Source organism: Excalfactoria chinensis, chromosome 15 (genome assembly GCF_039878825.1).
Source record: "Excalfactoria chinensis isolate bCotChi1 chromosome 15, bCotChi1.hap2, whole genome shotgun sequence".
NCBI lineage: Eukaryota > Metazoa > Chordata > Aves > Galliformes > Phasianidae > Excalfactoria > Excalfactoria chinensis.
In genome coordinates this window covers 11,023,635-11,095,168 of record NC_092839.1, presented here as the reverse complement: position 1 = coordinate 11,095,168, position 71,534 = coordinate 11,023,635, and the positions used below count along the sequence as shown (strand labels likewise).

At 46.0% G+C, this 71,534-nt stretch overlaps 1 protein-coding gene across 1 annotated transcript; it reads right to left on the bottom strand.

Annotated features, from left to right (window-relative positions):
• Positions 1-32,568: 32,568 nt before the first annotated feature.
• Positions 32,569-70,647, bottom strand: BMP7 (bone morphogenetic protein 7). The gene is made up of 7 exons (XM_072350060.1): positions 70,128-70,647; positions 49,070-49,262; positions 39,762-39,910; positions 37,416-37,613; positions 35,688-35,764; positions 34,984-35,094; positions 32,569-33,763 (listed from the first exon to the last, which is right to left on the bottom strand). The coding sequence occupies exons 1-7, from the start codon at positions 70,645-70,647 to the stop codon at positions 33,614-33,616; spliced, it is 1,398 nt and encodes a 465-aa protein (XP_072206161.1). The 3' UTR covers positions 32,569-33,613.
• Between the last annotated feature and the right edge of the window lie 887 nt (positions 70,648-71,534).

Genomic DNA, 71,534 nt, shown 5'->3' with positions numbered 1-71,534 from the left:
AATAAAACACACAGGGGGGGTTTAATAGGATGAAATCCAGATGGAAGGTTGTTTTCCCAACAGAAAACACAGGCCAAACCCTGATGTGCTGCAGACTGGCTTGGCTGCCCAAGGACAGTGCCAGTTTGCTCTCGGAGAGCCCAGACACATTTTCCTATACATTTTCCTATGCAGGTTTCCCTCCTGCTGCTTGAGCACGGCATACATAGGCTCCATTTCTCCTTTACAATTACCTGCCACGGCTGCAGCGAGCTCATGGTGACGTGGTTTCATCTACCTGAATGCAACTGGGCTTGGGGCAGCCGCACGAACATAACTTGTGTTTACCCCCTGGGCTGTGAGTCCAGCAGCTGCTCCTATTAGGAAGATTTGCATATGACCTTGGCACGGTTTTAAGTGAATCAACTGTTCTTCATGGGCGGAGACAGAAAATCTGTCTCCTTTGGACTCGCAGTCATTGCTGGAACATGAAGCCCATGTTTGGCGTGCGGGGAAAAGAAATTGATTAAAGAAATAATAATCTTTCAAAATTAGAGTTTTTAAAGTAATTAAAAACAGAAAATAAGTGGTGTGAGAAGATGAGGAAAGAGTACCTGTGTGCATTCATTGTCATCTAAATATAAAGCTCTTTTGGTTTTGAATGCTAATCTCTGCCTCCCTCCATCCTTCCACGTACACACAGGGCAGGGCAGCACACCTTGCAGGCAGTGTCCATCACTCCCATCACACAACCTGCACAGCTCCTGGCTGCTTCTACAGCCCCTTCCTTCTGTGGGAGGCTCTTTGGTCAGAGTGGGAAGGGGAGGTGTGATAGGTGTGCTCCAGCATTGTACCTGTGGGATGGCAAACCCTTTTGTGTCACTTCGGTGAGGATTTTAGGTTTGGTTTCATTTCAGTGGCAGTTTGGCACATATGTATCAATATTAATTCAGGGAAGAGAAATCCATGCAGCGCTATTCCACCCAGCAGAGCCCAGGGGTGTCCTGGCAGCACACACTGCGGGGCTGAGTGCGGCCTGGGGACTCCGCTGTACTCCTGATGGACCAGGATGGCTGTGGCCATTCTTGATGCTCTTAGGGAGCCTACACAGATCATTCACAAGGCAGCTTTGAAACATGATGAATGCAGACAAATCACTTTGAAACTTTTGGATGAAAGGGGCTGCATAACTGCTAGTCTGGCCCCAATCTTGCTTTGTGCGATGTGAAAGCGATAACCAAGTTGACAAAACTCATTAAATGCAGCGCCTTTATCGTACAGTATAATCTGTAAAACGTTGCAACACAAAATGTTGGCAAGCTACCAGCACATCGTCATCCTCTTTCAGTTACAGAACAGTGACATGGTGATAAGCTCCTACTTGTTCAGCACTGAGCGCTCCTGGGATGATGTGTTGGGAAATTCCCCACCGGGTACCTCGTGGTTCTCTTCTGCCTCGACAGCCTTGTGCTGGACCAGAGAGCAGCAGAGCAAAGTGGAAGGCAGAGGCTCTGGCAGTGCTCCAGCCAGCAGCCATAGACGTGGGCAGCAGTTGCAAAAAGCTGCTTTGAAAAGGGCTATCCAGATTTCACAATTAGGACACGTGTCAGTCTGTTGGAGGTTAAGGTGAGCTCGGTCCTTCTCCAGCAGCTGATCTCCCCTTGAAGGACATGGAGTTGTTCTTCAGGTTTTGTCTTTACAGGCAGAGACAATTAAGGTTTGGATCGTGGACATTTTATCATGGGGGGGGGGGCAAAGAGAAGGAAGAAGATTTTGGTATGGTGACAGCATTTCAGAAACACTTTGAGAGAGCCCAGACTTTGGCTGCTGCCTAAAACAGATAAAAACTAGCTGAGTGCCATGGGGTGTTCCCCTACATTTTCTTACAGTAAAAGAAATTTTCAGTAAAATAAATCCAGTGTTTTAGCAGAAGGCTGAGCTCGGTCTATTGTTGAGCTCATAGGGAAATGTAACAAACAATATTTTCAAGTGGTTTTGTATTCCAGTGAGACTATTTCACAAGCTTGTTCTTAGCTCTTATGGAACCCTTTATATTTTCGGAGCTCCTGAAAACAACAAGCCTGCTAAAAAAATGCCAGCACTATTTTTAGTGCTGTCATGTCTACAATAACAGCACAGTGACAGGAACTTCATCAGTGTTAGCAGGGCGCTGCGGTGCCGGGCGCTCAGTGTTCGGGCTGTGGTTCCCAGCAGGATGGGCTCAGTGTGCTGTGCTGGAGCAGGGTGGGCACACTGCCCTTCCCCTGCAGCCCATGATAACAGCCAGCCTCTCCTGGCTGCCATCAGAAAACTGCAGCTCCCGCTTTTGGAATCCTGCGTGTGGGAGAAGTGGGTTTTCTCTTGGAGCACCTCTCCTTTTCGACTGATTTTCTGACCCTGTCTTTGATTTCCCAGTGAAATACCACAGCTATTATTTCTCCCATCCTGGAATTCCTTTCCCAGCATTTCCAACGGGTAGCAGAGGCTCTTTCCAAGCACTGAGCACTGACTTTGGCACAAAGACATCTGCGTGAGGAGTAGCACCGAGGTGCTGGCCCCTTCTCACTGTAACCCTGTTGCTTCTCCAAAATGTAATATGAATCCAAGAGCAGCTTTGTTGAACTATAATCTGGGTCAACAGTGTTTGGTGGGTTGAAAGGTCACGCTGAAACCCCATCTGTTTTAGCTCTCCATTGGAACCATGAAAGTACTTTAAACTTGAGATGTTCTGTAGCATTCCTAAATTACCGGTAATGTGTAGTGACACCAAGAACTGTGGTCTAGAAATGCCATGTTTCTCTCCCTTTTTTTTTCTTCTTTTTTTCATCTAACTGGGTGAAGCATCAGATTTAGGAAGTAAATTCAAGTCAGCTGGACATAGGTCAGTGGCTGTGTGTGGAAGGGGATGGAACAGTAGGTGCCTCTGGCCCATAAAAAGTCTGTCCTACTGAGATCTGGCTCCAGGGCTTATTAAATACCAGCCATTTTTGACTAGTAAAAGACCAAACAAACCGTGTTTTTTCTCCTTTGATGATTAAATTCAGCCTGAAGTGAGTGGTATCATTTATATAAACACTTGCGTGCTGTCCTAAGAGATTAGCACATTTGCTTGCATGCTTACTTTCAAGGCTGTTTTGCTTTCAGGTGATAGCAAATGTGACCCACAGACTGAGGGAAGACCCAAAGCATCAGGGAGGGCAGAGCACATCTGCCTTTCTTCTGCTGTTGGGATCCAGCCAGGTCCTTCCAGAATCTGCCCTAGAAGAGCTTAGCACCACTGGTTCCCACTGCTCCAGAGCTCTCCTGAACCATTTCCAGTTAATTCATTGCCATTCAATGCTGTGTGCACCAGGGACTCCTTGTTCAGCATGCTTCATTCTGGAACGCAAAGCAACAAACTCACGTGGGAGGAGGTCAGGAGTGCCACCACGCTGCGGTTATTTCACTCCAGGGGCGAGCACAGAAGTCTGAGTATCTCAGATCAGCCTGTTTGTTTTATCCATTTCACATCACGGAGTGGAAGCAATGGGGGCAGATTGATGCAGGGCTGTGCTTGATCTCTCTGTACTGTAACAGGGGAGTGGCTGGGACAGCAGCTGCAGGAATTGGTTTTGCTGTTAACATGGGGGAATCAATCAGCTTTAACTTCAGCAACACTACAGCTGTGCCCCAGCCCCCCTGCCAGAGAGCAGCACAACCTCTGAGGGGCTCTGACTGCCCCAGCCACCCCCAGCCCCATGCTCTGACAGGTCTGTGTCCCTCCTGCAGGAGTCCATGTCTGGATGAAGCACTCCAGGTGAGGCTCTATCCTTCTGTCCCACTGCTTGCATTGCAGGAATTGCCACTACCCAGGTGCAGGACCTTGCACTTGGATCTGTTGGACCTCACAGGGTTCAGGGGTGGTTCCTTCACAGCACTGCATCCTTACTATCCGCTCTGCCCTCTCAATGCTTCAGGGCAGCTTTCTTTGCACATATTCCCACTGACAGCTCCCGATACGGAGCGGGTTTCAGGCTGCACTGAAGACCACACTGGTTTCCATTGTTTATGGCTAACTTGGAGACAATGACACCACCAGCAGCCTCCCCCAGCCACCTTTAACCTTTCTGCTCTGTCCGCTGCCTCCCCGTCCCCATGTAACACAAAGATGAGAACCATGCTCCCTGCTCTGGATTGCAGTGTGATTATTGAGCAGAGTCACGCTAGCTACACACAGGCAAATCTGCAACTGATTATGAGGTTTTCTTCTCAATTAATTGTCAGAAGCAAAGGGACGTTTGATGTTTAATGTCTTTTTCTTCTTGTTTAATGCGTTCTCTTTGCCACCCGTCCTCAGACACTGGGAATAGACAGAACTGCACAATGCAAAGGCTGCCGAGTTGTCACTGCATTCATGCATAATCCATCTCAGGCATTTGTCTGTTGTTTGGATGTTACACACAGGTCTGTAGGGGGCTTTGCTCTTCGATCCATTGACACAGTGACACTGACATCTTACTGAGAGGCACAGGATGAATCCTGCACCCGAGATCAGGGCGTGAGGCTCAGATGCTGTGTATGTTTTTGGGACAGGGTGGGAGGATGCACCTCTTCTGCTCTCCACGGACACAGTCTGTGGCTGTCAGCATTATGGTTTGCCTGGGCTGTCCTCACACGTCTGTTTTGGACCAAGGAAGACACCTCCTCTGTCTTAAAAAGTCTTCCTTGGAGGTGTTTCTTCACGTGGTCTGAACCAGGAGCAGCCCTCTGTATTTGCAGGGGAAAAGTTGGGGAAGGGGGTTAGAAAGGGCTGTGAGAGGAAGATGTGCTCTGTGCAGCCAAGCAGCAAAGATTTGTTTAAAGTGACAGCTTGGGACTGGAGGGCCAATTCTTCTATGAGACTTTCTGCTGCTGTACTTAATCCATTTTTATTATTAAAAAAAAAAAAAAAAAAAGCAATCAACATCAACAGTTTGCAGATGCTGCATTTGACAAAGGAACAAACAAACAACTCCAGTACTTCATCAATTCAGAAGCTTTGCACAGGTGCAAGGAGAAGCCGTTCACTTTTGAGCTGGGAAACCAAGGCTCAGCATCCCATGGAATCTCGGTGCTGCTGAGGCCATTTCGGGAGCTGGTGGAGAGCAGAACACCTCCCAGCGGTGGCTGACATCTCCATCCCAATCAGTGCAAAATTTGTTCTCATTCCTATGGGGCTCGGTTTCTTCCTGATCTTCCATAAGTCTGCTCCATTCTGGCGGTGCTGAAAGTTAAGCACAAGTTGGAAGATTTGAACTAATCGTAATTGAGAGAGTTACTGGCAGAGCTCTGATGAAGATGTTGAGAATTCCTGGCTCCATCCTCTGCTCTGACCGCAGGCAGGGCTGAGCTGATTGCGGAGCATCTTTGGGAGGCTCCTTGTTGTAGACCCAGAATGCTGAACTTTCAGGAAGACCTAATTTAGATCGGAATGTAATAAACAGCTCAGTATCAAGAGTGTACTTTCGTAACTTGGAAATTGCCAGAGAAAGCACATAAATCATTCTGTCCTATGCTGCTGGGTTTTTTAAGTTACCAGTTGTACCAAATACTTAAGATAAATCTCTTTATTTAAGAAACAATATGGATGTGATATTTGACTGGGGAAAAAAAGAACAAGAACCACCTTTGAAATATCATACATGATGATGATGTTATGGTGAATATCAAATGTTTCATTAATGATGGCGTAAATTTGGTGTAGCCACTGTACTGCAGTTAGCAGGCAGGTTTCTGTGCATGTGTTCATGCATGTATCTATAAGCAAACATTTGCAAAGTTTGCCATTTCTGATGTGCTGAATAGATTCAGAGGAAACCTCAGACCTGCATATGAACCCACCTCACTTGATCCCTTGAATGCTCTGCACAGGCTGAGTCCATAGCTCTTTGCTCAGCCTGGATGCATGGGGCTGTTGTGCTCCACCAACCATCCATGATTCTACAATTCCAAGTACACAGACTGACTCCAAAAAAACATTTGTTGAAATTATGTGCCCTTCTTTCAGGTTTATCAGCCTTTGCTCTTATGGATCACCGGGGATATAAGGACGAGTTTAGCTCCCATCATCCTTCTCCGTTCAGCTGATATGACTGACAGTTGGATGCACCATGTGAGTACATGTGATACTTCATACTTTGGAAAAGATTTCAAAGTCTTTGCTATGAGTTGTTATGGACATTTAAATGTATGGCAGGATTGCCTCCCGTTTGCACGGCAGCACAAATATTCTGACAGTCATGTTGGTGAATCTGCAACACAAATTAGAGGCAATGCACTGACTAACAGAGGAGACGAGGCCAAAATGGAAATTAGCCATGAAAAACTAGCCAAGAGAGACATGGCCTCTGATAGGGAGCAGAGCAGAAGGGAAGGCTGCAAGGTCTCCAGGATGCTGCAGTTCTCCTCAGCCCCGGTTGCTGCAGATCTTGGGCTGTTCACTTTCAGTGAGCAGAAAGGTTTGATCTGGCTTTAGTTCTTAGGCCATCAGTCAGCTGCCAGGGTTAACACTGGGCTTGAGGTGAGGACCCGAGTGAGGAAATCATGTTTTGCAGACCCTCCAATGTTGCAAAATCTCCTTTCACCACCAATAGTGGATGCTGATGTTTTGCAGAGCTTTTCTGCTCAGGTGTTTTGGGGAACTGCCAGGAGGTGGCTCTGGGTTGGCTTTTAGGGCATCGCGCCTCGTGCTGCTGTGCTGCTGGCTGCAGAGGTATCTGCTCTGCCCATAGTTGCACACACCTGCCTCAGTTCGACTCCTGAGGGCACAAGGAAGGCTGATGTGGTTTGTTGGGATCCTTGTGTTATTTCTTGGGCTGTGCAGGGTGCCTTAGGCTAGATGCTGAGGGTCTTCCAAAACTAAGCCTCAAATCAAACATAGTAAATCAAGCTATTGCATATGCAACACATCAAGGCGGTATTTATGTTTGCAGCCTCCAGCTCCAGTATCAAAAAGCCTCAGAGATGAATGCAATCAATAGCCAGTTCACGGGGGAGTTGGCAAGATTTATTATGTTTATGATTCTGCACAAATATTGTTGACAGATTTCTTCTGATGCAGAGATAGCTTCCATGCTCAGATCAGCAAGCACAGCTAGACCTGAGGGATTCACCCTCAGCTGAGGTCCACATCATAGGTGCCCTAATTCCTTGTGTGCTGTATTTTAAGCACTGCCATATAAAGGGACTTTACACACACAGTGATGATGTGCTGTCCTTCTCAGATGGTAACAGCAGTGTTATCTCTTTGGTGGTGTTGTATCATTGCCATTAAGTTATAATCATTACTGGCTAATTCGGTGCGGTTCTAAATGTTTGTGATGCACTGCAGTAACTGAAAAATGAGGAAAGAATGCCATTAAATGTGTAGTCTGGGGCTTTGGTACAAATGCCATGGGATAAATGGGAAGTTTCCCTTGATTTCAGTAGGAGCTGGATCTTGCCCAAGTAGTGCAAAGAGCCTCCTACACTCCAGAACAAATACAAAGAGACATATGGTTACTGTCAGGGAACAGGTGGATATTCATATGGTTTGTAAAGGAGCTGGAGACAGCTTGCTGCATTTTGGTGAGAAGGTTACTCCAGGCAACCAGAACGGTGTGAAAGCAGGGAAAAGTACAGCATGGCAATGCAGGCACAGGTGAGACTGGGACATGAGAGAGAGAGGAACTGTTATGAAGAGGTTTGGAAATGGAGAGGGAAAGCTCAATTTGATACGTGAAAGAGGTGGAGGGAAAGCTGAGCCTGAGAAAAGGGCTCTGCAGTGGCTCTTGCTGGGGCTGGAGGCAGTTGTGGAGGATGGAGGGCACAGAACAGTCATGGGACTGGTGCAGCTGCTGCTGAAATCTGGTCCCTTTTGCTCCCTGCCAGGCATGAGGTTACGTGAGAAGCATCACTCAGGATGGTGCTGAGCAGGGCAGGGGTGGCTGGGGCTGTCCCTCCCATCTAAGGCAGCTCAGGCATCACATCGTCTGCACCTCTGGAGAGCAGTAAAGTACCAACCCAGAGGAGCTGCCTTGCTGAACGCAGGATCCCCTTTCAGCCACTGTCATTCAGCACAGCTTGAAACCAAAAGCTTCTGATAGCAGAGATGAGATGCAGCTTCCAAAGAGCAGAATGGGGCACAGGGACTCATCCCATGCACGTGTCCCCACCGCGATGCTGCGGTCTTGCGGGCACAACCAGCATGGCTCACACTGGTGCACATTCAGCTCTTTCCTCTGCCCCAGGCTTGGAATAATCTTTGTGTGTGTGTTAGGACCGGGTGGAGCTCTAACCTTGGTCTGGGATGGAAAACTGAGATAGTCTTGAGAAATGAGCAAGTGAAGGCAGTTCTGTGCAGAAACCTACACACGGGTTGTGCAGTAACGCTGTGGCGACATACTGCCAATGTGTGAAACAGCGAGGATCCCCCGGCGCTGGCATGAAGCACATCGGAGATCTGCCTGAGAGCTCCCAAAGACTGCCGCACATCGTCCTGGGTGGGGAACTACAGCACACGACTTCCTAATGAGAGCCTTTTGTGTTTATGGCGTTTACAAAAGGAAGGCAATGAAATGTAATTAAAAAAATAATAATAATAGGAAGATGATGATGATGAATCCTGGGTGTTTGTGAGGATTTTGTAACTGGAGCCCCTTGTTTATACTCGCTCAGCAATTAAGCTTCTGCACTGCTAAAATAGGAATGTTCATATTTTGGAGATGCTAAATCAGCACCATCGCAGCTGTTCTAAAGGATGTGTTTGGAAAGGTACCGGGTGAGAGAAACGATCCTTGTGCTGTTACAACTCGGGAATGGCTTGTAAGGATCCTCTGGAACCTTCTGTTAGAACAAGGGAGCAGGAAAACGTGCAGAGCCTTTCATAATGGCTGAGATGTCAGAGTTGTTAGAGTGAAGGTGTCCCTCCGCACTCGAAGTTCACGTTGCTTGTTGCTGAAGTGAAATACAGAAGCAGGGAAGCCGTGGAGTTTCGGCCCATTGGAGCCCTCTCCCATCTCTTCAGGAGCGATGCACACAGCAAAGGAGCTGGCAGGTCCTGCTGCCACCAGCACTCGTCCCCTCCATGCAGGGACACACCTGAAGGCAGATCAGGTTCACGTGGGCCCAGTTGCTGCTCCCAAAGTAACAGCAGTGAAGAACACAGCGCGTCAGATGCTTTGGCACGTCCTGCACTAGGCCGAGCTCTGCTCGCTGGCCGCATTTTCTGAGGCTCTTGTAGGCAGCGCTGCGTGTGTCCCACAGCAGATCGCCTTAACTTCTGTTGCAGAGACGGACCGGACGCCGAAAAGTCGCGGCTGCGGATGGAGCAAAGGGCCGCGATCAGCGCAGCGTGAGCTCCCCCTGCCCGCCGCTGCGGGAGGAGCTGCGGTTCCCCTTCTCGGCCCTTTACCCCATTTTCATCTCGCCCCCTACAGCCTGTGAATGCACGGCAGGTATTTAAGGCTTCAGCCTATTTCGGTCCAATTGTAGAAGAATCGCTCGAGAATAATTTCACAGAATCACAGAATCACAGCGTGGTTCGGTTGGAAGGGATCTGATGCTCCTCCTTGTCCCCCTGCCGAGGCCTGGCTGCCCCCCAGCTCAGGCTGCCCAGTATCCATCCACAGCTTCGGGCACCTGCAGGGATGGGGCACCACAGCTCTGGGCAGTGTCTCACTGCCCTCACGTCTAACCTAAACCCCCTCTCTTTCAGTTTAAAGCCGTTCCCCCTTGTCCCATCACTTCGATCGTGTAAAAAGTCGGTCCCTCTCCTTCCTCAAGTTCCCTTTAGGTACGGGAAGGCACAATGAGGTCCGGAGGACGTCAGATATTGTCAGATATTGCATCAATAGGATGGAAAAGGTTAGAAACGGAGTTGAAGCGGTGTAGTTCACCGCACCGGAGCATCACAGAGCGGTGGCTGCCAAGCTCGGGTCGCGCCGCTCGCTGCCGGCAGAGGTCAGCAGCGCCGTCCCAGGCGGCTGCAGGGTGCGAGAATCGCACTTCTTCATGAACTAAGGACTGTTTGGCTTGATTCAGTTTGTTAAGACGTTTGGTAAATGATCCCTCATCACCAAAGAGTGAAATGTTCATTCTGATGCTCCAGAAGTGCTGCCTCTGATATTAGTTTTAGCTCCTGCAATGAGAAAAGGCTGTTGTGGTTTTGGAAGTTCAAAGGATCTTAAGCTGTGCAGCATAGGGGAGATACAGTGATTACAACAACATGAGATTGAAACATTTCTTCCTGCTTCTGAAACACAACAGTGTGAGGAGGAGCAGCAGTGGGAGCTGTGTGAAGGAGTTTGGTCCTCCCCTCCTGCTCAGCCCTTCAGGTCCTGCTTACAGTTGTGCTGGTAATAACAAATAACAGCATCACTTGGTTCTCCTCCAGGATTTCTGGAGTGGCTGCTGTGGGATACACATCGTCCTTAGGTTACAAACATCCTCACAGGGAAACAAAGGATTATGTGGCCCTCTTGGTTTAAACTATTGGGAAGGCCCAGCCTCTAAGATGAAAGGGACTTTTCTTCCTGGAAACCAGGATTTCCTGAGGCCAGGGCTTAGCGGTGCAGTTCCCATGGTGCTGGTGGAAGCTGTCCCCACCAGGCAGCCCTGGTGTAGGGCTGTCACTGCCTACGTGGGGACATGAGGACACCTCACAGCTGTTGTTCCCCATTCATAGCCGCAGCAGAGGCCCACGTGGGTTGGTCCCTGATGTGCAGCATCACAGAAATAAACAAGACAGGGCATTTTGCTTCTCTGCTGTTGGGGCTTCGCAGGGTTTGTGGCACTGCTGCAGGCTTTGCTGCAGTGCTTTCCCAGCACCTCCATGCCCCAGCAGTTTGGCAACCTCTTCCTGCATTAACCCACAGCAGCAGGCTTTATAGCTGAGGGCAGGGCTTTATGAAGGTTTAATTAGCATGATCTGGTCCCCATCAGAAGCGGCCTTGCTCTGTGCTGCTCAGAGCCCTGAAAAGCTGCGCTGTAGTGCTAGAAATCACCTCTGGTCCTTACAAATGCTACCTGTTCAGGGATGTGTATGAGGTGCCTGAAGGTGTGTGTGCTGATGCTTGTATGGAGGTAAGGGTGCACCCACCAGGGATGATAAAGGCACACTGAAAGAGCAGTGATTCCCTCAGCACAGGGCTACTGGTCTCCACCCTCTGAAGGGTGCCGAGGTGTGCTTCTGTGGATAACATCTTAATGGTATTGATTGAATAGTGTACAGTCTGCAAGTTCTGCTACAGAGATTTTAATCTTGGACTTGCTTTGAGGTGTTCAGAGAAATGTTGTAACAACACACTTAGTATTTATTCTCTTCTCACTAGAACAGTTGGAAGTGCCTTATTCAAGGCCAATGGCTGCAGAGACCTGTGTGTTGTGTATTAGTATTCTTAATTCTTCCACACTGAATGAATTGATCGTAAGGCAGGGAATCTACTTTTTTTTGCTTACAATTTGGGTTCTTTTCATTGCAAGGTACCAATGAGTCACACTATCCAAAAAACAACATAGTTCAAAACAGTTTGGCTACTTAAAAAATGCCACAAGAGATTTGCAAAGCACACACAGACACAAACCATATGCAGCCAAGTTAAGAAACAGGACAAAGCAAAACAGTTTTAGCAGGTAAGCACCCATACAGCAGCATGTGTTGTATATCAAGGAGGCACAGACTGTAAACCAATGTCCCGCAGTTTGCAGCGAGTGGAAAGGCTCCCAATAAAACCTTGGTCGTCCCTCTTCTTTGATTTCACAAGCTGTCCTGGGTAGTAGTCGGGAAATTGAGTCCTAACTACCACCAGGGGACTGGAGTTGTCCCAGAGCAGGTCCATGAGCTTCTATGGGATCCAGGGACTGAGACTATTGAGTGCTTGGCAAATGTGGGATCCTTGCCTTGTTGGGAAGCGTCTCTCTGCAGCCTGTGCACATGCAGAGCTCATATATACCCTGTGCTGGCTTTGCTGTGTAATTATGAGCATTACCTGAGCATTATCCAACCTGGATGTCACTGCTGCCAAGGCAGATAATCCCTCCATGTGAGCAGTGAAAGCAGTGCTTGCCACCACACCTCACGTTTGCAGTTTCTCTTGTCTGCTGAATTATCTGCCTTGATGAATACGTGGTGTGGAATGGGCCAGGACAAAAGAAGAGATATTTAATTTGACCCTTAACCAGGGCTGAAGAATTCGAGGGAAAATTAGCCAAAAATATTTGTGTTTCCTGCCAATCCCTCTCAGTGATTTTTTTCTTTCTCTTTTCTTCCCTCCGAGTTTCACACAGAGCCCTGTCTCTGGGATTAGCCGTCTACAGGCAGCTCTTTGTTTTCAACCAAATTTAAGATTACGGCTGGGCCATAAAAGGGGAGAAAGGTGACACTGGAGAGTTTCTGCAGCAGTAAATCCTGAGATATTTGGGCCTGTGGCATTTTTGTAGCTGGCAAATGCTGAGTGAGGCATATCTGGTCAACATGGAGGCCCAAACCTGGCTAGGTTTCACAGAAGAACCCACTGCAGGTCTCAGATTCACGTGGCATCACATACTTCTAAAGAGATCTTTCCGGTCAGATACCTAAAGGCTGATTTTGTTTGCTGCTATTTGCAGTGAGGGATGAAAATGCTCCTGTTGTTAAACGTCCCAGGCTGGAGAGCAGCCAAACTGGAGTGGAAATACAGGAGGGAACATCACCCTGATAAGGGCCGGACGGACAAGCACTATCACGTCAGCATGTTTAATTTACATTAACAGCTATCACTTCTACGATGCAGTGACCACTAATACTGCTTAAGAAGAGGCTGTTAATGCTCCAGTTCATCACAGAATGGTGGTAAATCAACAACCAGTTAAGACACATGTCTAAGCTACCAAGTTTGAATTCACAGACCTTGGGACAAATGGGATTCTGAGGATTATTAACCTAATGTGCTTATTTCAGGCTTCCCTGCTGGAATTCTTGTGCTAGAAATCATCCACCCCCTTATATGAGTGAAGCTTATGTGGTTCTAGCTCCAAAATGCACATATTTAGTGCATATTCGGAGGCAGGAAGGCAACTTGAGATGTGGTTTTTCTCCATATCTAATGAATGTTATTATGAGGAAATCTTCTGCTAGATCAGATGCCTCCAGTGATTCTTTTGCAGGCTTTGGATGTATTTAATAGGGTGCCAGAGCTCACCACAACTAGGAAGAGGAAAAACTTTCTGAAGTCTGAGGCTTTGTCACCATGGTGACATCTATTTGAGTTTGGAAGTTGCATTAGTTTGAGCTCGCAAATTTTTCTTTTTCCTGTCATTAAAGTTACGCCTTTTATCCTCTCAATTACCTCCTCCCTCTCTTCCTACCTCGCTGTGATTGCGTTTAAAAACCGAATTTCCTTTCAGGAACAACTATGCAGGATAAATTACCTCCAGCAAGCTGCCAAAGACGCAGTCCATATCCAAGTGGTCTATAAACACAAAGGGAACAACACAGTGTCTCTCCTTCTGCATCTGACAGTTGAACAGCTATGATCAGATATGTTCAAACATGAGAGGTCTTTAGCTGCCCTTTAATAATCATGGAGATTGCCACATTCAGCCTTCTGATGACTCTACTGGATTAGGTGGAGTTCACAGCAGAGATGGATTTGACCTAGTAAGTATAGCAGTGGTCTTTGGGGTTTGCTTTACATAGCACGCAAAGAAGCTCTTCAAAGGTTTGTGGTGCAACATGACCTTGACTTCAACTCTCATTTTAATGGCTACTTGGAAGATGACAAAGACCACACTCTTTGGGAGATTGCCGTAGGGTGAGAAGCTTCTAAACCACATGGCCAAATCTAAGCGTAAGTGAAGTCTGTGCAGCCCACACAACTGCAGTGGCAGCTGTCAGAAGTATGCCAGAGAAAGCCATGCTCCTGGCTGACAACTGGAGGGCAGGGAGTCTGAAGCACAACTTAAAGCAAAAATGTTCCTTTGATTGGTATCCAAAATTGGTGACTGCTTCCTTTCGGGATGAGCACGCTGTGCCTAGAGAGATGCTGATAATCTCTTGAAACAACTGCAGTCCGCATGGATTGATGGGCTGATAGGCACGGTGATCCATACGCTGTAGCAGTTAAAGCACTTGGTTTTGATGAATTTGGGTGTTTCCCTTGTTTGAGGGAGGAGCCAGTCATTTTGTACTGATTTCCTGGCCACTGAGCAATGTGCTTTGAAGCAAAAATTCACTCTTAACACATTTTCAGAAGGAATTTTCTCCCTGCATTGACAAGGATCACACGTCATCCCTCCCTGCCTCAGTCTGTCCTCATCATCAAGTTCACTCTCAGTAGCGCGTATTTTATTAAATTTAGCTGTGAGAATGTCACCAATTATGAAGGGAAAAGCAAGAGTGAAGGTTAGGGGGGAAAGGTGAAGGTTAAATTCAGACATTCATGAGTTTATGGGGCAGTTTGTCCTCAAATCAAAGCCAGGCATTCATGTCAAGCTACATAAACAGGAATGAGTGTTCGTGTGAAACTTGCTAAGGAAGCAAAAACCTGTAAGAAGTTTTGCCACCAAAAAAAAAGTGCTTTCTTCTGCCTTTCCCTCCTCTTGGCCCAAAGAAAGGAGGTTGCTCAGAGCATGTTGCTATCCAGACAATGCAATCATTATGAAGGTAAAGACCCCCAAAAAAATCCCTGCTAGAAGACACATGTTCATTGCCAGCACCCTGCCGAGTGCTGCAGCCATTGCTGTGAGCACAGCCTGCAGACTGACAGGAGCAGGATCCCAGAGCAGAGGTGTGTGCCCAGCGCTGGGACCAGGAGCATCTCCCAGTCTTTCCTGAGGTGTCCAAGGGTGGTTTTTCTCAGTGTCGCACCCTGTAAAAGGTTCAGTTGAAGGCAGAATTTTGGGAAGGGATGGGAAAACTGGTGAGAACATTTTTTAAAGAGCAGATGATCCTCACATCCCCGGTACCTTCTATTTACCAAACAGAAGTTTCCCTGTGTGATACATTTCTTAAATTATAGGTTTCCCGTTTCCTGGCATCCTAATAAAGTCTGGATGAATGATGAGAGAGTCTGCAGGGAGAATGAGTAAACATCTCCTACTGTCTGGAATGTAAGATGACTACTGTCTTATCCTTTGTTACAGGTTGTTAAGATAAAATTACCCTATATATCAACAGTGCTGTCAATGAAATTAGAAAGGGCATTCTGCCTCCAAGCTGCCTGGAGGGTTCACGGAGGGAAAATGAAGGCGGTTGTTTCTCTGTTTATTTTGGTTATCCACTTGCTTTGGAAAAAAAACAAAACAAAACAAAAAAGTTATTTTTTGGGGGGGTTGTTTTGTTATTTAATAAGCAAAGGAAAAGCAAAAGAAATGCCATGGAGTGTGTTGCAGTTTGGGGTGTTCCACCAGCTGTGCAGGCAGGAGAGGAAAGAAACTGTGGCTTAGTGAAAATCCTGTGATAGCTCATGCCTGAACTGCTGCTGCAGGAAAGTTTGGGTGCACAGAGATCCTGTGGTTAAAGATTTGGCCCTCACAGAGGGCAGAGGCTGCATAGTGTTGAGCTGTGGGGATCGGTGTCCTGAGACAGCAGTTCACATTTTTTGGGAAGATCCAACTAAACCCGTTGATTAATGATGGGCTGATGACTGAACTCGATGATCTTACTGATGTTTTCCAACCTTTGTGATTCTGTGATTGACTTGCGGAACTGAAAACAGGACTGGAGGAAAGTTGGGAATGAAAAACTGAAGTTGGGTGAGAAACACTGTTGGATTTTCAACACATTCCTCCATTTCTGCCGTCTCATCTTTTACTGTGTGAGGGAATTTGCTTGTCACCCTCATACCCTTCTCTGTGTGAATGCATACATATACATACACATATGAGAATTCTCTGTGACAAGCTGTAGGGCTTTGCTCCAGGTTTTCCGTCCCTAACCATGTCAAAAGAAAATATCTTAATGCTCTATTCACAAAATGCTTTTGGCCTGTTTCCGTTTGAACGTTCCGCTTGTTTGCATAGGCAATCCATTGAGGAGTTCATAAAGCCTCCTTTTGCCTGAGTTTGTGAATGCCTGCCCACTGCCCGGCCTTGAAGTGAAATTTTATCGGAAAAAAGAACTATTTGGGATGCACGCATTTTGTGCACTTGGAGGTGTTTTCAAGGGAAGAAGTTTTCCTATGGACTGAAGGATGTAGTTGTATCACTACTCATTCTTTTTAGCTCCATAACAGCTCTGAGGAAACAGCTGAGGTTTCTGACAGTTCAGTGTTTCCAGCTCTTGTGTCTTTTCCTTTGAGGGTTTCCTCAGTAAAAGGCAATGTCGTGCTTTGCTTCTTGCTGCCTCGTCCCAGCAGAAGACCCTTCACTGTCTCAGTTCTCAGCTTAAAATCATGGTTATGGGGACAAAACAGCCCTGCTGCCCAGCAGAGTGCCAATAGCAGCCAGCACAAAACTGATGTTTTCCTTTATTAATCATGCACACGCAATCTGCAACCTGAACTGTGTACAGAAATGAATGGAAAAAGCGCAACCTGACCGCGAAAGTATTATTTTATAAATAAGGTCCTTTAGTAGTAGTTAATTGGATACACATTTTGCTGGATTCATGGAACATTAAAAGCTATCATATCCAAATTGACTGACTGAGTTCATGTTACATCTCCCAAATTACCAATGACCATTTGCCTTGCAACATCAGACCTTGGGTTCAGAAATGTAGCTCGAGGGCCTTTTTTAAGTACATGGCACTTTTTTTTTCCTAATAGAGATTGATTTAGTGTATGTTTAATGGCCCCATAAATCACTCAACATGCCCAACTCGCATACAAATTCTGCCAAAAAAAAAAGTTTTCAAGGAAGCAGATGCCTTGTACTTGGAACCAATTTGCCTTGCTCTCTGCATGTGCATGAACCCGCCATTTCAAGATCCTCCTAATAACAATGTTTTGTTCTCCCAGGTCTGAGCACTGGTCATTTTCTCTGGGTCTGCTTTCTTACTGTGCCAGGTTATACATGGGCAGTTCCCCTGCTGTGCCCGTGCTGTTCTAGTGCCTTGTAGATCAACAATAAATAAATTCATTGTGTGTTTCAACAAGAAGTAAAAGCAAACGCCAGAGTTGCATTCTGCTTGCTCTTGTGAAGATCCATTGTGTGCAAAGTAGTGTGCTATCAAATGGCATAGGTCATTTTTCATTACCCCACTGAGGATGCAGCTCAAAGCAGAGGATTATAGAAACTCATTTCCTTTGGTTAAGGAAAAAAAAAAGAGTTAACATTCAATAAACTCGAGGGCTATGACGCAATGTGGCCCTCAGAACCTTCCGAGCAGAGCTGTTAATAGCTTCCTTTCCCAGGACGCGGGTTTGCCCCATTCACTTATCGACTTTGATGCATTAGTAAAAGAAAATATCAACCCCTCATAACTCTCAGAAATGATACAATACATCACTTGGAAGTAAGCTAGGATCAACACATTGTTAACTGTTTGATCTCTCAAGTCAAAATTAATGATAGGTGTTTTGCACACACACACAAAAAATGAATGTTAAAAGCCTATTTAAGCTAACTAAAGACATCCATACAACATCAGGGTTGAATTGGAGGTGATTTCCTGCAATGCAGCTGTTATAAGTTTATCAGTCTGCGGGTGGCAGTAACCAGTAATCATAACCAGATTGCAGAAGGATGGGATGAAACTTATCTTTAAATAGAAGATCTAACCAACTAACTTAAGAAAGCTGGTTGAGAACTAAGTCCATGGTACTGTTCACTAGAACACCCAAGGCTCTGGGAAAAGCCAATTTTCTATGTGCTTTAAAGAAATGAAATGATCCTAAAGGTTTAACTGCTAAGCAGGGAGAAACCAAGGTTTGTAATGATTAACAGCAGACCTCCTGCTCTCTGGTACTCACAACATTTACACAATAATGATAGCTAATAAGAAATGGCATTAAGAAATATCTTCGACTTTCTCCACTGAGACGTTGCCAAGGGCTGCTGATAAACTTTAAGTCCGTTCTGCTGTGACATGGAAAGGTCTGTAACGTAGCATAGATTTCCAGCAGAAGAACGATTGAGAAATTCCAAGAAATCTCTCTGAAGAGCCATAGAGAAGTGCTGCGCTGTGAGACAATGCCTCTGGACATCTACAGCCTGTTAGTTTTAATGCATCTTGAATTGCTTCCATCTGCAGCTAATCTGACCACTGGAAACAGTCACTTTTGCAATGCCCTTTAATATTTCTGATTTGCGTGTGGGCGGTATCTGTTGGTATTAATATGAATGTTTTCCGGATCGAATTAGAGAAAACAAGACGAGCTTTCAAAGCAGAATCAACTTTCTTTGAGAAATGTGAACTCAGGAACAAGTCCGGGGCAATGGGAAACCATGAAGATGATTTAGGTCTGTCCCAGATCACTGCTGTGCAACCGCAAAAAGGAGCGACAGAAAAGCCCCGCTGGATTCTCAGATCCCCCCAGCATCACTTGGCAGTCTCTTTATACCTCTTTGTTCTTAATTTTACCAGGTACTCAGCCCCTTCTGTGCACTGCTCCATCAGTTAGAGCTCTGCCTACGATCGCCTCGCTGCCAGCAGCCAGCAGGGACACCCATATTTCCTAACTCACTGACCCATGCAGACCCACTGTTTTCCATGAATGAATGAATCCCTTTAACAATTAAGGAATGAGCCAAAATCTTCTTCCACCCCCAAAGTCAGCTGAACAGGAGCTTTGTTTTAATATGCATTTAAAATAGGTGCTGTTTTAGCCTTTCCCATCAACAGCTGTTGGTCGTGCCACCACTGGGTGCTCCCTCCTGCAAGCAGCACGCCTCCCTGTACCTTGTGCATATGGTGTTAGCCCTGGGCTGAAACCCAGCTTCTAGAAAGCACAGCTCTGGGGAATATTCTTAGTTTATTATTGTTGTTGTTCTTGTGGAAGACAAGTTGAAAAATGGCAGCGACGTTTTAAAAGATGTGTGCTATAAAAATTCTTTACGCACCTTTCCTCCAGACTTCAACAAGGGTTCAAGCCGAAGTAACTCTTCCCCTGTACTTGGTGTCCGTGTTTTAACTGTACAGCATCATTTCTCACAGGTTTTTAAAACTTAGATGTTTTTCAGCGGAGAAAAAAGGCAGTTATTGATAAAACTGAACAATTATCATTTGTTTCAATTAAGACACTCGGCAGTTTCCGGATTTTGTTTTCCAGATCTTGCTCAACAAAATCTCATCATTCTTTCCCCGTAGCCATGGAATCAGCTCACTCCCTTCTTCTCCCTGATGGGACCATAAAACCCTCAGCTGGCAGATCTGTCTGCCCGGCCGAGATGTGACACAGCGCAGGGATCTGAAGTTTTCCATTGAACAAAGTAGCAGAGAGAAAGCAACTTAATTGCCTGTGGATGGCAGGTGGATGCTGGCCAAATACTTTCAGTTTCTGACCTGCAATGTTTCCCATTTGTCGTTTCTTTGGAAGTGACTCACCCCAGGCTGTCCAGTCCAGGCAGCTGGACCAGGCAGATCTTACAGCCTCTTGGTGCTCATCTGCTCACTGGTGTGCTACTGCTTGCCAAATCTTTGGGCATACAGTGTGCCCTTACGTACAGTGTCAGGGCTTTGTTTGCTTTACAGCCCATATTGTCATATCAGTTTCATCTGGAATGTGACTTGTCTTTCACATCACTGTTACCATGACTGAAACACACCACCCACCATCTCATGGTGTTCATATCCGCTCTTTGGTCTCCATGTGTCAACGAATGCCAAAGGCTGCCATTTTGTCTGCATGCAGGAGTTCAGTGTCACACCTTTGCTCCATATACATTTCCGTGTCAGACACCAACCTGTCTGACTGCCCCTCTTAGTAATGGGACACTGACAGGAAGGTTCAGCCCCCAGTGTCACACCGCCAACATCCGCCTCTGACTTTGTAATCCAACATCAAAAAATGGGAGGCATTACTTTCAGAGCAGCCCTTGTACAATCAAAGTTCAATATAGGAGCTTAGTCTGTATCGGTGTGATATTCTCCGGTGTGTTAACCACATAAGATATAGTAAGGGTTACATTAAGTTATTGTGTGCTTTAATGCAGTCCTGCCACTCACAAATTGACTGTTGAAGCACAGCCTGGCTGGAACACAGGAAGCACTGCATGTCAATTGAAATGAGGGAGATCTATATGCAGAAAATAGGGGAATTGGTAAATAACTGGTTGTGTGCTTCAGACCACTGTCACTACCCTGTACTGAATTCCTAAATGTGGAACCCAGATGCAAAAATAACAAAGACCACATTAAAGCAATGCTAATATATGAGCTCTGGTTTTAGAGGAGGATGCGGAAATGCTTTGGAGGCTGATATAGGACTTGGGGAAAGATAGCTCAGCTTCCAGTTGCTTTTTCAAGTCATGTGTGAGGTGAGGGGTTTTGTGGCTCCATCAGATTTCCCAGTGTTGGCCTTGGGCACATGAGGCCGTGCACATCCCACACACACGTGCCAGACCCCAGCCCCTCTGCAGACATGGGGCCTCAGCTGAGCAAGCAGGCTGAGAGAGGGCAGACTTGGGAGCAGTGCAGTCACATGCTGTGAAGCACCTCCCTTCTGTACACCTGGTGAGTTCACTACAATCACCTCAGCTGCCTTACACATTGTAAGAGGAGAATGACTGTATAGCACTGCTGAAATGCATGTTGGAAATGAACCCAAGATGGGCGCAGAGCTCTGCCTCGCAGATGCATGCACGCAGGTGAGCGCAGCTCATCAGGATGCTGGTTGTGTTGCTTGTGCACGCACAGGCAAGTGCAAACCTAAACCTAGGCACTTCTGCAGATCCAGCAGCTGCTTCTTCCCCCATTGCTGCAGCTCTCCTTGCCATTTCTGCCCACCTGCTATCTGCAAGCAGCCCAAGACCCGTTCAGAGACCTGCCTGCCCTCCCACCCCTCCTGTGCTGACAGACCAGGGGGTGCTTGTATCCCCACAGTGGTGTTGGCAGGAAGTTCCTCAGCTGGGGTCTGGGCAGGTGGGTGGCTGCGTGAGGCTGACAGGAGTCCGCAATAGGCTGTGTAATGGCACAGTGCAGTGAGGTAAAGGTGAACGCCAGCATGAACTGAGAACACAGGTGATGGCTTTGTTATTGAGCTCTGTTAATGAGGCTGGAGCCTCCAGGAGAGCAGGTGCAGGCTCAGTGCTTCAGCTGTGCCACCTGGGAGAAAGTAAATCATACCTTCTGATTGAAAAAACCTGAAGGGTAAATAATCACCAAAGGAGGAGATAGTCAGAGGACCCCAAAGAGGTCTGGGCTACAGCATTAAGATTTTTAACTGGGGAAGTGTGTTGAGGTGGGAGCTCAGTTATAGAGGTCTGGCTGGAGGACACAAGGATCCTGCTGAGGTGAAAACTTTGTGCCTTTGGTGCTTTAGTGGCAGCCAGAAGATGTGAGCCAGCTGTCACTGGAGGGATGGAGTGTTACCTGGTGTTGTGACCTGCTTCTCTTGGGAAGAGTCTGTGAGATGGATGTCAAGAGCCCTGAAATTTGGCGCTGGAGAGGTAAGCTTTCACTTTTGTTATATTAAACAATGCAGTGCATCAGTCAGGAGTGAATGCTAAGCAGAGCAGTGAGGCTGAGCAGTCAAAAGTAGGGCCTGTGGGACTAGCATTGTCATGCAGGGCATGGCCAGCACCCTGTCTGCCTTCATCTGAGCCAACCTGGGGATGGGAATGGCACAGCAGGGTCAGGATGTTGGAACTGAGTATAGGACAGACTGTGGCTTAAAATACTGCATGAAACCTCTGAGAGGAGTTTTTGTGTGATGTTCTTTGCCTAATAATAATGAGTATTTTTAACTATTACTTAAGTACTTGGCTTGTTCTGGATTTGCCTTCTCAGTCATGTCAGGGAATGAGATCTAGCTGTGTGCAGCAAGCTAGGTAGCTGCCTTGCTGTGGCTAGCAGGATCCCTCTGTTAGCAGTGCATTTTGTCCCTCATGCTGCTGCTCACGTTTCTGCTGCCAAGGATGAGCGTGGGGCAGGCAACACTCCTGCAAACTTCCCACTCAGGGTCCTGAACTTCTGAATTTGCTCAGTGGAGCATGAGCACATTCTTAAGGAAAGAGTGGATGTTCCTTTATCCTTGTGGGGTCTAAAATCGTCGCTTGCAACAGGGATGTGTAAGCAAAGAGTAGGAGCTGGGAGTTCATGTTCTGCCTTTGGGAGTTTATCAGCCCTTGTCTTAGGGACAGCAGAGCTCAGCCTGCAGTTCTAGCTGGTGTGATAGTGCTGCCATTCTCCCCAACCCTGGGTGGGATGTGCTGAGCTTTATCCCACAGCAACCTGATTCCTGCTTTCTGAGTAATGCTGTTTTATGAGAATAACTTCCCTTTGATCTTGCAGACAGGAGTCCACAACAGCTGCTCTGGGATAGATAAGGACAGCCATTCTCCAGACTGATGGTGTTTGGAGATTAGTGCTCAGGACATTGCACAATGGAAGTGTGCAGCCCATAAAGGCACAGTAGTCCTGTTGGTGCATGCACCTGCAGTGTTGGGGAAGGGAGCAATCTGCTTGTGTGTCAGGGCTGCAGCGTGTTAACTGTGGTGTAAGTGGACATATTCCTGCATCTTCCCCCTCTGCTATATACCCACAACTACTATATTTTATGGAGAGTGGGAGGAAATGCTGTTCTTGCCTGTTTAAACCTGCGGAGTGTGCTAGCAGATGGATGCAAAGGAAGCTCAGTGCTGAATCTGGAGGTTGACGCAAAGATGTTTCATTGATGTTGTTTTTTTCTTTTAATGGATTAATCTTAATTGCAAGCTGTTTCCTTAGAAGTGAATTTGTAGTAAGAAGTTCTTAAAGCTCGTTACTCCAAATAGGTTCACTGAAATGCTCCTTTATGTGTGATAAAACTTAAATGTTTCTTTGGTCTTGTGAGATAACAGCAGAACTTGCTCAAGGTAAGCATTTTTGGCAATGTTGGCTTTGGGCTTCCTGCAAAGGTCACCGAAATCTGACAGATAGATGCCCTTTCAGTAAGGATAAAGCTCCACGTTCTCCTCAAGGACTATAGAGGTGAGAACAGGGCTCATCCATGTAGAATATTTTTAAGTGTGGGTCACAATGAGTCTGAGAACTGGTCCTCACCCAGAATCCTCTACTTCTGAGGACAGGTTGGTGCTTTCTGTAGGGGCTGCCCAGCAGTGAGAGATGTCTGTGTAATACTTGGAGCAGGGCTGCTGTGACCCTGTGGCCTTTGTTGCACCTTCCTTGGCACATGGGGACGCTGTGAGCTGAGATTCCCCCTAGCAGCAATGCTAGCCTGGCCTGCAAGAAGCAGGACTTGCTTTAAGAGACTGCCAGAAGCGTGGGTGAGACTGTGGAAATAACCTTTGCCTGTTGTCAAAGGTAGAAGGGAGTAGTGGTGGACATGACTTCACCGCGCCTGCTGCTTGGTATGAGTAACCAGTTCCATGCATTTCTATGCCAACCATCATTTCCAGATGCAGTGACTAGCACGGTGTTTTCCATCTCCAGATTTTGTTTGTACTGGCATGATTTAAAATACTTTGTGTAATTATAGTGGTGGTTCCTATAGTCAAACTGCTGGAGCAATGCATTCTGCTTGGAAGTTTCTTCTTTAGCTAGTAATTTTGGTAATGACAGTAATTCAGATAATCTCTCCTTGTGGCCTTGCGGCTTGCAGAAGTAGAGGGTTTTTTTTCTAGAATGCAACCTTATCTATATATAGTTCAGTCAATATCTAGTGTTCTGAATGTGTTATGAGAAATTCCAGTCCCATCACCACAAACATTCTACTGTTGTCTTTTAATGCAGTCAAGGTAGTGGGGAAGAAAAGGAAAAGGACAGAGCGGGGACCTTAGCAGGCAGCCATGGGCACGGGCCGGCTGTATCACCAGGCAGCTTTGGGTGCACACTAACAAAAACCCCTTAGACTGTTGGGTGGTTCTGAAGATGCTGGACTTCTCCTGAGCTAGGCATGCTGTATAGAGGTGGAAGAGCCCATGGCACAGTGAGAAACCTTCAGGTTTGGTGACATGGTATGCAGCCCAGGGACCTGTGGGATGGGTGGTCCCCACAGAATCATGCTGCCGGTGCCTGACCATGTCTGCCTCCACACTTGAGAAACAGCAGCTTTTTGTTAGGATTGGCTTCAATGAGTGGCAACAACTTCAGGAAGCAGATGAGCTTCATTTTGGCCTACAATTCACAGCACAATAAACAATTTTGTCAGCCAAATATGACAACATCTATTGAAGAGCAAAAATCTTTCTGCTTCTGGAAATGTCTGAATTGTAAAGCTGCTCTCGTTTGCTGCTGAAGGAGACACATCTAAATTACTGCTGGGAGAACCTGGTCAGGCAGATCAGAGGCAGCCATCTCCCTTGATGTGCAATTACATGGGCTGCTTGCCTTGAGAAGAGGCCAAAGCAAACGGGAAGCAGCAATTAAGGTGGGCACCTGCAATGAAGACTTGAAGTATAGAGCACAGTACCTATCGGTCATCGCTGTACAGAAAATCTCTCCTAAATCTTCCTAAGCAGGGCAGTGTTTTTGAATGCTGATTGAGCATCTGTTATTTTTTCCTCCAGAAGATCCTCATATGTTGAGGAGGGTGGGAGAAGCAGGTGTTGGTTGTACATTGTTATGAAGAATCCTGTAGTGTGAGAGCTTCCCCAGCTCCTGACCCCCAGAACACTCTGCTGCAAATCTGTGTGTGTGACCTGTGGCAAGTTGTTCAATCCTACCCTCCCTCCAGAGACAGGGAATGGTGGTGGAAAGATTTGCCATGCCTTTGTATGGTTAACCCGTATATTTTTCACAACTAGGGGATACTGAGTCTCAGATGAGGTTTTAGATCGCTACTGTCTGACCAACGATAAATCAAGAATCATTATTTTGATGCCTTAAGCAGCAGGAACAGCGAGTGCAGCCTTACTGATATTCTGTGATCACATAATGCATTGCAGATTGCAGAAGAGAACTGTTTAATACTCAGCATGTCATGTCCAGGATGTTTGTCTATAATGTATATGGGAAGTAGTGTGTTTCCTGTAAAGCAATAAAATCTCATTGAAATCTAGCTGCATTTGGAATTGGTATATAAACAGATTCAGATATAAACATTTATCTTGTAGGTAACCTGTGTGTAGGGCTGTTTTTGCCACTTCCTGGGGATCTGAAGGCCAAAGCTAAATCAAATGAAATATTGTTGTCATCTGGTTCCAGAGGCTGGGAGTATCCAACAGCCTTGCCCACATCCAGGTGGCAACAGGGGGGCTGATGGAAAATATCTGGCAGATCAGCAAGGTGGCTTGACATTATTGCTGGACAAACAAACATCAGAAGGGTGGGAGCAAGCTCATCTGCAAGTGCTAGAGAGGGCTGGTTGTGCCTGGCTCTGCAGTGTTTGGGCCTCATCTCCACAGTTGCCCAGTACAACAAAAACTTCCCACTCAGCCTGTTCATCCAGCAAATCAAACCTTTCTCACTGTCAGCCCCAGAGCCTTCTAAGGACAGGAACAGTTGCCCTCATAGTAAAGAGCACCATTCTGCAACCAGATATAAGCTTATGTCTGTCTGCTGTAGGAACATCAGCATCCCATGTCTGTTTGTGGAATTATAGGGCTTACACCACTTACACCATCTATGCTTGTCCCACTGTATGTGCAGAAGAGAGGCATCTAGGAAGGTTAGTTGTGGCTTGCTTGCAGTATGTTAAAAGCACGGCACTGACTTTATGTTTGTATGGAGCCACAAAATACCAATTCTGTCTGTGACAGATCAGTTAGAAACTGACTTCAGTAGTGACAATCCTCATGGTCTGATCAGCTTTCCAACTAGTGAGGATATTTCAAGTGGAGGTAGGTGAATCAGTCTTGATATTTCCCTGCTCTTCACCCATTTCCCTAAAGGAATGGGGGGGGGGTGTCAGAGAAGACATCAGAGTATGTCCAACACGTGGTCTGGAAGTGAAGCAAAAGCAACTCCAGTATCCTGCCATGTTGGTGGTGATGTTTTCTTCATTTACTGCCTGAGAGGTGCTGCAGCAGAAAACCAGATCTGCTTCCTCAAAGACTGTAGGTCAGTTATTATGTTCTCCAGATGGGAGTGACAGTCTTAATTTGCTGTTAGTCTCACCCATTTCCAGGAAGATCTCCTTTTAAGTTTAGACTGCTATGTCTTACCCGCACAACAGGTTTCTCAAGGCTTATTCCTCAGCCAGATGAGAAACATGAAATGGATAAATGCAAAATGCAATCTTCTTCCTTTGTAATTAGTGCCAATAAAAAGGCTTTGAAGATGGTGCTTTGCAAGTGCTAATGAATAGGATTGTAATTGTGACTACATCTTGCTACTGTGGAGGAATTGGACTGCCAAGTGTTGCTGAAGTCGCACAGCTCACCCTGTTTGCAGTGATTTCTATTGAACATCTTGCTCTCAGCTGCCACTACAAGCAGGAAATGTAAAACTGGGAAGGGCTGATACCATTTGTGCCTTGGATTGGTTATGCTTTCCACCTACTGCTGTGATGCTGGAGCATCACAACAGTTCGTCCAGCTCTTGGAGGGAATTGTCTGCCGTACCTAATTAAAGGCTGACATAGTTGTGGGATTGTGACTAAGTGATATATGCTGCCAACAAACATGGTGGAGGTTTGGGTGAATGTACTTCAGTCTGGAGCCTGGCCTTCATCCCCACGAGGCTGATCTCACAGATGTCCATTAGTACTGCTCACTTGCCTCTGGATCCTGGGATTGCACTACACTATCTCTGTGCAGTGTGGTTTGGGCACATCCACACTGGAATGAGCTCTGAAGAGCTCTGAAAAGCTTTGTCTTCCTGCAAAACAAAGATGCCAACTTTAAAATAAAAATCTGGAAATAAACAGTTATGATCCACTGAAATTCATAACAAAGGACAAATTGAATCCTTCATGCTGTGTAACAGCCATAAATAAAGGCTTTATGGTTGAGAAGTTGCAGGCAATGTTCCAGCAAAATCGGATTTATTCCCTCCCCACCCCCTGCAGTATAAATCTCTGGAAATGGGGGTTCCAAGGGCTGCTCTAACACAACATTAGCTGCAGCTTCTTGAACCAGACTCCCTGCCAATATTTATAGTTCACGTTCTGTGCATGGTATGTGTGTATATTATTGCACTAGCTTTTACAGTTGATTTCTCAGTAGTCATGTGAAACCAAAACAACTGATGGACTGAACTTGGAATCATTTGTGTATGGCTCCAATTTTTGTTTTTTTTTTTTAATTTAAAAAAGAAAGAGGATGTAGGGAATGTCTGCCTTGCAGTTAGGAGAAAGGTTGCTTGGTTCAAATTTCTCCAAGCCAATGGAGGCCCAGCCTCCATGAATGTTGAGATACTTCTCCCCCAAAATTGCTGGCTGGGTTTGCAAGAGGAACCTTAAGAGATGCATTTCAACAGGTGATCATACCTGCTAAGTGAGGAGCGTTGTGGTACCTCCAGTCTGCTTAGAGCTGCAGCCCTGAGGTTTTGTAAAATAAGGCCTTGGAGAAATTATCTCCAGGTCTTAAAATGGCAGTCAAGGCAGGTCATTCTTTGTTAAGGGAGAACACTGCAACTCACTAGGCTTTTAGTGAAAGATTTCAGATTCAGGATCCAAATATTAGTTGGTGTTAGCAGAAGGTCACTGAGAAATTAATAACAGATAAGGAACAAAACTTCATAAGAGTCCATTTTGGGTTAGAGGAGTGTGCGGGTTTGTGCTCCCTCCCTTTGTGCATGGCGTGCAGTAGAAGCTGGATTCCAAAATGAGTAATTTGCTCTCAAGTATCTTTTCTGAGAGGCTGAGTAGTGCTTCCACACAAGTGAGACAGATGTAGAGCCTGTGAACTCTCTGCTTTTGTCTATAGCTTGTTAAAAATGCCAAACAAAATGGCTTACGTTGTTGGGACTCGAGAAGTGATATCTTTGAGCTCTGACCCTTCCTAACAGAATCCAGACACTGCATCTCTGCTTCCATGTATTTTATATGAAGCACCTGACACAGCAGTGACAAATAGCAGAGGAATAAATCCAGAGGCCTGAGACAGTTTGTATTCATTAGCTGAGCCAGAGGTCATCTTGCTGGTGTCACTGCTAGTGTCAGGCCATTGCCCACTGTTGTTGAGAGCTCAGGGGATGAAGCTGAAAGGATAAAAGGCTCTTGATGCTTCTAATGGGGCTTTTTGTACCCTGCAACCACAGTGACTTCCCAAACCTGAATAAGCTGCTTTGGAAGTTTAGCATCAGCCTGAAGTCCATGGCTTGAGTTCCAGGTGCTGACACACTAAAGCATGACAGATGTGCAAGGGGCCTGAGATCCCCTGCCTAGCTACCTAGAATAAGATCATTAGGCCCAAGTTATCAGCAGCACGGAACTGTTAACTGCAGAGTCCATTCAGCTTCCAGTTCAGAAAGGGCAAGTGCATGTTTCTAATTACATGGACATTGCAGTGAATACAGCCACTTACCCCTCAGCTCCAGACAGAAATGCTCTGTTCCCAAAATTATTGCTAACTGGTTTGGGATTGGGTTTTACTGCAGACAAGCAAAACCAATTCTATGAGTGAGGCTAATTCGAGCAGCTCTGTATAGGGCTTTATCCTGCAAATGGTTAAATGCTTAACTGTGCCCGCAAAAAGAGTCTGAACAATTAGCCAAGTATGAAGCTGCCTTTCTAAGGTTTAATGGGACTGAAACCATAGCACCCTGTTCTCTCCTTGCTCCCCCAGTACTTCCCTCTGGTGGAAGGGGGGAAAAAGTGAAGCAGATGAATATAAACCCAAGGACAAGCTGTGTAAAGGCTGTGCTCTCTTCGTTTATGGAATTAATTCAAACATCAGGTGGCAGACCTCACGGTATCAAAAGAAGTCTCAAAGCATTAAACTCAGTCCTCTCTTAGTGCCTGCTCAGAAGCCCCTGGGGAAACAGCCGTGTGCATACTGGGAAACAACACAATGTTACTTGCTTACAATGGTACTTATCAAAAACTTCTGATCTTTCTTTCCTGCTGGTTTAGGAATACAAATTTTACTGCATTAAGCATAAAGGGATCGATATTTTTGTTTAGAACAGAGTAACTCAAAGTGGCCTTAATAACCCATTTGTGTTGCTTAAGTGCTTGGGTAATGAATGATTATAGTATAAAGTGCTTCTAGTTTTTGCCTCAAGCTCTTGTCAATCATTACCTGATAAATAAAAACTTCAAACAGGCTCCTTTTAACTTAATTGGGCAGTCTTTTTCTCCAAAGGAATGGCTGAATACAGTGAATTATGTGTTCATGGCAGCTATGAAAGTCAGCAGGCAGGGTATCTGGATGGAAACATGCAGAGGATGCAAACTCTGAACTCCGAGGATGAGTCTTTGGTTTTATTTCATCCTGAAGTGTCTGTTCCCATTGCAGGCAGAGCTGAAAGGGGTGAATAGAGCTGCAAAGGAAATCCCACAGCCCTTGGCACCGCTGCTGAGCTTTGCTTGTTGTAGCCCCGCTCTCTGTTTGGTTTTTAGGATCTGCAACTGACACCTGTAGAAATCAGAAATCTTAAATTTGCATGAAGGCTCATCTCAATTATTGCCTCATGTTATATGAACCTTGGCAGCAACAGAGGCAGCTTCCTGCGTAGGGACCAAAGGATCCTATTGTCAGAACTGGAACAGATCTAAAACAGCTCAATTAAGAGAACATAACATCCTTGAAGTTTGGCTTTGAAAGCAAGTAAGAATAACTGATCTATAAAATGTTATAAATGTGCTTTAAAATGTCATTCCTCAGATAAATCCAGCAGTTCTGAAGCTGGCTCACTTGAGTTTTATGGCCCTGCCTGTTTATGGCAGTGTATGTATCCACATCAAGAGTTCTTCCAAAACAGTAGATGAAGAGACAAAGCTACAGTAGTGCTGTGGATTGAGGGAGGCTGCAGTGAACTTGGGAATGGAGTTTTGGCTCCTGGTCTGGGGAAGCTGCTATGAAGCCTATCCAGCAAATTGTGAGTGTTTGTGGCAGAGCTGGAAACCAACTGGAATTTCGTGATATAAGGCTGGATGTGTTGAAGTCGGTGGTGAAGCTTCTGTTGGCTGCTATATAGTGAGGCTGGCGCTGTAAGGCGTGATGATGTCTTACTTCTTTCATCCCTTTGCTGGAACCACATCTGGCTTAAATGGATTTGTGTGTGGAGAATTTGGTCCATACTGAGAAATACTGGAAGATCCTCCTCATAAGACTAACCAAGACATACAAAGCCTGGGTAGACATCAGTTAGGTCCAGAAAGGTCTTTCCTTTCACACTTTGCTGGACTTTACATCAGAACATTATGCAGACTTACTTATGAGTGTATAATCACTTGTGAAAGGTGTTAGTTGAACTCCAGAAAGCTGATGATTTAAGCTTCTGGATCAGCAGATGAATTTATGTGAACTGGCACAACTCTGCTCACAGTTTGGAGTAAACAAGAACCCAAAAATTGCTGTTATGCCCCGAAGTTATAAAGTTTAGTTAATACAGGAATTTAGACCATTATTTTTTTCAGCTGCCTCCATAGCAATGCAATGTGGTATCCACAGTAGGAAACCTCCTGCCAGCAGCATCTCCGAAATATGCTAAAACAATCTAAATTAGAAAATGTCAGCTTCTTGGCTGATGTTCCTTTGGAGTTTCTTTTTTTCCTTCCTTGTGCCTCTATAATTTTATTGGGATGACTAAATCTCTGAACTATGTTAGCAGTAAACAGAACTAATTTACCCCCCACTTCTTTGAAACAGCTGCTGACAGCTGCACTATAATTCAATCATAGATCTTTGCAATGCACTCTGCAAAACATATTCATTTTTTTGTTGTTGTTGTTGTTCATATTCTTTCCTCTGTTGTGTTTGGACAGAAGGAGCTGCACCAAGCAGTGACGTGCTGATTTTGCCAATTCATTGAGCTATGTGGAAACAGATGCTCAAGGTGAAATATTGCCCGGCCTAAAAGGTTCTCTGAACACAGGGAGAAAAACCACACAGATACACGATGTTGTTGGGATATCTTTTGTAAAGTCGCAATGATTTATTTTACTAGTTTGTACAAAAGGCTTCTGACAACTGCTCTATGAGAAGAACCAGAAATGTGTATGCATTTTTTGCCAACTGTTAATAAATATCTTCTTAAATAAGGAAACAAATGTGCTTAGGAACTGAGAATCATTTTTCCTGGATGTGATTGAAAAGGAATTCAGAGATGGAAATAAATAATTCTTCTGCTTTGTGACAACTATTTACATAAAAATGTACAAACAGTGAAGCTGATGTTAAGCCTAGCAACAGAAATCCTATTATGTGGAAAAGAACAAACAAACAAACAAACCCCACATAATATTTAATATATGAATCCTATACAGCAAGATACTGCAGTCCAAGTTAAAAAAATGCAATACACCAATGCCGTGACCACCAGCACAGAAACAGTTGCAAGAAAAACTAACCCTTGACTACTAAATAGTGGAAGTTTAAGTCTGATTAGCTCATAACTTCTAGGTATAGCACCTTACCTTTAGGAGGCTTACAGAAACACTGGTGTACATACATATACAACGTCCAAAGATGTTTCTGACCTGTAGGATTTCAATACCTCCCTCTAAGAGATGCCCCGAGGGCAGTTTTGACTTGACTGCTATAGATGGTCTGCTCTGCAGGCTCCAGGGAGACATGTTTGGCTTCAGTAGTTGTCGTGGCTGTGGGTGACAGCTTGGTCGGTCTCCCCTTGCTGCAGGTCGGAGGTTCTCTGCAGCGATGTGCTGTGGGTGGGCCATTCCTGCACACATTTGAGCTGTCTGGTTTGGAAGTGGGGTGCATCTGGAGATCCAAAGCCTACCGATACCATGGGGAGACTTCCACGTTCCCATAAGCCTAATCCTGCTGCTGAGAGAACTGTTAGGAAAACACCAGTTGACTTAAATGCTATTAGACCATCAGAAACAAGTTTCCAATTTATTTCATAGAGTAATCTTTTTCTTCCTTTACTTGTTTGCTTGCTTTTTAAATAAGCCATCTGGTCTGGATTTGGTCTGTGGCTGAAGGAAGAAGCGGTGACCGGTTTCCAAATTCTCGTGGTTGCATTCTGTTATCTTCTTTCTCTCCGTCCTCTAAGGATGGACCTGGGGCTGAGTTCCCCCTGCAGCTGTATCACATCCCCTCAGTGTGCTGGGAACCAAGTCGAGGCACTTAATGATGTTCTGGACCCATCTATTAGAGGTCCAGACTTCAGAAGTTTGAGGATTTAGAGCTGCATTTGCTGAGGACCTGGAGTTTATTTGGACGGAACCTTTTTCTCTCTAGTAAAATTCATGCCAGTCCTGCTTCTGTAATTGTAATGTAAGCCCAAGTTTTGAGTTAGCTTGTGATTGGTTTCTGCTACTCTGTATTCTTACCACAATGACTTCAATCAAGTTTAAATTACATAAATGTGCTGCTTGTGTAACCTGTGCTTTTAAAGGAAGGCAAAGGGGTGGTTTCTTGTTCCTAGTTCCAGCTTGTTGATGTGGCTCCTGAAAGTTGTTGTGGGTTTTTTTTTGTTTGCTTTTTGCTTGTTGTTGTTTTCAGAGATGAGACCGGTAGTAGAGCAGTGTCTTCTATTGCAATCACTGACCCTGGGATGTAAGGTCCCCTGCAATGTCCCTGGCTGTGCTGGGGTGGTGCTGGCAGCTTGTCTCTGCTCACAGCACCTTCTGACTCCACGTCTTTCAAAAGAGGAGTTTGTTTTGTCACTGAAGTCAATGGATGTTTTCCAAACAGGAGCAGGATCTTCAGCTGTCTTTCACAACTCTGTAGCTGATTGGGGTACCCCAGCTAAGCGTTAGGTTTAAGCCCAAATTGTTTCTTAATGTTGTGCTGCTTTCCTGTTTCAAACTCATAGCACGTAAATTCTTTCTGGTTGCTACAGGAAGTTTCTTTTCCCTTGAGGAAAAAAAAAGTATCCCCCCAAAGTCTTGTTCTTTGGAGTTACTTCCTTCAGTTCTTTTGCTTGCCCGTTACAATGTTCTTTTCCTCAGTCTGGTTTGTCCTTTTGAACTCCATTCAATCCAGATATCGCTTCTGCTCCTGCCATTTAAAACTGGAACTTGCATCCAATTAAAATTGCTCCTGCTTATGAAATTGTTGCAAACAGAGGGATGGAAGTAATAATTCTCTAACAAAATACCTGTTCACTCCAGGTATATTTTGTTCACTTACTTTATTGCAAACTGTGTTACAGGAACTACACATGCTCAATAGTCACAGCGCATTCTTGCTTTGGATAATTATTCATTTTTAATTCACAATCAACATTGGTGAATTTGCAATCTTCTGAAAGACTCGTTTGCAGAAGTATGTGTTGTAGGAGCCAGTTTTGCAGGCAGATTTGGTTTTAAATGGTTTCTCTGGCTTGTTTCAGTTTACAAGCTCATTGTCTGTAATAAACTAAAACAAAATGTGTTCAAATGCCACTTAGATCCAGAAACTGTTCCATTGTCTGAACTTTCAGAAGCCCAGTCCTAAAAACTGGTGTTTTTGAGCCCATTGCTGCAGTGCTAACCTTTTCCCCTCCCCCACACATCCATACAAAACTCACTCTTTATGAATAACCTTTCTCTTCCCTACAAATCTAATGACAGCCACACGCTCGTACCACCATATTCCTGTACTTTTTTAAGATAACGTTGGAGCTGTCATCAAAATAGAGCACTGAGATGGCATTGAGTTGGGTGGGAGCGCAGCAGGGTTTCGGCACAGTCTCTGGGTTTATAAAGTGAACCTGAGGAATTAAAGCAGAGGCATGTTAAGATTTCCATTTCCCTTCTCCTCCCTCATGTTTTTCTTTCCCAGGCAGCCCTCTCTCCCCCATAAGCACACACAGACATGTTTTGAACACCTGGCTTTGTGTACAAATGTCTTGAGATGTCCCCTTGCATGTATGGGGGCTGACGCACGCACCCAAGTCAGATCTAGTTGGAAATCTTTCAGTGAAGCAGGTTTTCATTAGAAAATTCCCATTTGTCAGAGCAGGCAGCGTTCTGCAGAAGTACCAGTTCCAATAAACTCTGCAGGACGTGCGTGTGAGGTTTTGGGAGCAGCCCCATGGGTGCTGTGTGTGGGGCCCTGTGCTGGCTGGCACCAAGGGCTATAGGTCCCTGTCTGCTGCTGCAGGGCCTCCAAGAGAGGAAGGAGAGTAAACAGCCCTCCAGGAGGAGAACATGCAAAGCTTCTTGTCTTGGATATGTGGATGCTTCTGGCTTCCCTAGTGCTTTTTGCGGTGCTGTTCTTAGATGTGCATAGGGCATAGGACATGAATGAAGAAGAGGAGTGAGCCTCCTTGTGCTCTACAGATGCTTGCAGGGGATGTGTCTGTGTCAGGAGGGTGTCCCCATGTCAGCTGGGTACCTGGGGCTGGCGTGTCCCCTGGCCACTTGAGCTGCTGTGGTGTGTTGGCTTTGGTGAAGCAGCTGGGATCCCCAGCGGTCCCTCAAAGCACAGGCACTGTGCCGTGTGGATGTGCTGGCTCAGGGCTCCCATCTGGACATCTTTGCACAATTGCATAAAATAAATACACCCACAGAGCAGCTGGGCTGTGTAATTTCGGGTTTTGCTGACCCCTTTCTCAGCCTGTCCCCAAATCTGCTCTTGGTGGCAGCATGCAGTGCTGGGTTATTTTTTTCAAGAGATGCTGATAATGGGTGTCACATCCTGCTCTTCCCTCCCCATGCAGTGGGGCCATACAACCATTAAGATGTCTATCATAGGGCCCCTTTAAACTAGAGAGAGCATGTCAATGCTTGCAGCAAAGACGGGGTAATTCCTTGCCAACTATTAATTCAGGCCACTTGGCTAGACATGTTTAGCCAGATGCTGCAGGCATCTCAATGAGCTAATGCAGACCTTCCTTCTCTTGCTAGGATAGAGATTTGGGGGGATATAAACTTATTTCTGAGCAGCACCCATTAGAAATAACTCTGCTACAAGCTGTGTTGCACCTACCAGTGTCTGCACAATGGCGTGATTTGTAGCGTTCATGTATGAATTCAGTGGGAAAGCACATTCTCCTTCACAGTAATACGCAGCATAGCCCTCCGGAGCGATGATCCAGTCCTTGATTAAATGAAGACATTAGGTTGTGAAGAAAGACAGCAATATTGTGCAGTGAAATACAAAGTAGAGCAGCACATAAATCTATCAATTCCTACGTGTGCATACAATTACAGTAGCTCACAAAGCAGAAAATCTGACATGCTGGCCCTTCTGTTGTCTTTTACGCCTCTAAAGCAGCTGCCCTTCCTACAGGATCCTGTTCCACCTTGGAGACATGTCCACGGAGTCACTGAACCTAGGGGTTAGTTTTAATGTCCATGCAGCAATGTCCTCCCGGCTGCAAACCCATTGCAGAGAGAAATGAAAATACCTTAGTCAAGTCTGAAAGTATTGCTAGAGGATGTGCTCTCAGTGCTGCCAGAGGGAAATTCAGTATCTCACAAGGACCTAAGCATGCTGAGTTTTGGCCAGTTGCACACCAAATATTTGTATATCTTAACTTTGCACTTTTTCAGCATACTAAATGCAGCATGTAATTTTTCCCCTTGAGGATAAATAATAGTAAGGATTTTTACAAATCCATTTATTAGCTTGATCTCTGGAGCAGCCTGGAGCACCATTTGCAGAGGCACCCGCTCACGTGCAGCCCTTACCTGCCACCCCAGGTCCCTGAAGCTGACGTAGAGCTCGTGCTTCTTGCAGGCTTGGCGCTGGTCGCTGCTGCTGTTCTCTGTATGGGAAAGGGGCTGTCAGGCTGGGCTCCCCAGCACCACGCAGCAGGGAGCAAGCAGCACTTCTGAGCTGCCGTGCTTGCTGATGCTTTTTTGTTGTTGTTGTTTTAAAGCCATTTTCAGTCTGTTGTGCTGCAGTCATACAATATAAACTGCACTTCTGGCCAAAGGTGGCCTGGGAAAATGCTTTTTTACGCCTGAGTTTTCTCTGACCTCATGTTGGCACTAACCAGATCTCTTTGCGTATTGCCTACTGTATGAAAAGGACTTGTGAAAGGATTGATAGGAGAAAAGCAACCTTTAACTATTTCCTGTGCTCCAAGCTGTCTGAGCAGGATAGCTGCACCTTCAGACATACAAAGCGGAGTTAGGACGTAATGTGAGATCTGTTCTATCCAGTGCAGCTGCAGTCAGAGTGCAGCCTTCTCAGAGTGGATGATGATGCTTTATGGTGAACCCAAAGAACAAAGCATGAGATACAGACCTAGGAGAAGTACCAGAAGATATTTTTTTTTCCCCAACTCTTGTTGGAAATGAAATCAACACAGGGGCCCCAGGCTGCAAGCAGACACTGCTTTGCAGGGGCTTTTCTGACCCAGTCACAGAAGAAAGGAATTATTTTATCCATTATCCATCCTTTGAAAAGCAATTGATGTATCAGTTAATAAAAATGCATGCTTAAACTGCAATGCAACAATTGCCTGGGGAACTGCAAAACCCTGAGAGATGCAAGATATGGAAAAGCATTTTAAGAGGCTGCAGGATTTGGGGTGCAAGGTGCAGAAATACGTACATGTGGGCAGCTCAGAGAAGCCACACCTGTCTCCAGAGCTGCAGTAAAATATCATTAGTCCTTGGACAGGAATGACCTGATTAAAAGCAGGGAGCTGCAGTGTAGCTGACAGGGAATAGTTCTCCCACAGCCCTGCAGGTTGCCCCAAACAACCCCCAAGAAAGGCGAGTCATGTCTTGTGCCCGAGGTTGTCCTGCTCCTGCCATCTCTTGCATGTTCTTTGTCTGGTGATGTGCTCACAGAAATAGAGCTGGAATGCACTGCTGCCCTCAGCAGAGCTAGCCCTGCACTCTGGGTCCTGCTGGGAAGGTCACTGAGGGCCCGTTATGCTGAGGTATCTCATAATTAAACCACGTTTCTATTTTAAATGCCTGACAGTTTTCTTCCATATTAGGGAAGTGCAGCTCCCCCCAGAATAGCTGCAGCTGTCTGGAACAAAGAATGGGTTTTTCTCTTTGGGGATCATTAAGCTTTGGGTGGTGGCATTTAACATTGCAGCCTTATTTCAATTCAGGTCCTCCGAAATACATTACTGTAGCACCCACGTTACTTGTTTTAAAGTCTGAAATTTCAAAATACGGATTTACTTTGTGTGAGAGACCTTCTGCATAGGTGGCTTTTCTTTGAAAGTTGGGTTAGGGCATCCCTCAGTTCTATACTGCTTCAAAGAGAAATAGTGTGCTTGTTTGTTTGTTTTCATTTGAATAAACCCCAATCCCAAAGGGTTTCAGACCAGCAACTAAAAACTAAGTGGAAACCAAGGACATAACAACCAACACCAAGTATGGGAGGGACAGTTTCCATGTAGTGCCAAGTCCAGCACAGCATTATCCCAGGCCCAGCAAACCTCCCTGTACCTGCAATGTTTGACACCCGGAAAGCTTCCTGGTTCTTTGGCGTTTTGGATCGATTCTGGCTCCTCTGCTTCCCTCCTGTGGAGCGGATGCTGCGGAGATGAACCTCGGTGGCTTTGAAGAAGGCGACCGTGAAGGGCTGCTTGTTTTGTGGGCCGTGCCTCCCAATGAGCCCTGCCAGCTTGGGGTTGATGCTTTGCCCTTAACAACAACACAGCATTGAGCAGGATTGCGTTAACTTTCCGTTTTCAGCAGACATTGTAAATACAGCAGGAGGGAGAGATGCTGTCTGCTCCAGAAGGGTGATTCCTAGGTACATCCATATGCATCAGTCCACCAAGGGCCTGGACTTAATCAGCAAAGCTGCTTCTGAGAAGAGCAGCTTAGCACAGCTAACTTCATTTTATATCTGTGTGTAAAAGTTACATAAAATACTCCTACGTATAATTATTTTACCCTAAATCCGCTTAGCATTAACTTTTCCTACATTCTTTACAGGGGTTTCGTTAAGTTCACCAACCTATAATTTGAAGTGATCCTATAAAAGGAACCATAAAACTCAGCCCATAGGAGCACTAAATGCCCACTGGAAGGTTATTAACTTAAAATAAAAATGCCTTGTATGAAATGCTGTCAGAGTTCCAGATATGCTGCAGCTGAGAGAAACAAACAGTTGAGATGTTCAGGGATGTTTTGCTCACTGCTGTATCTCGGCACAGTGGTACCCAATAACCTTGGTTCAAAGCCATTTGTCACCATGAGTGCTTCCTTCATCCGCACTTTTAAAAGCTCATTATGTGGTTTTGCTGTAGAATTAATTGTTTACCAAAAGAAATGCAAGGAGAGGTTTATGGTAGGTGAGGGCATGTAGGGTCCCTGTGAACAGTTTCCTGGGCAGGTTGAAATAGCAGCAAGTCATGTAATGAAGACTTCTATGTGGACACACAACTTCTTCCCTGTCAGCCTAAGCTCCTATCTGTATTGATACTTATGTGGGGAGATTATAAAGAAATGAAAAGATTGGTTACTTAATTTCTTTTCTACATCTGGACAATACTCATTATGTCACTTTAAAATGTTTTCTAATGGAAGCTGTACTGGTTTCATGGTTGGAGATCTCTATATTTAAGGACAGATACAAAGGAAAGGTCTTTCACTTAAAGCTCTGGGGGTTGCCCAAGTGTACAGCATTCAAGCAAAACCCTGCTGTGCTTGCAGCAGATGATTTTCATATGAAATCCAGGTGTAAAAGCAGTTCTCTTGTCAGTGTGCAGTTGGTCTAAATCCAAAACAAAACTTGGGGAGCAAGGAAGGACATGTCCTTGCCATTCAAAATAGAAAGAAAATTCACATGCATGGTGGAGAAATGTGAGAGCAGAGGTTTGCTGCCAGGGGACTCAGTTACAGACAGCAAGAGACAATCAGGCCCTGTATCTCTGTATTTACTTTCTGAATGCTGCAGTTGGCTTTCCGAACTACGGTGACAGACTGATTAAAGTATTTTGTTAATCTATTTTGAGAAAGCAGCAACGTATTTTTTACATTATTTCCAACATGTTTATAAACACAGCTGGACTTTTCAGGAGTGTAAAGAGAAACCAGATTCCCAATTTGCTTTGAGTGATGTAACAGATGGGAAGGCACAAATCATTGAAACCCAGAGTTTCTGGTTTTGAAGAATTGCTCTGATAAATTTGTCTTTTGCTTTTAAGGGTCCACTTCTGACTGCTCCAGCTCAGCACATCACATGGCTGTGCGTGTTGTTGCCTGTCCTTGTATGCGAGACCCCAGAAAGTCACAAGTGAAATCTGTAGCCTATAAGAAAACAACTACTTGGGTTTCTCCTCAGCAGTGATAATGGAGCATCCGGAGCATACCTGGAGCATCCAGGGTACTCTGGCTTTCTTGCACAAGTCCAAGTGAGGAATCTCAGCTTTAGAATAAGGCAGTTTGGCTCTTTAGTTCAGACCTAGTTAGGAAAATCCCCAGCCTGATTCTAAACTTCCTTTCTGAAGATATTTGAGAGCCAGCTTTTCCCATCCATTCTCAGTCATCACGACTGTACCTGGACTGGAGAAATGCAGAAGTGGTTCTGTTGCACTGCAGGCATAGCTGCGTGCACATCCCAAACACGGCAATACTGATGTGACTGCTTGCAGATTACTAATCTGCTAAAGCGTTTGAGTACATCCTAAACTCGAAATATGGCTTTTTCACATCTTAAGCAAATACAGGAAAAATATTCTCACGAGATCTTGTTCAAAGGACAGAATACTGAATGCTTAAGGCTGTTCCTGGTTGGGACTGCATACCCGTAACAGATATTCACTGGCAGAATGTGAAACTCACCGTCTATGCTTTCCACAGATAGCTGCAGGCCAAGGTTGTGCTGTGGATTCACCACCCAGTGATTACTGGTTGCAGTGATGTCAAACACCAGCCATCCCTCTTCTGCAGCCCAGATCGTTCGGGAGTCGAGCAGGAACAAATCAGAATCCCTGAAACAAGAAGGGTAACTCCCAGTTAGTTGGACTTTCCACTGGGACCTCTAAGGGCATTCACATACATGCTTTAGGCAACACGCTTGGTTGGCTTTCAGGAGCAGGCAGGTTATGCTGGAGCTGGGCTGGCATGCTTTCCTCCTTAATCACCTTCATACGAAGTGCTTTTCTCCTCTTCAAAAAAGGGAGGATGGGTTGAAGCAGAGTTGAGGTGGTTTTGGGTTACTTTGCTGCTGCAGTTAACCTTAGAGCTGCTGATGCGACTTCAGAAAGAATGCTTGCCAGGCACAGATTTGCAAAATTATTGTTTGCATATGCAAACCTCGTAATTGGGCAGACAATGCAGCTCATTATCCTTTCCACACATCATTTCCTGACTTTTATGCATAATTGTAGCACTGGTGCAAGCCAGCTGGAACACTGTCGTGCATATATTAACATATGTAATGGTTTTTTAAACTTGTTCATCTGAGGTTACAGATAATTGATTGAGGCAATAACCCTCTGCACAAACACAGGTCTGCATTACATTGGGTGGCAATTTCCTTTCAATTTGTTCCTTAACGTTTTAAAAGGCCACTGCTGGATTTTTCTGGTTGAAGAACAGAAACCGGATCAGGAACAGGGAGGATTTAATGCATTTAAGAGGGGTGGGATCGTTCTGGATTTACAAAACGTTTCCTGGCAAATTTCTGTAAAATGAAAATTTGAGGAAAAAACGGGTTGTGCAAAGGAAAGAAAAAGGGAAGAATCTTCTCTTATCAGAAGCTAAGAAGGAGGTAAAGCTTGTTGAAAATAGGAACAGAGTTGGATGGCAGTGGGGTTCTTTTTCACAAAAGACTTTACAAGAAGAAACAAGGTGGAGATGCCTGGACAAGTCCTGCAGGGCTGCAGTGCACTAACGTGATAACTTGTTTCAGCGTAATTACATCCTTTTGAATGAAAATACATCCTTGGAAAGCCCTGCACTCCTGTCCTCAGAGCTAGAAGGCGGCCTTACTAATTTTGTCGCTATTGATTTGTCAGCGCAAATGCATATTTATTTAAATTAATGTTCTCACTGGCTCTCGTTTGCACAAAATATTAAGCGATCAAAAGTGAGTCAGAGAAGAGCTGTCAGCATTGAGGCTTTTGCCTTTCAGATTTTAGCAATTATTTTCCCTGGGAGATACAGGGAAATTAGAAGCTTTTGTCCCACGCAGCTGACTCAAAACAAAACCGGAGTTTTATGGCAGTGTTCTTAGTACCTACTTCTCCTCTCAACCTGTGTGGGTGAGGGTGTGTGAGGGATGATGGCTTTGCTCCGTGAGCTCATAGATGTCACCACCTCTGGCTCTGGGCTGGCTCTCATGGAACTAAACTTCAGAAATGAGTTCCACGGAGCACGTGAACACGCCACCGAACACGTGTAAAAGGAGGATTGTGTTGTTTCCTCACCAGTGCATGACACTGTTAGTCTCTGCGTGCAGCACAGCTGCATGTGTTGTTTCTGCCTGTGTTGCGTGTGACAGGCTGGGGACTGCAGTGGCTTTCTGGGTCAGCTCAGCAGAGAACAAAGAGGCAGGTCTGATCCTTGCAGGAGATGTTCTTGTGGGTGTGGGTTGAAGGCAATGACTGCAATGCCTCCCTTTGCCCAGCACTTCTATGCCGTGCTTCCTTTTCAACAAAGTTTTGGTTTGTGGAAGAAACCCTACATGAGAATAGAACTTTCTGTTTTCTTGCCAGGACACAGGGGATCCTACACAGACTGCTTCAGCAGATGTTTGTGCAGGGAAGGGGCTGTGGTGCAGGCGATGGAGAGGATTGGCCCAGGTGCAGGATTTGCTCTCTGGAGCTGTCAGCTCTGCTGGGCACACCTAGGGCAGCCAAAAACAGACATCACAGATACCCCCCTCCCTCTGTGCCTGTGGTAGTTACTGGGATGCACAATGCTTGAGCTCAGACCTGGGGGGCGTGCAGATTTCCCAGGGTTCCATCTCCACCCTGAAGCAATGGCTGTGTTCCCACAGTGCATGACACAGCCACATGGACACCTCCCGCCCTTCCCTGTTTACAACACGCTGAGCAGAACGCATCCCAAAGGAGCTGGAGATGAGGGATTAATACGGATTGGGCCATTCCAATGGCTGAGTCCAAGTTTCCAGAAGTGAAGGGCTTTTATATTCACATACTGCATCATTTAAGCATGGCCCCTGACTGGAACTCATGATTCACACAAGGGTTAGTTAATAGGGACTTGGCTTGCTTGGTTATTCTCCCTTGTAGTTTGCAGGTTGAAGACAATAGTAATAATGATGTATATACGTTTTGTTTGTTTGTTTTTTTTTTAACTTCTGCTCAACTGCAGTGTTACTACTCAGAAAAAAACTGCCTTTAAACCTCCCATGCTGACATGATGCAATCAGGGTAACCAGACAACATGAGGCATCAAGTACCAGGGTGAGTCAGGCTGGGAAATTGTATAATGCATTTGTTTTCCTGTAGTTACAGCAATGTACAAACAATAGGCCTGTAGGGGAAGCCCGAAGTGAGAGATCAAAGGGACCCACTAAGGAGAAATGTCCTTCCCACACACAGTTGGAACATTTGGACCCAAACAGTCCTTGTGTCAGATGCTCTCTGGCGAAGTTCAAGCACCCTTGGATTTGCACTCTCAACTCTGGCCCACCAGCAGCAGCCAGGACTGGGATGCCAAAGCTGCCTGGCTTTGCAAGCAGAGCATCTGACACTCGTCAGGTTGTGGCACCTGAGGAACCAATGAAAAGACCTCTTGTTCTGCTCAAAAGAACAACCTCCCTTTCAGTGAGATGCCCTGCTCCCTAAAGACTTACGGCAAAACAGTGTTGAATCACTAGCTAATAGACAGCAATCCCTTTGGACACCAATGTTGGGTAACGGTATAACGGTATGCAGCACAGCAAAGAAATGTTATTCTACTCAGTCTTAAAATTTGTTCTGAGGGCTCCTGATTAATGAGCTGTTGTACAAGTTAGTGCTAGTTAAGTCTAATGTTGTGGTGTTCGATTTGAGATAAAGATCTAAGTGCAAAGGGAAAAGATTTCCAGTGCACATCATACCCACTGGTACCTGACCTAGCAACTGTGTGCATACTTAGAGCAGGGTCCTGGAGCAGGATCAATAATGGTTTTACAGCCGGGAGGCAGACAGGCACTTTGGTTCCTCATACCTCTGTTCAGTCCCTTAATTTGAGGCATTCAGAGCATGTGGGAAACTTCATTGAGCCTTCTATCAGGCCAAAAGATACAAAAAGGAACATGATCCTCATTTTACAGAAAATTAAGCTGGGACATGGAAATGTTAATGTCTAGATTAGAGTTACATAAACGATGAAATCTGGATCCAGACCACAAGTATGTTTTGTTGAGACCACATCAAAATGGCTCAGCCTTCAAAGTGCTTACATCAGTGGGAGTGTCAAAGCTACTAGAGATGATAAAACTCGGGGCTTTCAGCTTAGTCAGGCCAAACAATATCAGGCTGTCGATGCAGCCAGGGCTGAGGACAGGAGGTTGGCACTTGTCTGCTGATTGCTTCAGTAGTGCTGGTGCTGGACACCAGAAAGGAGACGCACCTCCCACTAGAAAGCACAACCCAGAGTTTATCCGCAGGTCATATAATTGCTGTGTGGTCTCCAAAACGTCCTTTGCTAACTTAGTGTTTCTGGACTGAAGGCTGAATAACAAGTATTGCAAAGTGAGGCAGCCAGGGGAGGATGCGCCTGAGACTGTGTCTGGAAAGCAGCTGGAGTTATGGATGTGGAAGGGCTGACCCCAACCTGCTAGTCTGAGCAGTGTTTTAAACAACAGCCATACTGTGACACCTTGCAACGGGCTTCAAATTGCTTTGCAAATATGGGTCGGTCCTCCTGAGTTTTAAGTGGGAAATGCTGGAGGCACAGATATGTTAAATGTCTTACTGGCTCAGTGTATAAACCACAGGAGCATAATCCTATCCTCTTGACTGGTATTATAACCTTAGAGAAGCTCTTTAGGTCACTGGCATAATGCAAGCTGGCAAATTAGCTGAAAGGGAGCCCAAAGGCAAAGCTGGCATGGGAGCTGTGGGCAATTCGTGTCCAGGTTTGAGCAGTGGAAGCAAGAGAAGGCAAAAAGGGCATCCCAGGAAGGGGAGAGGAGGTCTGGGGTTGTAAGAGGTTTGTTTGGATTTAAAAACTGCAGTATCCAGATTCCAGTTTGCTTGGTGTCATTGCATAAAGTTGGCTGCAGCTGTCCAAAGACAAGCTTAGGAAAATATTTTTCAGACTTTCCTACTCTGAGAGGGCCCCAGGATCTCGCTGGGCCTCTCCCTGGCACATGACAACACAAACCCGGTGCAGCCCTCCTCCCACACTGCCCCAGCATCCCCAGCCCTGCCTTCCCTCATGTTCAGCCCTGCCTTCCCTCATGTTCCCTGCTAAAAGCCCTCTCATGCTCCCCAGAGGAGCAGCCGCCAGTGGAGCAGCCTGTTGCTTCCCCAGGTGAAGGCATGGCCCCAGCAGGGAGCACAGAGTGCTGGAGGTGGTTTCTGAGGGCTGTGATGCTGCTAAGACAGGTCTGTGTGCATTATGTTGAATCTTGGGAGAAATAAAATTCATTTCAGCATTTCAACAGATTGTTAGCTCTGTCTCACATGTCCCCACTGCTGTTTTCCCTTTTCTGTATAGTGTTTGAGAAGGAGATCTGGGTTTCAAACGCTGATTAGAAGTGGCACTGGGAGAGTTTGGTACAGAGCCTTTATGAATCCCCTTGTACAAACAGTGCTGAGAGAAATGAGGTTATGTACGTATCTCAGACACTCCACATACAGATGTTTCTGCTCAATATTGAATTGCTGTTCATTAGTGCATTGCTTAGCTGAGAAAGAGCCCACTGGAGAATGCAGAATGCCTCCTGCAGCTATCCCAAGTGCCTGTGAAGAGCTATGCTTGCTCAGGGCTTGTCAGGGGGTTTTTGCAGGCTACAGTGGCTTTTAGGAATGGTTTGAAGAGACAGCTAAGTGCAGCTCTATCCTAGGAGATCTACAGGGTTTCCATGCTGGAGTTCCCTTGCTGCTGTGCCCAAAAGCATTACAGGATGAGGACTGTTACTGACCTGTGTGCAGACATCACACACACAAAAAGATCAGAACTACTGTCAGTACCTTTCTAGATGCCGTCAGAGTACCTGCAGGTGTCGTCCTGGTGCTGGGACGCTGTGTTAGACTGTATCTTTCTTCACTGCACAATTCCAATGAACAGTTATACTGGTATTTTACGAAGCTCCAAAAAGAAGGCACATCTGCCTCTCCTGTTGGGTAGGCCTAAGCCCATTTTAGTTACTAAAATTACACGTTTCAACCCACAACGTGGGAACAGATCCCCATGAACGGGGAAAGGGCTCTGGAGAGGGGCTCAGGTTTGATGTAGGTGCAGAAGTGGCTTAGTTTGAAATACAAGCTAAAGCATTTCAGCTGCAAGTCAAACCTGGGAATTCATCGTGCAAGATCTTATTTTTCTGTAGGGCTGGTAACATGAGCATCCAAATCATTCGCTGCCTTTGAAGCCTGTGAAATCCACAATGGCCACAAAGCGAACGTGTAGCAACTACATTACGACTGCTAAGGGCTGGTCAAGTACCTGGCTTTATTCTTTCCAGTAACAAAACTCCCATCCACTTCAAAGGGGTTGGGATTTACCCCACAGTGCAAGTGCTGGGTTCACTGAAATTGAAGATGAAAGCGGGATAAGGTATGTCAGCTTTGGAAGGTGCAGACAGATGAGCAAGTTTGAGCTCTTGATGTTGATGGGAGCTTCCTGGTGCCTTTAGTTCCCACTAGCAAGGTTGGTGACCCCAAGCAGAACTCCATGTCCCACTGCTCAGCACCTTCCTCAGCCCAGACACTGCCTTTATGAAACTCTTTCTCAAGCTTTTGGGTGAGTGAACCACGGAGACCAAACAGAAGTGGGACATGAGTCACTGGACTTTAAGTTGTGCACACAAAAGCTTTGGGACGTGTTATTTTAGTCAAAATATCGACCGTTTTTGAAGTGTTTATTATATTTGGAACATTTTGTTCACAAATGTACTTGTTTGCTTACAGTGAGTAACTGTTGCTTTGTGCCTAAAGAATGCTGTACCTGCTTTTTTGTACAGGAGATGTTGCTAGTTTGAAAGGTTACCTTGCAATGAATTCATAGATTTGGAAGGAACAGAAAGATTTGATCATTTAGTCTGGTTGCCTATAAACACCTGTGTTTATAGCTTCGCTCTGGCAGAGATCATTTATCTTAGTCAAAGTCCTGAGGGGCATGCAGCCTGCTACAGAGGGAGGAGCAGTGCTCCACGGAGTGAGGCACAGACCTGCCCACCACTGAGCAGGCAGACAGGCAAGAGCTTCCATCCCGTGTGCAAGTGTCAGTATCAGTGAGGGAGAGAATTTCAGAAGCAGTCTGTTGTGGGTGCAGCCATCTATCTGGAAAGACCTAGACCTGTATCTTCACCCACGGTAAACTGCAGACAGAGTCGTTGCTGGTTAGATACCTGCCAACCTGTCTGAACTCGTGAAGTAAGTCATTCATTGTTGAGTTGCTAGTCCTTATGGTTTATTTGAATTGAGGGCACACCAACACATCTCAAAACTGGAGGCTTATCTGAGGTTTAACTGAAATCCAAGCCTTCCACACATCCCATGGTCTCTTCATCCTCAAATAAAAGATCCCCAGTCAGCCACTAGTTAGTCTTTCCAGCTGAATGCAGTACTACTTTGTGCCCTAGAAGCTGCCCCAACCTCTGCTGGGTGCTGCAGGGGGAGCAACAAATGCTGCATCAGGGTACTTGAATGCAGAGCACTCTGTGGGAGAGCACAGGCTTGGAGAAATTCAAGGTTTTCAGACCTTGAAAGGCAATTCAAGTAATCTGCTGGGAGATGCCGCTGCCATTTTATCACCCTAAGAGCACGGGGAGAGGGAAAACTGTTGTTTTGTTGGCCAATATACCTGCCATGCTCTAGGGTAAGGAATCAACAAAGCAAATTGCGAGGGAAGACTCTCTTGCCTGGGGGCGGGGGGGAAGAGTTTGGCTTTGTTTTGTTCCTGTTGCTAACAACGTCGGATGGGGCTGACTTTCCAGCTTGCTCAGGATGAGACAAACAGCCAAAAAAGCATCAAAGCGAATGGGTGTTTTTTGATCAACACTGGAGAGAGTTTGTTTTCTTTCTCCACTTGCCCAATGACACACTCACTTGGATGACTGATCTGTGACAGGGCTGGTTGGAAAATGTCAGTGGAAAAATGCAGAAAAAGAGCAAATATTTTTACAAATGCTAGTGACAATATTTTTACCTTTGGTCAATCCAAACCAACAGGAGTATTTTTTCAGCACAAACCGTTCAAAATTCAACATTGTCTGTGCCAAAATGTATGCAGAGGGTGAATATACATGAACACTCGTTAAAAAAGATGTTCCTGTGGTGAATATGATGCAGTAAAATTGCGTCTAATCTTGTAGCTGGAACAGCTGTATAATTAGCAAGATTCCTCACCTCTTCCACCCAGTGGCTCATGTAGATGTCTGTCCTTTGCAAGCATTTTTTCCTTTAGGAATAAGAACTTGTGGAGGAGGCAGCTCACAGAAGCAGTTGTATCCACACAGCCACCCCCAGAAGGGACATCACAGAACTCTCTGTGGATATTTTTAACAAAGCTGTGGATGTATCATCTTAAAATTAAGTTCTCAGTTCTGTCAGTAAATTCCCCATTGAGCACCTCGCTAACCAGGATATGAAGGAGAACTTCCCTGGCACCATCTTGATGAGGAAGGACATTGACTCCAGCATTCCCTGCAGACCTGGCACACTGAGCATCTACCAGCACATTTCCTTCTCTTCCCAAGAGCAAAAACTTCTCCCCACAGGCTTTTACATTCATAACCTACCAAAGAAATACAGCAAAAGTAGGTTCCTGTCTCCAATGGGGCCAAAGATGGAGTGAACGTAAATGTGAGTAGTGAGAGGAATCTAAGAGGTCCTATGCAGTTCATGGCATGTTGCCGTCTCCTTTTAGAAACCCTAATTAAAATGTTCAGGTTATCATTTTTTGATAGAAATAGATGAATACTATCACAGCCCTCAAAACCCTTTAAGTGTCATTAGAAATGTTGAAGAGCCAAGAGTTTGACCCATGCACCAGAGTTTAAACACCTACACAACAAAGCCTGTTGAATGTCTCACCGTTTAAAAATGTTGATAAGGTCTCCTGTTGTATTTTAATGGATCGAAAATACAAAACTACTTATTTTTTTTTTCATTTTTATTATCTCTTATAAAACTCTGAAGCCAGAATCCTGATTGCACTATTGTTTCTTACCATTTTGGACTTTCCCCTTCTTAAATCCCTTGTGTTTCTCTCTTCGTAAACCTTAATTAGGGCTGTAGTGTTATTACCTCATATTTAGTGGTCCTAAAGAATAACTTCTGACTGGCATGTGACTGTGAATACTTTTTGTGTAAATAAATGCAATCTCATTTTTGGTAGGCTGTGTATTTAGAAGAAATACGTGCCAGTGAAACTAAGTGCTTTTGATAAATGGTTTGAGATCACTGATTAATTGGAACTAAAAACAGATGAGAAAATTAAACATATGTTCTTATTCAAGTTCCCTGGAGGATTTGTCAGGGAGCTTGGCATACATTAATAATTGCTTGGAATGGATTTAATAGCTCACCTTGTAGTTTTGCACACACAGAACAATCAGTCAATATAAAGAGCATGGTGTCATCTGTCTTGGTTAATTAGGGATCTCAAACGCCTTCGGTAATAAAAGTTAGCAATTAAGCTACAATTAGAAAGGAGGCATTCAGATGTGGTTTTACCACTTTGAGATCCATAAGCAGCAAGAGGAATAGGGCAGGTCTTCCAGAAAGCTTGGAATACTTTGCACCCATGTTCTCCTCCTGCCCCAGGGCACCTTCACCCCGTGCCCTTGGGGCTGAGTACACAGCAGCAACGTGCTGACCTTAGCACTGAGATTTCACCATACAGCCCTCATGCCTAAACCCCTTTTGCTGATGGCACAGATTTATCTAACAGAATTGGCTGTAACCCTTAGAAGGAACCTGCTGTGCTTGTGCTTTATCAGGATTTCCCTATGGGTCACTCACCTTCCTGGGTGCTCCTGGAGGACTTGGTAGACACTAATCTGGAACGTTTCATTATCGAAGCGTTCGCGGATGTAATCCTTGTATATCCTGAACTCGGCAGCCGTCACTGCTTCCCCCTCTGGGATTCTGGAGAGATCAAACCTGAACTCTCGGTAGTGGCAGCGCTGATGGTGAAACTCTCTGTCATGCTCCACTGAAACAGAAAAACAGCCCATTAGCCACCTGCTTTGTTCCCTTTCCCCTCACCATCAAACACGCTTGTGAGTTGCCACAACAGAAAAGGGCAAGAATATCAGATTGCAGCATCTCATGCTGTCCTTTGGTTTGTTAAAGCACGTAGGAAATACAAGACTTTATCTAGGCTACTGTAAGTATCAGGATGTTTGATGGAGCGTCTTTGAAACAGTTTTACAACTGCCTGGTACAGGTGACTGTTGTGTTTTAATGATTTTGGCAGCCCTGTGCTTAACAAGTGACTCTGGACATTTGCCACTGATAACAACCAAGCTGTTGTGGGAAGAGGCGACAGGCACAGATGGGGCTTTCTGAGAGGGCTGGTCCTCAGAGGAAAACACACACATAGACCCACACCCACGTACACGAGTGTGCGGATTCCAGGCTGCGAGCCTTTTCATGCCGGTGACCCACATTTGGTGCCAGCTGAATTCATTACAGACACTCGGTGCCACTCCAAGGGATGAAGATTTCATTTTAAGGCTCTTGAGCTACAGATCGACCCTGCGCCCTGATGGGGCTGTGCCACTGCTTGGGGCTGTTGGGGTAGAGGGTCAGTGGTGGGGAAACAGAATTCCGGGGCTGTCCCCCAGCGAGGGGAGGAGAGGTATCAGTGCCCCATCCAAACACATAAAGAGCAGCACCCTTCGTCAGACAAACTCCAAATTAAATAGACAAGTCAGACAAAGGGGAATGGGGAAACAGAGGTATGAGGGGACGGATGGACTCGCTAGAGGTCACACCGTGCATCGTTCTAAGAGCTGAGGCTTGAACCAGGGACTTCCCATGTGTCCTGGTCCTGTTGTCTGTCCACTTGACCTCCCTGCAGCTCGACTGCACAATTCAAGTAGTTCGTTCTGAGATTTTCTTGGCAAAGAATGCGTGTCTTTCTACAGGCCTGATTCTCTTCTGGCAGCAGTAAATCCATTGTGTAAATCCACTGACTTAAATGGAATTACTCCTGAAAAAGAGGAGTTTCAGCCTGCGTCTGGAAATTGCTATTTAAATGTACAGCACTGTGCGGTACAGACATATATGAGTACTGAAGTGCAGGCGAGGGCCCCCCCAGCAGTGGGGACAGCTCAGGGGGCCCACGGGAGCTGAGCAGGGTCAGCACTGCTCTGCTGGCCGACACACAGCAGTTGGCCGCGGGCGCTTCCTCCTCTCGCACATCATTGCTGCAAGGAGTCCAGGGCTCGTCGTTTGCCACTGTATGATTGCTGCTCAGGGAAATACTTCAGTGCTCTTGCTAATAGCTGGAATTCATCTTAGAGGAGTGTTTTAGGTATGAAACCCCTAAACTTTCCAAGACAGAGGCGATTAAGTTCAGCAAAAGGTTTTATAGTTTGGGCAGCCTTTGCTTGCACTGAATGAATGAACAAAGTTATTGTTTTGCCTACAGCTATAACATGTAGTGCAGCCTCAGGAAGATCACTTGCTTTCTCATACCCTGAAGGGTGAGAACTGTGAGTAGTCACTGGCATTCGTAAAACACTTGACAGGCTAAAACTGCCCTGTAAGTGCAAGCAACGCTATTAAATATGCCTCCATCCTTTTCCTCCTAAATATTTGCAGCAGAAAAAGATACAAGTATGATTTCAGTCTCAGAGGAATTTGTTTGCACCTAAATGACAGAGGAGTGGAAAAATATTTTAATATGGAGTATCTCTTTTAACCACAACTGTAGAAGAATGACTCTAATGTTGTGTGTTATTAATTACATTATGGATATCATCACCAGCAGGGTGGATTACAGGCAGGTCAAACCATAGCATGTATAGCAAGATTTGCTTCCAGAGACATGGGAAGGCTGAATTTTCAGCGTACGTGTGTGACAGCAAACACAGCGGGCAGCACTGAGCTTTAGCTACGCATCACAGTCTGACAACAGATGCATAAAGATGGACCTGCTTTGGGTGCTGCTGGAGCTCACAGCGATCCCCACTGCACAGCCCTAGAAAAAAAAATGTGTCATGGTAGCATGAGAAATTAATGGCCAGGGTCATAAAATAAAAAGCCCCGAAGTTTGAACTTTCCCATGCTTTGCAGATGTTTGGTTATAGGGTTTTGGGCTGAGCCATCTTTAGTGTTAAAGCAAACATTCCTGTGGCCATAGTCATTAAGATCATGAAAATATGTGGATATGTAACTGAAGAAAGAATCCCAAGAAACCCTTCGACTCAGTGTTTATTGTTTTTCCTCTTTTTCTCTGCACTCTGGACCTATCTGCTGACCCAGAAGTAACAAATCCTTTCAGAACTAATTTATGAGAAACACTGACCCTGAATCAACATCTGTTAGATGACTGCAGTAAATCTTATTACATAATTAAACAGCAAAATCTATGTTAAAATAATGTTAAGGGTCTGACTTGAACTCATAAAAGCAAGACTCTTCATTACGAGGACTGAAATCCTATCCTTAATTCATGCTGTTGTGCTTTGGAATTTGTGAACATGTGGTACAGTATATATGATGGTGCACTTTTTGTAGTCCCCAGTAATACTTTAAGCACCACAGCATGAGGTAACTGGGGAGTGCTTAAGAGTTTCCTGGGTTTGATGGGTGTCAGTCAGACCTTTGACAACTCTGCAGCCACTTAATTACCTGAGGAGTCTGAATAGGGTTGAGGGGCATTTATAGAGGGGAATGGTATTTCAAAAGTGAAACAATAGAGGGAATTGCTACATCTCTTTGAATATGGCTGTAGTTTCTCTGTTAGGTCTATAAAACCTGTGATCCTTACTGACATAACCTACCATAATGAGAAGCTTTTGGTCATTCCTGATGGAGTTCATGTTGGTCAGCCATTATGTGTTAACTGTTCCATTAGAAGTCATCACACAGTGTGATTGCTTGCTGGTTATGGTTAATGGCCCTTCTGCCCAAAGAACTTGAAGTCATGTTTGTCCCGGGCTATTACTAATCACTACCACCCAGAGGCTTTTGGTGAATGGTTTTAGCCCAGTTCCTGATTTCAAACATTGGAAACTCCAGCTCAGAAACTGCCACAACTCAAATGCCTTGGCAGGGCAGCTGCCTGGGGAGGAAGCCAAGGCTCTGGATGTGCAGTCAAAGATCATAAAATATGAAAAGGAAGAACAGCCTTGAAAAATAACTCTGCTGTGGAACAGTGTGCCTTAGCTGTGGGAAAACAGTGGATCTCATCCCCTAATGAAATAATCCGAAGTGAGTCATATTTGATGCACATCTCAATGCTACCTCTCCTCACTTCTGGAAGTGGGTTCCTATTCTGGAGGCACAACCACTATGAGCAAATTTATGACCTAATTTAATACAAAGCTCAAAATCTGCCAGTGCAAAACACCTCTTGGGTCAAGAGTGGCATGGCGAGTGTGGCAGTTAATTGTAGCTACAGTAGGTGGGGACCATTGGGCACTCCCTTTGACATTGTCCTTTGGAAAAGGCCGAGATGTTGGAGCTTGAGAGCTGTGGTGTGGAGAAAGATGACAAGTTTGTGAGAAAATAAGGCACCAAAATGTGTAAGGACAATTAAGGTGATGTGAACAAAGTGAGCACATACCTGAGGTTACTGGTTATCGGTACATCTGACACACCTCCCTTGCAAATATGCAAGTAAGCTCAACATCTCTGTAAGTCTGGCCTTGACTATCTGTCCACGATCTGAGTACTGTGCAGATTGCAGCCATCTACTGACACAGACAAGGCTCTGATCTCTTGTTAGTCTTTTGTTTCTCCTAACCAACTCAGCTCTGGCATTGTAGTGATGCAAGAGGAGGCAGGGTGGCATAGTTGTGCAACAGTGAGGATGTTTAAAACATGATGGATACGTGTTCTCAGGTGTAACGTAGCCAAGTATCAGATAAAAAAATACTGAGAAGATGAAGATAAAATGGCACTTGTTTTGACATGTACTTTCTTCAGTGCAAAACTTAAAACATTGAGGTACGGAGATGAAAAATTGTAATGGTCGACATCAAGAACTTCTGGTAATACAGTCAAAAATGCTCCATAGGGGAGACAGTAGAAATATTTTCAGCAGTTTCCATGGGTTTCACAGGAGGCCTTTCCTAATAAAACTGGGTTTTTTTACATCCTCGTTTTCTAAGGTGTAAAAACAGCCTCATTTTCATAAGCGAAGTAAACACCAGATTTTAGGCTCAGGCTGCCAAACTGTGAAAGCTTTGGTAATTGTATGCCTCCTTCCCCCAGCACATATGGAGGATGTCCTTGGAATACATTTGGAATGTCTAATGAAGTAAAAATGTAATATTTCCCGTTAACACTTTCTCCTGAAAATGTGTGAATTTTTTTACAAGGCACTTTCAAGAATAGTCGTCTCCTTTATTGTAGTGATCACAGGAGCTGGGATGCTACTTGTTTCTAATTTACAATGGGGGGGAAAAAAAAGCACCAAAAGGAATGTGCAGTAGGGTGTCTGTAACTTCTTTACTCCCCAAAAAGGCCAGAAGGGATTTGTAAAGGACTTTAATCTCAAATAGATTAAAGGTCCTGAATTCCTGAGACTGAAAGATAAGTCAGAGGAAAATAGATTCCATGAGACAACACCCCCTCGCCTCAGCCTCAGCCACGTGGGAGAGACATCAGCCCTCGCCTGGGAAACCTGCTGCAGATCTGGATGCCAAAACCAATCTGCCACACTTCAGCAGCGAGGTCTAACAGGTTTTCAGAGTGTCCCTGTGGCTGCCTGGCCCCGGGGACTGCAGGAGTTGTGGAGGTGAGCTCAGCAGATAGGAAAGTCTTTAACTCCTTCTCCTCTGACAGCTGCAGAGCTGCAGAAAGCCAGCGCTTCCCTCGAGGTGACCACAGCTGGCCGTCTTGTGCTGCGGGCTGAGGGTTTTAGCCTTGGTGTTTTCACAGAAGAGCAAAGCGTGCTTTGATTCACTGTGCAAAATGCTATTTGAATTTCCCTAGAAAAAATCCCTCCATAACTTAAGAGGTTGTAACCCAAACCTTGAGAAACTCCCTTGCATCACCTGTGCAGAGATTCCTAGAAACCAGCTGCTCTGGGACCCACAAACGTCCCCAGTCCTACAGATTCTACAGCCTCCAGAGACAAGGTCAGCTCCTGTCTGTGCTGTGAGTCCTATAGACTGAATGGACCAAATATCCTGGGTTGCACGTAACTGATGGGATTGTTACTTTTTAAGAGTGGTAAAAAGTTTTGGAGGGCTTTTTTTACATTGGTCAGCTGCAGCATCCAACTTATCAAAGAGCTACTGTGGGTTTCTGGAGAAATGAAAGGGAAAAGAATTGTACCCTTGATTACGTCTGTGAGATACACTTACTGTATAGTAAGCTCGCATTTATGCTCATGGACTCACAGTGCTCAGGGGTCTGGGCTGCAAAGCTCTGTCCTGACAGTCTCATCTCCACCTGCTCTGTGCCAGCGCAGTGCTCACAAAGGGAACCATTTTGGTAACTCACACCCTTGTACCCATTTTACACCTGGGTGAATCAAGGTGAAGGCGATAATCTGTCGTACAGTAACTTCAGTGTGCGGCAGAGCAAAGTCCTGTCCCATCCACTGGTGTCAATCAGAGCTAATGCATTAATTTCAAGTGAGATGAAAACCAGGCTCCATAAATCCTGATCCCCAGCCCCAGAGGTTAGGAACAGGGGGATTCTAAATTCTTTAGGGCTCACGGCTGCAGAGCAATCCGGGGTCAGCATTTTTGCTCTGAGAGTGAGGGAAAAAGCCCTCTGGAGTTAATATTCTTCCTTTTCCCATCACTTCATTTTTCCAGCTTTCAGCATGAAGGTGGTGTTGCCAATAAGACCACCTAGCCACAAACCCAGCAGGGAGCTTCCAAAATTCTTCTGAACACTGACTCCTTGTTATAAATTCAGAAGTGGTAATAGCAGCAGTGCATATCACATCTGTGCCAGGCTTTGGGCCTGGGAAGCAGCACTCCCTACTGCTGAACACAACTTGGAAAGATCCTTTCAGTCCACACATGTATCAGCATTAGCCATTTCTTTGTCAACAAATCCCTTAATACGTACCCTTTCTATCATGTACAGATGTCCAAAAAATAATGGAATACTGTACTACAAGATTAAACACTTTAATGGCAGCATATGTGTTGCATGACTCTGAACAATGGTATCATTGTGCGTGTACAAACAGCGGGTTGAGGGAAGATGGGTTTAATTATCTCCGAAGCAGCAGCAAGTTCTTCCTGACTCAGTTGAACTTCAGCAAGGGCTGCTCAGAGCAGAGATGAGTATTTCTCTAAGAATAAGCCTGGGCTCTTCCCGATGTTCTGGTGGTAGGTTTAGCATCATGCCTGCTCAGCAAGGCTTGGGAGACTGATGCCAAGCTGCTGGCTTCCCAGGAGCCCTGGGATGAGAGGGTGCTGCTGCATTGCCCAGGAGGCTTTTCACTTAAGACTCCCTAGGACAGTAGATGGCAAAAGGGAAAGACAACTGGGAGGGAATGGACAGCGAAGCATGTATGTCACTTCTGCATCTGGGGTTGCTCCACTGCTGGGATTTTGGTGTAGGCACTTTAAGGCAATGCTAGATGGTTAAGCAATTTCTGCTTAAAGAGCATCCATGAGATATCTGGGCATGTTATGCACAGGTAATTCATTTTCTTTTTTGATCAGAACCCATTTATGCTGTGGTTTCTCTGCTGAAATCACAGCCAGACTAGATGAAAAGTATTGTGAAAAATTTACACAGGGGACTGCGCTGTGAACACAAAACTCTCCTAATAGTAAACAGACCGACCGTGGTGCGAATCCTGATGCTGAGTTTGCTCTGTCTGTGTGTGTATCTGGGGAAAGCAAAGTAAAATAAGCAGGGAAGCATAAGAGTGACGTTTCTTCAGAATACCTTATTCAGAGCCTTAGCAGGCAAAACACAGTAGAACAGTGCTGCTGTCAGTCAGCAGCTGCTGTACAGTAGTTCGAGAGGACTGTGGGTGTGTAGGGAACAGAGAAAAGGGATGATGCAAAAGGGGGGGGAAGGAATTAAATTGTTCCCGTAGACAGACTCCTTCTCTTTCCTTCACCTTCCAGGAATCTCAAACCTCCATTTTTCATTCCACTCTTTGCTGGGAAAGGGGATGCAGGTCAGTGCTGCACCAGAGCTTTGCATTTAGCAATAAGCCCTTTCCCAGCACCTTGGGAATGGCATTTTTCCAGGGAGGCAAGCTGGAAACTGCAGTGATGCTGCAAAACCTGGCTCCTTCCATGCACTCCCAGCTGCCCAGCGTTATGGCTGTCTCAAAACATCCCAGATTCTCACACAGTTACTGGGAGCGTGGTTAACCAAGGCTGGTATTTAACTGTGCCAGCCTGCCCCACCAACAGCCCAGGCCTGCTGTCTCTGTGGGACAGCAGCTCTGAGCTGGGAGCTCCTGCAGCTCCCTGCAAGGATCATGTACTGCCCATAGTGAGCAGCTGCCAGGTTTGCTGCCTACCAAACACAGTCTTACTCCTGTTTTATCCTTGTCTGCACCATAACGTGTAGCACGGAGCCGTGCAGCCTAATGGTAGAGACAGACTAATGTCAAACGCATCCCTGAAGTCCTGAGACCTCTGAAAGCAGTGTGGGAGGTATACAGAGATGCAGGAATACATTTTTCTTTTCCCTCTTTCAGCGTAATGACCACTAATGCTACACTTCTTTCTTTGTCTTTGTAATTCAGTGGATGGTAAGATTGCTTTCATGTGCTGTGAAATCAGTGCAATGTATCTGGCAAGGCCAGCCTCGCCAGGAAGCCACACCAGCATTAGGTGTGAACTGCAAGTCACACATCTCACCGGTGCCATCAGAAGGTCAAGGAGATAGGGATGTCCTGGGGACAAGGGGAAGGAAGCACAGAGCTGGGGGAGGCTGAGGTAGCAGTTGTAGCGTGGGCAAAGGCAGCACTGCTCTAGAGAAGGGAGCAGGGTGATGGGGGTGGGGGGGCTGCAGTTAGTGACAGTACAGTTCGTTGAGAAAAATAATAATCCCCCTGTCCAGCCAGCAGACAAATGGGGCTCAAGGTGCTTCCTGTAATCTGGAGGCCTCTCAAAAATCACTGATGCAAAAACCAGCAGTTGGCTCTGTCTGTTTGTACGCAGCATTGAGCGAATGGAAACAAATCCCCCAGGCCAAAGACGGGGAGAAGTGGCTGAGCAGATCTGTTCAGAAATCGTGGGCACTCAGCCAGGGGAGATAAGAGGAGATAAGAGACAGTGTGAGAGAGACTACCACTGCCAGGGTACCGAAAATGGGACGTTTGGGTTGAAATGCAAATTTGGAAACAAAAAGGTAATTCTTGAAGGATTCCAGCTGTGAAGCTGCTTTTCAGCTTGGACCAAATTTCATCTTAGGTGGGAAGGAAGAAAGTTTCCCTGCAACATTTCAAGCCAGCTTTAAGGTAGCGTCAGGTTAGGGTTAGGTTTGCTGGGCCTGGCCGTGTTGTGAGCTGCCCCAGTCTTCTCATAGTGTCTGCCCCTGTTCTCATCCAAGGGAAGGATTGAGCCCCTTTGCAGGAAGCTGGGAGTCTGCAGCACAGGCACCTCGATCTGCAAGCAGGCATGTGCTTAGGAGATGCAAAGAAAGAAAAAGGGATATAACAAGTCTTTGATGCTGTGATTCGATCTTGTAGAGATGCGACAGCATCAAGTTATGCTCTTGCATTCCAGTAACAACACTTGGGCAAAATAACAAGGTTTCAGATGTATTTGATACATTAGATACTGTTCATCACAAACAGCTTGAGTCGGTAATCTTGGGAAGGTCAGAGCCCAGGCATCTCAGATGTGTTTATACAAATCAGGCAGCAATGGCTGAACGTGCTGCTGATACCCGCTGTGTGCCAGGACAGACTCCTCTGCCTTCTCACCAAGGGGATGTTGCCTACTAACTTAGTTTCAGTTTTTCCCTAAATTTTGCTTCCATGACACAAAGAACTTTATAAAAACTTCACTCACATCCAAGTGCTTTTCCTGCCTCCGTGCTAATTATCTTTCCACTCACCTTCTGTTCCCTATTACTACTGGGGTATTATTGTATAACATAAAGTTCCTTAATACAGCAAAAGATTCAACAACATTTGCAAAACTGATAGAGAAAGAAGGTCTGGATTCTAGACTGGTACAGCTGGTTTAAGGTATTTTAGAAGTAAATGAAATCAAATGAGAATTTATAATCCTTCCTGAGGTCTGGATTCCATCAGACTAAACTCATTAGGCATTAAGGTGCAGGTGCAGCTAAATAAAGGATTGTTCTGCTTTCCTTAATACCGTAGATTCACATCTTGAGTTCAAAATAAAAGTCTTTTAAAAGCACATGTATATATAGTGCATCTACTGGCAACACTTGAAAGAAAAAGTTCAGTTGATGGAATCTTCAAATGCCTCGTTTTTGTCAAAGGAATGTGCCCAATTCTGCGCTGGCTGTGATAAGGGAGAAGTGACTGCAAATTGGCCCCTCAGTGCTTATTCGTTTCATTTGCATTAGGCTTCCTTTCATCTACTGAGCAACCGCCCAAATAAATAACATAGATCTAATTCATCCTTCTTTAGTAACGTAATGCCACAACAACACCAGCATCCCCCCAAATATTCCAAAGTTTAGGTCTCCACCTGCACAGGCTACTGGGGAGGAAGGCAGTTGGAATGGAGCCTTTCTGGTGGTTCACTCTGATAAAGGGAAATAATCCAAGAACCAGTTTTCCATGTTTGAAAACGTACGACTTGCTGGATTTCTTCGCTTAAATCCCAGATTCTGGCTTTGTTGAGAAAGTAGTTTGTGGGATATTACAAAATAACCAGCAGGTATCAGACACTCAGCTGTCAGATAAGAATCTCAGCCTTCCGTTGTAATCAGCAAAATTGTGACTGGGAATGTATACAATCCCTGCAGTGCCATAAGCCCGCAATAGGCCGGACCTTCTGAGCTTGCCTGTGCAGTCACAAACATCTGCACATTTCTCGGCCAGGAGAGTGCAGGGAGATGGAGCTGCTGTGCAGGGGCAACAACTCCTGAGGGGGGAGGTCCGGTCCGTGAGCCCCAGAGGGGAAAATCCTGCAGCAACACAGCTCTTCCCTCGCACCCAAACTGTTACATCCATTGCACATTTTTCAGGTGCTCTGTATTCTGACCCTGCCATTGCTTTGCATGGCTTTGCCTGTGATGGGGCTCATGGTTCCGCATATGAACCTTCCTCTTTCTAGGAGGTTTGCTTTTCAGCACATTTCATTCAGATGACTGTTTATTCTTTTGCTAATGTAGTGTAAGGCTCCAAGAATCATGAATATTAAAGATCAGTAAGTTGATTAGTTGATTGCATTCCTCCGTAGTTCTGCTGGTAGATGTAAAATGTCCTCAAGTGATGGCAAGTTCCAACTATTATTCCAGAAATGTCCTCAGAAGACATATATATATATATAAATATACATGTACAGAGTGCGTGCGTGTGTGTGCATGTGTCCCCTGTACACTTCAGATGTTGGTGGCCAATGCTGCAGGCATAAACTCATCGAAGAGGTTTATTTTCAGTTTAATTCCCACCCACCATCTGTATTATACAAGAGCAATGTCTGCACAAGATAACAGCACTGGTGCCATCAGCAGCACCTCGCCCTGCATGCCACACAGCAGCTCCCGTATCGCAGCACTGGATTCCTGACACTGAGCCTCTTGGTAGGGCTGGGCCACCCAGCTCCTGAGTCAGCCCCTAACAACAGCATTTTCTGTTTGTTTTCTGTTGGCTTTCTTTCTTTCTTTCTTCCTTTCTTTCTTGTCTTCAAAAGCAATTTTGCAATTGCAGTTCTGGGGTAAAAGATCAGCTGTCGTCATACACACTCTTCACATCGCATTGGTATGAATGGAGGGAGCACAGTTCATGGCCTGTGTGTACCATTATTAAAAATAGCACTGAGATGAGATTATGGCATTTATGAGTGTCTCCCAAGAAGCAGCAACACAGCTCATCTGCTCCAGCTCAGCCTCCAGCCACCGTCTTCTTGCTGGACTGCCAACATGGGAAGGAGCTTTCTGAATATTAGACACGCTGGTTTAATTGCTTCCCCCACTGTAATATTCTCAGTGAAATGGCTTTCATCTCACAGCTGAGGACTAATGAGCAGAATGACAGCTGCTGTTTTCTAAAGAAACGTTCGGGGTTTGCTTCAGCATGTTTCTGCATTCCCTCAGGTCCTTCTGTATTCCCTGCGTTAGGTTTTAATGCAGCGTAACGGTCTGAGATTTCTGGGGATATGCAGTTCTGATATTCTTGTAATTTAATTGCAACGCTGAGCTGCAGGGACTGCTGTACTCGGAGGTCAAAGCAGTGTTCACACCAACAGGAGAAGCTTTACACCACATGTCTGATTCACTTCTCCTTTTCACCTGTCTCAAAGACAAATGATTCGTCACAGAGCGCTGAAGTATCTTCATCTTCTGACTTGGGCCAACCTTTAAAGACCTTTGGTTACCAAAAGCTCCTTTCTGAGTCGAAGAGCAGGAGCTGGGCTGAGGTATTTTATTTCTTTAGCCCTTCTCTTCTGCAGTTTCTTACAAGTATATTTGTGTAATTAGGGGGCCTGGTAGTAATGCTGTTAAAATACAAGTGGGCACATTTATTGTTTCCTCCAAAAGGAAACAACCAATCTCCAACAGTTCTGGTTTTCCCCTGTCTCAGCTGAACATTTACTGCTTTATGTAGCTAGCAGATTGTGAGGCTGAAGTTACTTCCTTTTTCTTTTTTTTCCCCCTTATTTCTTTTTGTTAAACAACAACAAAAAAAAAGCTCTCCTTTCTCTACACCATCACTGGATTTTTTCAGGATCTGGGCAGAATGGGGAACTTAAACTCAGCATGATGTTTATAGTGCCACACAAGCTTCAGCAGGAATGATGTGCAGTGCTCTTTATTAACATCTAAAAAGTCCCAGTGGGATTATAATTACTGCACAGTAATGAACAAATAAAAATAGCCAGATTAAAATGTTCCGAATATTTTGGGTGAAAGAAGCAATGAGTTTTAACCCTGACAGCCAGGGGAGGAGCAGACTGCCAGCACCAAGTGTGCTGGTAGGGGAGGTACTGGTAGGGATTGCTAGCACTGAGTGCTCATCATTCATGGTATTGAAGGTACTGGGCTGGTGTAAGTAAACTGCTGCTGGAGTATTGATACAAAAGCATTTGAGGATTCAGAAAGTCTTACATATAGCCATTCTTTTGCCTTCCATCTGCACGATAAACCTGGACTGGCTTTCCTTTGGGGTGCTGAAGGACACGTTAGAGGCCGTGGCCGTTTCAGGTACATGAGCAGGAAAGCACTACCAGCCCTGCTCCCAGCCCTTCTCAGTCAGACTTGTCTCTCCTGAATTATGACTCCCAGCTACTGATGCTGTATTATTTTATGAGCATTTTTAGTAGCTCTCCCAGCGTTCTTTCAGTTTTTTTTTCATAAGTTTTACTGCCACTCTGCTGTGGAGAGAACAATTGGTAAAAGGGGAGGATGGAGGCAGCTGCACCGGTGCCAACCAAGCGAGGTGGCCAAGGCAGCTTTGGCCCAGGAGCTGTAATAGAGTCAAAGCTTGAGGTGATTTACAACCTCCAAACCTGGGTGAAGGCACAGTGCCAGCCCCCCACAGCCTCAGCTGCACTGAGGTCAGCCCTCAGCAGCCCCGTGCCAGCAGCAGAGGACCAGCACTGCGGGCGCTGGTGGGATGGGAGCAGCAGCACTGAGAGGCTGCAGCCCGGCAGAGGGAACTTCTTGCTCACTGGAAAGTGGATTGGGCAGAGCAGGCAAAACTCTAAAACATGGTGCCCTGTGAGATTGTCAGCCTGAGCAGCACAGTGTTATTCCCTCACATAAACAGCCTCACAGGCCGCGTGCTTGCTTTAATTATTATTTAGAGGGAAGCAGTGTCCTCTCTCCCCCCTCTCCTCTCCTCTCCTCTTTTTTTCTTTTTCTTTTTCTTTTCTCTTTTTAAAAGGAAGGTTGCTTTTAAGAGCTTGCCATGAAGATCTAAGTTAAAGGATTTTCTCTACTACAAAGCCCGCATAGTTTCCCAGGCCAGGTGGGCCTGATAGTACTGACTGCATGCTGAAAAACCTCATCCCCACCCTTCAGGCACTTTAATTGTAAGCCTTTCCAGATACACTGGATAAACACTGTCAAAATGAGCCTGAAAGGGCTGCTGTTGTTGTTTTAGCCCTTAAATAATTATGAGTTTGTCTGTCTAATTACAGCGTAATCTTCTTTAAGCTTTGACTGTTTGCAGTGTCTTTTAAACGAGGCAGAATCAGAAACAGTCCCATTCGGCACATTTACACTGCTTGGAGAAAAAGCAGCATTTTTAACTTCAGTAAAAGTTGATTCAATGTGCCCAGAGAGGAGCCGTGCTTGGAAGCGATGGCAGTGAGATAAAGAAGGGGAAGAATAGCAGGCGACCTCCGAGACGCAGCAGAAACTTAATACTCCACGGATACAATTTTTCAGACAGTTTAGAAATAGTTGAAGGTAATTTACGGGAAGGCTTGAGTGACAAAGCGCATTACTTGAAGTGCCTTTCCTTCACTGGGCACTTTCTAAATTCTTTCTCTTTCATTTCTTTACTCTCTGGAGACTTTTAAATCCAGTGAACCAAAACAACACTTTGTTTGTTGGTACAGCGCGGCGCTGGCACAGATGGCAGACACTGCACCTGTTCCAATAAAATGGGGAACTGAGAGATAAACCGTAGCACTCATTAACAGGGATCCGCTGAAACGTGAACAGTCTGTATTTTGAATCTCTTCCAGGAGCAAAAGGAGAAACACGTAAACAGACCTTGCTTTCGTCATCGTCAGCTTAAGATTAATTTCTTTAAATGGAGCTTCACGTTTGTTTCATGTACAAAGTGCCAATGAAACGATGGTGATGCTTGAATGTCCTTAAGAGAGCGGGTGATTTTCTTTGGCTACACCTATTCTTTTAAGCAAAAACTATCTGTGGCAGTTTTAATCAGGGGATCCTCCTCTACTGCTAAAAAAGCAGCTTTTTTTCTTTCCGTGCTTTTTCATGCTAAGCAAGAGCACAGTCTTACTACTGAGTCCGTAATGATGGAATAACAACATAAACAAAAGCCCCTCTGCTCATCTATTAGTCACTAACATGGGGGGGTAGGGAGGGAGGAGTGGGCAGAGAGTGGTCTGCAGTCTGCAACAAAACTCACTGCTAAATCGTTTCTTGTCCTGGCATGGGGAAAATGCTCTGTAATATCTGATGGGCTGTTAAAAAAAGCTGCAATGGGGAGAAGCATGAAGTAATAGCTAAGGAAAGGATAAATGACTTCACGCATTCGCCTCCACCATCAGTGTTTGTGCAGTTGTTCAGCATCCCATATATCTCTCTTTCTCTCACACGTACATAGAAGAATTAAATGCAAAATGTCATGAAAATTGCTAAGTATCATTTAGTGCTGGCAGCCCCGCGCTGTAAAGCCATTTATATAAAGCTGTGGTTGGCAGCTCGCACTCTTGCATGGGAACAAATTAACATTGGCATTCCAAACACAGGAAAGTAAGGAAATTAGAAACACAGTTTATATTTGGCCAGTGCTTTGAAATACTGTACCATGCTACTGATGTCAATTAATGAGAAGCAGAATTTTGCGGAGAGGGTCTGGTTTTGAAACACATTAACACACGTTAAACATGTTTGCACAGGAACTGGATTGGAAGCATCTCGGTTCCAAAACAATAAAGCAATTACACTAAAACTCGAAGTCTCAAAGTTGCCATTAATTCAATCCACTCAGTCTGGATCACTAAAGGATTTTCACCGACTTCATCATGAAGTCGACACAAACGTGCAGCGCTGCAATTGGAATTGGTTCTTGTTGCTACCTGCGCCTTCCTCTTAGCAAAAGTGTTTACCAACCAAGTCTTAAGCCCTTCTGGTTTTACACAAACGCCAAATAAGACCTGGATGGCAGCTTATCTCCTGGCACAACTCCACTGCCTTCAATGGAATTCCTCCAGCACGGAATTCAGCCCCGCAGTCTTTACAAGGCACTGTTTATTTGTACTGCGATTCAGATATTTTGATACCAGGAATCTTTCATCGCTGAAGTTTCTCCATGTGAAATATGTCTTACATTAAGAAATATCGGTTTCACATTTTTGTCAAACATTATTTGTTCAGTTCTGTTTGTTGCAATAGATGGGAATTCAGCTGTAGTTCAACAACACAAATTCAGCTAATAATGATAAGCAACGACTAATAGGAGCTCGTTCCTGTTTTGATTGTTGGCGGTAAAGGAAACCTCCCTCAACAACAATGTCAAGATTAGGAGAGAGAACTGTTTGAAGCTGTAGCAGAAACTACTGCATGCTCATTATTTCAGCACAGGGGCATTTCTTTGGCCCAATTCTGTTCTCAGTTGTGCTAGTGTAAATCAAGCGGGAGTTTAATGGGATTACTTTGGACATACAGTTGTATAAATGGGACCGCAGGGCCAGCTCCGGTGGAATTAGGACCATTTACACCCAATGAAGCCCTAGCCAAGAATTTTCTCTCGGGTTTCCATTTCCCAAACACGTGCATGTGCAAAGCTTTATCCACATGATCAGGCCTAGCGAGCAGCCCCATTTACTTCAAACATTTGTAGAATGGGAATCTCCAGCCTGAAACTAATTTTAAAAGCTCCCTCATTTCTAGAAATTCCTTCCCTTTAGAAGGGAAACAGGTATGTATCTAATAGCTCGTTTTATGTATCTATGTCTGTAATCAGCTCAAGTGGATATTTTGACCCTTTATCTGCCTGCTATCAGAATTTACTTGTGCTCTTGCTCAGATGACTTCATCCATCATTGCAACGTCTCGCTGGTATTCATCAAGTTAGGACGATTTAGATGTGTAAAACTAAATGTGTTATCATTTTAACCACAAATTAACAGTTTCTATATAAATATTAGCATTTCCTCACTTGGTCCATAATGGCACTAACAGCATATTTGATTTAAACTAATTAAAAACAGAGGCTCTCGCAATTTAATATATTGATTTTACCAGTGGGACTTAAATCTTTTATAATAAGTGTACACAGCTGCACCACTTGCCCACCGCCACTTTTAAACCTAATCCCTGCATTCCTCCTGACAATAACATGACAGGATCCACACATCCCAGTATTAGCCTTAACCCCAGTGACACTGCCAGAATGTATTAAACTAAAACATAGCAGTGTCCTGTTTAAAAGGAGCCTGTCAACAGCCCTGACTGGGCTTTAATAGTTATAATCTCTTTTTTAATTAATGTTTCCAACCTGTTGTACGACGTTCCATCGCGCATCCTTCGCTCCAACCCGAAAAAGCGTTTCAAGCTCATTTACAGCAGAAAACCCTGCTGCTGCACAGGGGCCCTTCCAGCTGCCATGCAGGAGGGCAGCGGGGATGTGGTGCTCTAAGGAGGAGTGCTGCATGCTTTGCCCGTGCCCAGCTGCTCTTCCAGGCACACAAGACCCTGCCTCTGGCTCGTCTCCTTCAGAGCACTTCTGAGCAGCAGCGCTTTGCCTTTCAGACCACAGTCAGGGCTGGGGGCTTCCCCTGCACACAGAAACACGAGCAAAGGGGGACTATAGCCTCAGCTTTATCCCCTTGCTCCTTGCAGCAGGCAAGTTGAAAAGGGATGAATTGCTCCCTGGAGCTGGCTGGGTGCACAGAGGAGACCTGCCGGCTGCGTGCTGCACAGGCGGTGCTCTGCTGTGGTGATGCCAGCTGCAGGCCTCCTGCCGTGCTGCTCCCATGGCACCCAGTGCTGCATGCACCCACGCTGCCTGCAGGGCGTACCTGCTTGGGCAGGAGAGATACATCAGCACCGGGCGGAGGGGAGAGGAAGCCGAGGGCTCGGCCTTGTGCGTGGCCACAGCCATGTGATGGCGAGCAGGCATTCGGGGCTAACATTTAATCTGCTTTGTTTCAAGTGGGAAATATGTGAAGATCAAATAAGTTCAAATCCAGGTCAAATATCCTTGAAAATCTTTGATTTATATAAGCAGGAAAATGAGGTTTAAAAGAAGTGATTATGAAAGGGTTACTAAAAACACAGCTGTACGCGTACTCTTATATCTGAGGCTCTCCAAAGAAAAACTGTGTGACATCTATATTAACCTTTGGCTGTACACCAACGAAGGCCTGTAGTGAGCTGGAATGCAAGGCAGCCCCTTCCAAATTTTAACACAAGCCAGGTTACAGCTGCAAATGCCTGCAGCCCGTGCTCACTTTATAAAGTATTCCCCGAAGGAAATTTTTTAACTGTTATAGAATCTTTTTCTAATACCCTACAGTGTTAAAGCCTGTTATTAAAGGGCAGGGAGATGGTTCCCCATGCCAAACACTTGTCAACAAAAAGGATAGCCAGATGGTATGAAATAAAAGGAAACTTGGGGGCTCTTCAGCTCCTTCACTTACATTAACAAAAGCCACTTTGATGTGCTCCTTCCAAGAATGACTAATTCCGCCCCCCCCGCCCCCCTTATTTTTTCGCCAGGATTAAGCAACGTTGTTCATTTTATAATCAACCACGAGACAAATTAACAAATTGCACAGCACTTGTGCCGAGGCTGTAAGAAAACGTTCAGTGCGAGTCTGTTTACCAAGTCAGGATCACCCGCATGAGGACAGCTCAATTATTTTTAGACGAGGGTCTGCGTGAGGCAGAGGATGTTTACTCTTCAGCTGCTGTTTATAAACTCGAAATTAAACGGATGCAGAAAATGTTTTGCGTTTTTTCAGTGCTTAAAATGGATCCGCTTGTAAACTTCGTTTGGACGTGGGTCTGAAATGGAATCCCAGCTAATGAAATTGCAGTAATAAATTGTGTAAAATTAGACAGCAATTAACTGACTGGCTTCGTCAGACCACTGTGGCTAAACTCTCTTTTAATTTACACGTCAATTCATTCTTGACACAAATCCATTCCTCATCCATCTTAGCACAGGTGTAAGTTAATACAAAATGTCGCCTGCGAATTAACTGGTTATAAATCTAAATCTAATTAATTGTCAAGATTTTACAGGAATTTTACATGCTTAGTACGAAGCTCCCTGCAACATAACCCTGAGATGGAGCACCTGTGCTTGGGTTCCTCCCTGCCAATGCCCAGTGTAAATTCCTTGGGATAAATACACACAGCATCTCCATAGAAATCAGTGTGTATTTGTGCTTGGTTTGGGTCTTTTTTTTTCTTTTTCACTATGCAACCCAGGCAGCCTTTCAGTGTAAATCTTTATGTCTGACACATCTTCCTCCAAAGCTGCATGACTAGAATAGGTAGATGGGAATATGAACACAGCAAACAAACACAAAACTACCTGTATTTGTAGATGAGCATTTGGAAGCCTGGAATAACACACTTTGTTTATTTAAATGCAGAATTATTATTTCTTCAGTCGCTTTTATTTCCTCCACAACTGAGATGAAGGTTGATCATGCGGTGACACTTCCTCATTGCAATGGCTCTGCTATAGTAATAATAGCCTACCTGTGAAACGCAATGCTCACAGAGGAGCTCTCACAAAAGTAGGACACAGTTTACTACAGCCTGCGTCCAGCAATTCAGCTCTGGTGTAAAAGGGATCACTGCAAAATGTCTCCCAAAAAGCATCAGTTCTACAACAGAGCTTCTAATTTTCCCTGGATGTTGTGGCACACTGTACACATCAAAGTAGGTGTTACATTTTCCTATATACATGAGTGGCCGGGCTAATTCATTCTAACATCCCTAAACAAGCCTGTCTTTGTCCTGTAAAGATGAAAGACCAATGACTATAATGGGATGAAAGGTGTGCACAGGGATGAAGAAAAGCTATTACGGATCTATGTCCTTTTTAAACTCGCCCTGGCATGCACTGTTGACAAGGGAACAAAACAGCGCAGATAAACCTCAGAGAGGTACCTTGCTGGTAAGGATCCCACCTGTCTTGTTTAAAGCCTTTGGGTTTTGCCTGCGCTCTTACATCTCGCTGACCGTGCTGACAGTACGTTGCATAGGGAACGCTTCCAGATTTCTAAGCCAACTACAAAACACAACAGGTCGAAATGGGTCCATCCACCATCGCCATCACATCACGTCGGGACACGGATTACTGAGTGTGCGCAGTTCATAGGGGCACAACCCGCCTTATAGGAAGTTCTTACTTAGACATATCCCTGTTTATTTGCTGTTTATGGATGGGTTCCACTCTAATCACAAACCATTTGTATTCAAAGCAGTTTGGGACCAGCATATTAACTCCTTTTGTTTAACCCTTCCACAGGATGCAGGGAAGGCCTCTCCTGATGCCAGCAGTGCAGGACGGGAGCGCCGTGCAGCCGCAGCTCTGTGTACCAGCACAGAGCTGCATGTCCCTCACTGCTACTTACACACTTGGTATGTGATCTGCTCCACTAAAATTCTGTGCATTCCATTCCACTGAAACTCGCAGAAGTGTGAATTTTGCTATGCTTGTTTCCACATCCTTTGTCTTCTGTGCTCTGGGTGTCTGTACGTCGTGTATGACCCAGGACCCACACAGAACAATGTTTGCGAGATCACTCTTATCTCTAAAGCCAAATATTTGACCACCATTCATACTTTTGGCTGCTCAAATATTTGGTTTTAAATGTATCATTGCTGACCAGCTTAAGTATCTAGCAGTGATTAGGCAAACACAATAATTGTAAATGGAAAGCATCAGCCCTCCCAAAGAGCACCGTCCCTAGGCCAAACATAACTCAGAGAGTCCTGCTGCAGAGCTTATGGCATTCAATGAGGAGGTGCAGCTTGTGCAAATCAGAGGTCTCACACAGCATCCCATGTAATGGAAAACGTGCGTTGGGATGGCTGCAGTGTCCAGTAATTACTGTTGTTTGCCATTGAGCTTTGCAGATAGCGACACTATGAGCTCTGGGATTGGAGAGGTGGAGGTTTATGCTGCCCCTGAGCCCAGAGACCCAGTGAGGCATTAACAGGTTTATGGGTGATAAGAACATCTGCGATCCCCAGCGGGTTACATGCTGGCGATGCGCTGCTCTGCTCTCGGGTTGGGACCAGTGAGTGGATCTTGTTTTGGAAATGCTACTTGCGTTGTGTCGGGTGTTTGCAGACAGTCTGCACATGTGGTGGTTTCAGCGCTGTGTATGGTGAGCTCTAAAAGCAGACAGAGTGAAACATGGTCTGTAATTATATATTGAAAATAGAATACTTGCCCTGATGGCATTTTACTCAAATCTGGCCAAGTCAGTCCAAACGGGTGTGCAATCTACAGCAAGCAAATAGAAGTCAGATTGGGCTGTAGCATCCAATTAGAGAGGCCTAGCGAGCCACATACAAAGCATGCCAACTTCTTATCATTTGCATAAAGCCATCCACATGTGCTTGGGAAGAGAGACAAGTTGGTGGCACTCATGGAGGACAACAGAAAAAGCTGCAGGAGTGAGTGAGGATTTATTGCGGGATGCTCCCAGGCCATTGGGAACACGCTGGGAGCCCCACGTCCTGGTGGCCCCGTGTCCCGCAGCACCGTGAGCCCGCAGACTTTGTGTCCTCCTCAGTGAGGATGGACACGGCTGAGCCCAGCGGCTTAGCTCCTACCTGCAGGGCTGCTTTCGGAATGATGGCACGGAACCATCCGGTGGAGAAGCCAGTAAAGTGCTCGGTGGGTCAGTGTGCGGGTGTGCCGGGACAGCAGCCAGAGACCTGGGCACGCACTGTGGCCTCGCAACCACCACGCCATCACCTTCCAAGGACCCATTCCATCACCTTCCAAGGATCTCTCCCGCCCATCCTCACCACCCATCCCGCCACCTGCCCGCAGCCCGGCCCTGCCCCGGCCCCGGGCACTCACCCAAGTTGACGAAGCTCATGACCATGTCGGCCTCGGTGAGGAAGTTGCTGTCCTGCAGGCTGGCCAGCGGCGGCCCCTGGGTGCTGAAGATCGGCTTGTAAGGGTAGGAGAAGCCCTCGCCTTCCTCGGCCGCCGCCCCCGCCGCCCCCTCCTCCACGGACATGGCATTGTAGAGGTCCAGCATGAACATGGGGGCCGAGTTGTGCTTGCCGTGGAGGTGCGGCCGCGGGCGGTGCGGCAGGCCGAGGATGGAGAGGATCTCCCGCTGCATCTCGCGGCGCTCGGGGCCGCGCAGCCGCCGGTGGATGAAGCTGGAGTGCACCTCGTTGTCCAGCGTGAAGTCGGCGAGGACGCAGCGCAGCCAGAGGGCGGGGGCGGCGGCGCCCAGCACCAGCAGCCAGGAGGCGGGCTGCCCGCGCCCCGCCGGCATCGCGGCGAGGCGGCGGCGGCGGCGGCGGCGGCTGGGGGGCGGCGCGGGGGGCGCGGGGCTGCCCCGCCGGGGGACGCGCCCCTCCGGCATGCGCGGCCCCGCGCTCACGGTGCCGGCCGCCGGCCCCCGCGGAGGAGCCGCGGCCCGCTCATGGCCCGGCGGGGGCTGCGCGGCGGCCCCGGCCCATGGGACGCCGAGAGAGGAGGAGGGAGCGGAGCGGAGCGAGAGCGCTGCGTCCGGGAGCGGAGCCCGAGCGCCGCGGTCGATCCCGCACGGCGCGGCGGAGCCGTGTGCGCTGCGTGCTCCGCGGAGAGGCAGCGGGAGGGTGGCTCTGGTGGGAGGAGCAGGAGCGGAACCCAACGCGCTCCTCTCTCGTCTGCCCGCTGCAAACCGCTGGGGAGAGCAAAGCCGCGCTGCCGCCGGGAGGGGGAACGGCCGACGATCAGGTTGCTCGGCAGGACGTGTGCTGCTGGCTCGGGGCGAGGGCGGCCGGTCCCGGCGGTCGCATTAACGTGGACGTGATGAAGGAGAAGACGCCCCGAGAGGGAGGGAAGGAGGGGAGGAGGGCGGGCGGTCTGAGCGGAGGCAGAGTTTGGAGGTGCGGATACGCCGTCAGTGCGCGCAAACAGAGCGCAGCAGTGCCCGGCCGGCGCAAATCCCGCGGCTCCCAAGTAGTTCAAACGCAGCGGTTCGCACTCGCGCGCATTTATGCAGCCGGGGCGATGGACTCGGCGTCTCAGAGCCGCAAACCCAGCATCGCGCCCGTGCTGTGCACCTTCCGACCTGCTCGGGCACCTCGTGCCACCACGTTCCCCTGCTCTGTCCCCTGCTCGTTCTGCTGCCCCTGCACACCTTTGCGCAACGCCCTGGGAACGCATTGCCTACTTTTCTAAGCACTGATTTCACTGGGTTTCTAACTCCGTGTGTGTAACACATACAGCAATGCAGCCTCAGCCCCGGCCAGTCTGGGTAGCGCT

What these genes read in the sequence shown, in the direction of transcription:
- BMP7 (XM_072350060.1), bottom strand. Translation starts at nt 70,647, where the DNA reads ATGCCGGAGGGGCGCGTCCCCCGGCGGGGCAGCCCCGCGCCCCCCGCG. An exon ending in CTCCAGGAGCACCCAGGAAG is followed by an intron (nt 39,911 to 49,069) that starts GTGAGTGACCCA and finishes TTCTTGTTTCAG; the next exon opens with GGATTCTGATTTGTTCCTGC. An exon ending in ATCTGTGGAAAGCATAGACG is followed by an intron (nt 37,614 to 39,761) that starts GTGAGTTTCACA and finishes GTTGTTGTTAAG; the next exon opens with GGCAAAGCATCAACCCCAAG.